Source organism: Oryza brachyantha, chromosome 5 (assembly GCF_000231095.2).
Source record: "Oryza brachyantha chromosome 5, ObraRS2, whole genome shotgun sequence".
NCBI lineage: Eukaryota > Viridiplantae > Streptophyta > Magnoliopsida > Poales > Poaceae > Oryza > Oryza brachyantha.
Window position 1 is genome coordinate 6,785,997 of NC_023167.2, and position 56,537 is coordinate 6,842,533.

The 56,537-nt window shown below is 47.1% G+C and overlaps 3 protein-coding genes across 3 annotated transcripts; 1 reads left to right on the top strand and 2 right to left on the bottom strand.

Annotated features, from left to right (window-relative positions):
• The first annotated feature begins 1,056 nt into the window (after positions 1-1,056).
• Positions 1,057-1,878, top strand: LOC107304176 (protein MIZU-KUSSEI 1-like). The gene has a single exon (XM_040523928.1). The coding sequence runs from the start codon at positions 1,057-1,059 to the stop codon at positions 1,876-1,878; it is 822 nt and encodes a 273-aa protein (XP_040379862.1).
• Positions 1,879-6,900: 5,022 nt separating this feature from the next.
• LOC102715480 (ras-related protein RGP2) lies at positions 6,901-9,008 on the bottom strand. Its single transcript, XM_006654138.3, has 2 exons — positions 8,618-9,008; positions 6,901-7,689 (listed from the first exon to the last, which is right to left on the bottom strand). Exons 1-2 carry the CDS (start codon positions 8,780-8,782, stop codon positions 7,201-7,203), a joined length of 654 nt encoding a protein of 217 aa, XP_006654201.1. The 5' UTR covers positions 8,783-9,008; the 3' UTR covers positions 6,901-7,200.
• A 16,295-nt stretch (positions 9,009-25,303) lies between these two features.
• LOC102699312 (probable glycerol-3-phosphate acyltransferase 3) lies at positions 25,304-29,089 on the bottom strand. Its single transcript, XM_040524544.1, has 2 exons — positions 28,353-29,089; positions 25,304-26,414 (listed from the first exon to the last, which is right to left on the bottom strand). Exons 1-2 carry the CDS (start codon positions 29,061-29,063, stop codon positions 25,512-25,514), a joined length of 1,614 nt encoding a protein of 537 aa, XP_040380478.1. The 5' UTR covers positions 29,064-29,089; the 3' UTR covers positions 25,304-25,511.
• Positions 29,090-56,537: the final 27,448 nt, after the last annotated feature.

The following is a 56,537-nucleotide window of genomic DNA, read 5'->3' on the forward strand; positions in this document are numbered from 1 at the left end:
CAAAATATAATTTACAATAGTAAAATTCCTCAATATGTCCCAGAACATGTAAGTCCTAACATACAAATTCTAATCCAAAATATAATTTATATCCCTACATTATCTTTCAACCAATCACAATCTTTCACCCCTACTAAAGTTTCTCACTTACATTTTCTTCTTAACCAATTATAATATACTTCATTTAATTACAACAACTTTCTTTATCCATATTTCAATATGTAACATCATTCATATTTGTCATATATTTGACCGTTTATCTTATTCACATAAAAATAAATAATAATTACTCCCTTCATTTCGTAATGCAAGTGTTTTTAGTATTGTCCAGATTTATAAGGATGTTAATGAGTCTAGGCACATATAAAAATTATATACATTTATTAATTAATAAATTTAGGCCAGGCTATAAAGACTACAATATGAAATGGATGTAGTACCTCTTTTTAAAAATAGTTTGAGTGATCAAATGCGTATAAAAACTATTGACATCGAATATATTTAGTGGCTGTTTGGATACAGAGACTTTTTTTAAGTCTCTTGTCATATCGAATGTTTGGACGTTAATTAGGAGTATTAAATATAGACTGATAACAAAGCTAATTGCATAAATAAAGGCTAATTTATTAGACAAATTTTTTAAACCTAATTAAGCCACGATTAGCAAATGTTTAATGTAGCATCACATTCACTAATCATAGACTAATTAGGCTAAATAGATTCGTCTCACGAAATAGTCCAGAGTATGAGGTGAGTTTTATTAATAGTCTATATTTAATACTTTTAATTAGTGTCTAAACTGACTGGGATAAGAAAGAAAGAAAAGTCACGAGAAAAAAAAAAACAGTCCCGTAGATTGCTCGCCTGTCCAAAAACAAAGCAGTATACATGGCTCAGCACGCCTATGCATGTCACTGGCCCCGAAACAAGGAGATGAGACAATCAGACGAACTAACTATACATGCCATCACTTAAATCTGATCTGCTCATCTGCAGCTCTGCACTGGAACAGAGCCAGCAGAGAGAAAACAGAGCAGGTGCAGCAGTTCAGGCAGCATGGAGAAGAAGAAGAAGGCGGCCGCATCCAACTACCTCTGCTTCGCGAGCTTCACCGCATGTATCCCCTCCGCTAAGCAGCCGTCCGGCGGTGAAGGCAAGAACCGCCTCAGCTTCTCCTTCCCGGACAGCCTCGCCGGCGGCGGCAAGGACCGGCGTCGTCAGCAGCAAACGGAGGAGCAGAACTCCGAGAGCATCATCGACCCGGCTGCCTCGGTCATCACGCGGAGGGACGGGACGCACTGCGCCGTCATCGTCGGCACCATCTTCGGCCGCCGCGGCGGCCGCGTCACCTTCTGCGTGCAGCGCGACGCCGCCGTGCCGCCGCCCTTCCTCTTCGAGCTCCCCGTCCTGATGCAGTCCCTTGCCGCCGAGATGGGCTCCGGCCTCCTCCGCATAGCGCTCGAGTGCCACCGCCCCAGCAGCGCAGGCGGCAAGGCCGTCGTCGGTGGCGGTGCAGCTGACGTCGACGCCGCGGCTGCGGCTGCGGGCGGCGGCTCGCGGAGCGTCTGGAAGGCGTCCTGCAACGGGCGGGACGTGGGGTACGCCGCGCGGCGGCGGCCCACCGACTACGACCGCCACGTGCTGGAGAGCATGAGGACGACGACGACCGGCGTCGGGGTGCTATCGCCATCGGGGTTCAGCGAGGGTGCGCAGGGGGACGCCGGCGGCGAGGATGTGCTGTACATGAGGGCGACGTACGAGAGAATCGTGGGCTCGAAGGACGCCGTGTCGTACCACCTCATCAGTCCTCCCGGCGCCGCCGGCGGCAGCCCGCCGCAGGAGCTCAGTGTCTTCTTGCTTCGGACCCGAGGTGATTGACATCAGACGTCGACAACACAATTTACACGTCACGTTTTAAATGTGGTGATCACGTTTTAAATGTAGTTAAATATATATAAAAAATAAACGACGTCAAATATTTAGAGACGGAGACGGAGATACTACTTCGTGTAAGTGTAAGTACTTAGTAGTACAACGTGGTTGTTACCCGTTGGGCCGTAGTACGTGTGAATGTTGGTTGTGCATATGTACAAGTATATCATGTGTTCAGGCCTATAAACTAGATCATGTACAAGTATATCACAGTATATGCACAGGAAGAAAAAATAGTGCTATTATTTTCTATAGAAAACTAAGATCATGTGTGCTTGACCCTGACTTGCAATTAAAGAACTGCAGAAACAACTTGTGTGGTATTCGACTTTTGGGTGGGGCGTGCGGTACCACTGTCAAGGAAAACTTCGAGGCTAGCGAGCTTCTGGAGCTTACCCTTGTTCGAGGCTTGATTTGGCCTCGGCTTAGAGCTCCAACGAGCCAAATTTGAGCTTGTGTCGAAGCTCGTGAGCTTTATCAAGCCAATCTCAAGCTACAAACAAAAGCTTTATTGCTTTATGATTTTTATTATTTATTTAATAAACTAGTTGATAAAATATGTTATTTTTATGTTTCCTACGTGATGAATTAGCGTGTATTGGCATCATATATTTACCATATTCCTTTTACCACTCTATTAATATAATTAACCATAAGTAAGTTAATTACTTTTGTCAAAAATTATCAGTAAAATATGTTATATCACTTACAAACTGACCTCAGTAATTGAGCTCAAGCTTGATGGAGCTTTAGTCAAGTTTGCTTAAAAACTTAAAGTTTATATAGGCTCAACCCAAACCTTAGAAGGCAGGCTCACTCGAGCTCAGCTCGTCAACAGCCATAACATATAGGCCATAGTGAGCTCAATGAAAGAAGATGCAATAATAATAGTGTTTAACAACATAATATTCATGTATTTCAGATATGGGCGCCAGATACACAAAGACATGGAGTGTGGTAAATTATTAAACATCGTATCTAAAAGTGGCAAATCCTTAAATATTCCACTGAATTTATCAACCAGTCGAAAAAACTTAGGGCATGCTTGATTGGTGAATATAATTTGCTTAAGCTTGTAATAATATTTTAGCTACCTCGTGTTAGATTTGACTACAAAATTGAAACTATATTATATTATAACTGGTAGTAGGACATAAGCTTCCCACATTTTCTTGTGTCCTTGATATGCGAGATCATTGTGATGATGAAAATAACATTGCCGAAGTGTGACATAAACCAAACTGCTAACTTACTTAAATTTGACTAAATTAAATTTTGACAAGTTGGATCAAGCTGTGACTGTCAACAAAACATCCACTTAATTACTAGCATAATATAAAAACATCCACTTAATTTCACTAATATCCATGCGCTTCCGTGCTGCACAAACACTTGATCACTTTCCATGTTGAAGGCAATACGGTTTTGCTTAATACTTAGCTGCATGAATCTTGTTCAACCGTGCATATTGCTGATATAGGTGCACAAACGGAAAGCATATGCCTTGTGTGATCTGCATACAGGGAAATCAAGAGACTTTCTGGTGAAGATTTAAAATTTCCTTATTTTCCTTAGAACAAACTTAGATGAGTTCTTAATCAAGACTTTGTGGAGACAAATAGTAATATGGACGATCAAGTTTAGATGATCATCTTAATAGTACTATGGATCTAAATAGTACTATGGATGATCAAATTTAGATAAGCTACTAGAAATATTCGTAACCAAGACTTCATGGAGACAAAATAGAAAAGAAGTCGTACTAGGCCTGAAGCAAGGCGTGGTGGAACATAAAAACTATTCCTGCCATAAGATAACTTACCTCCCTCGTTTTTCACGCGCACGCTTTCCAAACTGCTAAACGGTATATTTTTTACAAAAAGTTTCTATAGAAAAGTTATTTTAAAAAATCATATTAATCTATTTTATTTTTTTTTAATAATTAATAATTAATTAACCATGTATTAATATATTACTATATTTTTCATACTAGGAAAGTTAACTTACCCTCTGTAAAACCAACACGGCCTATGACTTATACACTGTCGAGGATATAGCTGGAGGTAATAAAAGGGAAGGTGTGCTAGATCCTAACAGTCATGGTGGACGTACAAGTTAAGCAGATGGGAAAATGACATTAGAGCGGAGACAATTACCAATATGCCCCTAAAATTTTAGGGGATCCCTTTAACGCTATTCAGATTTGGTTGATCCCATACATACCTGATACTAGGGATGAAAAACGGATCGGATACGGACAGAAACTAGCTCTACTATATTCGTTTTCACATTTTTTTCGAAATCGGAATCCAAACCGTAAACTCCGGATATAAAAACGGAATCGAATATTGTCGAATACAGATACGGAGCGGATACGAAATGAAACGAATACAGTAACGAATAATTACCAAAGTATAAAAACCCCTCACGACAAGAGAAGGGACGCGTGGCATGCCCCCTGCGGGCTGCTTCTCTCGGTCTCTCCCTCTCTGCCCCTCACGGATGGCACGGACTCGCCCTCTCCTCTCTGCCCCTCATGGGTCAAGGCGACATCCTCTGTTACTCTGTACAGCACAGCAGCACGCATGTTGGGCTATTGGGCTTCTAGGGTTAACCCATATTAGGTCTTAATAAATTTTGGCCTAGCATATGTGCTGCGGATATCCGAAAATATTCCCGGATAGTTTCCGACCGTTTCCACTATCCGCAGGATAAAAGAGCTACCGTATCCGATAAAAAAATATCCGAATCCGAATCCGAAAAAATCCATACCGATGCTATCCGAATTCGAAAACAGTTTCGAAACTCGGAAATATCCGTACCACTTTCATCCCTACCTGATACCTATGAGTTTTTACTTAAACTCCTTCCGTACTTATTTCATTAGTTGATTTGACCGTTGGTTCATATAAAAGTGATCATGTTCCTCTTGGCTATTCCTAAAAGTTACGAATGTTTTACGTATGAATTTTTTGGATTGGGAAAAACAATAAGAGATATATTATCGAATATTTTTTATGAATTTAAAATAGTGAGACATAATTTTATTGAAGTTTTAAAATGAAAATTCAGACTCTGCATAAAATTTGAAAAGTACTTTTTGAACGGATATGTAGTGAAGATTTATGTTAAAACATAAACGGACGAAATTGTTTTCATAATTTGAAAAATATATTTGAAATTTCAAGTAAATTTCAATCAATTTGATGAATTTCTTATAACATCTTCCCCAAAATTTAAATCCAAATAACAAACAATTAGTTCTGAATTTTCTATTGAAACTAATCTTTGGATTTCATCACAATGTCTAAAATTTTCAAAAATTTAAATCTGGCATTAAATGATTCATATTTTTATTTATAGGCTACTCTTTTGACATGGAGATTTATGGAGCATGTAGAATATAAGTAAAAAAGAGAAGAAATATAGTTTTTTTAAATAATGGTCAACTAACATAATTGGCACAGAGATGATCATGATGAAAACTCAGTGGGTATATAAAGGATAAGCTAAAATTTAAGGGTGCAGAAGGGATTGTGAAAATTCTCAGGGGTATGTAGAGTATTTCTTCTATTTATTTTATTGTGACTTAGTTTTATCACTAAAGGTATTTTAATCATGACTTACAATTTTTTATAGCTGTGTTAATTCCTTTAGTAAGATAAATGATGAAATGTTAAATTCAAAAATTCATGGTGACGCGTATTTAAAAACAGAAGGTGTGTCATATACATTCAGTGTAAAGTATTCCCTCCGTCCCTAAATATTTAATGTCATTGATTTTTTTATACACGTTTAACCATTAGTCTTATTCAAAAAATTTACATAATTATTAATTATTTTTATCATTTCATTAATTATTAAATATACTTATATATATATATATAGCTTTACATGCATATTATAAAAAAAATTAAATAAGATGAATGGTCAAACATGTATAAAAAAAGTCAACGGCATTAAACATTTAGGGACGGAGGTAGTAGAAAGTATTAAAAGGTATTTGATTTGCTTCAGCGTCCTAATTCAAATTCCACAGTTTGTTATGGTTCCCCATGATGCATATTAGAGCCTACCTTTGCTTTGCCACTCTGTGTATGCGCTGTGCTCTCGCTTTCTTCTTCTCTGGTAGATCCACTCGAAGGCAATGAGAGGAACAAGCGATAGAGGTGAGGCAATGGAGAAAGAAATTATGTGCGTTTCAAATAGGTATAACCAGTCATATCAAATACTAAAATTCAGGCAAATAATTATTGATAAACCGGTACAGTTATGAAGTTATAATGGTGCAATTCAGAATCATACATTAATATAGAAATATAGTGCATAACTACATATATACACACACACACACATATATCGGTAGGATGCACACGCAACGCTATGAAACGAAGATGATGCATGCGGCATTAGTTTCTTAAAAAAAAGTTTACATATACAAATTTCAATTCAAAATATCCTAGCCTCTGTATTTCGGTACCGGTATTTCCGCTAGCTGGTAATTTGAATCTTGATCCGAACGAGCGATGCATGTGATCAGTAAACACTATAGAACATATTGACTCAAGACAACAAAAATAAACAGCCAATGCTCTAAAATGTAATAGTAGTTGACCTTGTAGTTTGGAGCCAAACCTGTGCTTAGGATTAACTAATCTATTACGAAGGAATCAAGGTGGCTGTGTCCAGTCTGTCATCCCTGCCCACTAGAACAAGAGATTACATCATTGGTGCCCTCTGGCAACTGGTAAGCATAAACAATCACCTAGCTAGGTGACACATATACAACTCAGAATTAGGACACTGATTGATATCCTATCAAAAATGAAACACCAACCTACTAAATGATTCCAGGACCCTTTATTCTGGTGAAGCAAGCATGATTCAGTATGCAACAACTTTTATGACACCGAAGCAGTGTGGGCTGCACAGTTTATTAACAAAAACCAAAAATACTCAAAACTAGACGGCAATTCAGCTATAGTTTGAATTGTATAATCTGAGATATATTGCAGCTATAGTTTGCTCTGTATGATCAGAACGGAAAAGGAATGAATCCTAATACACACATCTAACTTTTGATTAGGAAACACTGAATAAACTGCAACTGCAGCCATGCACTCTGGGATGGGATGCTCACGCAACTGAAAAAGAAGAAAAGAAGTGTAGCAATTGCCTCCACACCATTTAAGATCACTATGCTCGGAGTCTACCATCGAGTATCACACCTGGCTCTCTACAATATGACGCTGAAAGCTCAATTACATATTAAGTAGAGCAGCATGCCCGCTTTGTATTTCCTGCAGTGTTGTCGATGCTGATAGTTTTACCCTGGGAAGGCAGTGGAGCAGACGCAGCGGCTGCTTCTTTGGCGGCCAGCGCTTTCCTGTTTACAATGCCATAGACCTCGGTGATGATAGTCTGAAATGCTTCCTCCACGTTCACGGCCTCCATGGCTGACGTCTCCAGGAAGAACAGCCCCTCCTTCTCAGCCAATGCCTTGCCTTCGTCCTCAGAGACGGCCCTCAGATGGGTCAGATCAGACTTGTTGCCGACCATCATGATGACGATGCTCGAGTCGGCATGGTCGCGGAGCTCACGAAGCCACCTGTGGACATTGTCGAAGCTCTGCCTCTTCGTGATGTCGTAAACAAGGAGAGCGCCAACAGCGCCCCGGTAGTAAGCACTCGTGATGGCACGATATCTCTCCTGCCCTGCTGTGTCCCAGATCTGGGCCTTTATTGTCTTGCCCTCCATCTGCTAGCAAAATGGTAATTACGATCAGTATCCAGAGAATAGCTGGACCAATCAATACATGCTCATACAGCCAGGTAAACTTCGGACGCAGTACTTGGCATAGGAACCAGAATTTCAGAATTCTGTCATGAATGCTAAATGCACAATGCACAGGGAGTTATCTGTCCTGTTCAACCACAAAAGAGGCTTTTTAATAGAACAATAAAATATTGATTGCAACGTCATCATGTAAAAGTTATTTGTGAGATCGAGGAACTAGTGTGAGAGAAGCGGAAAGGCAAAGAAGCTGGCATGGATGAGAACAATGGAAATCTTAAGATGACAGTCTTGTTCCACCTAACACCCCAGGACAGACAGGATGGCACGTACATACCAGAGGAAGTAGCTGGCCTATCAGCCTATCAATCAGCCCATCATCCAACCAATAATGTGAGTCCAGATTTCTTTTTTATACGAAAAATCAGGCAAATCTAGCATGCGCAAAAATTCCCGTGTGAATCTAGCATGAACAAAATTTTACTACTAACATACGGCACGGATGATGTTACAGTAAAAAATAACTGAACAGCAACCATTCTTCCGACAGTAACTTACGGAACGAGTAGTTGGCAAGACAACGAAATGAATTAAACAATAAAATGCATTTGCTACGAGTTAAATGTGAACAGATAATTCATCAAAATGAGACGCATGCGGACGATCCAAGTAAAAGAAAAGCCGTTACGCGAGCAGCTCTCAATCTCATTGGGGGACATTGCTGGATCACCCGCCTTGTAACCACCAAGATCAGAGCACCTCGATCTGGTCAGGGATCGGATCAACACGGCGAACAGGGGAGAGACCAGGCAAACAAAACAAACGAGCGCGCGCACAGGAACAGCTGCGGATTCAAAGGATAAGGGAAATGCAAGCGGGGGGCGTCGGTGACCTGCAGGGATTTGGTGGCGAACTCGACGCCGATGGTGGACTTGGAGTCGAGCGAGAAGTGGTTGCGGGTGAAGCGGGAGAGGATGTTGGACTTGCCGACGCCGCTGTCGCCGATCAGCACCATCTTGAAGAGGTAGGAGTACTCGTGATCCACCCGGCCGCCCATCTCGCCCCTTCTCTCCGGGGCAAAGATCTCCCCTCCCTTCTCCTCCTCCTCCTCCTCCTCCGCGCGGTAGAGTGGCCGAGAAGAAGCCTAGGAAAGGGAATGGGGGGAAGGAAGAGAGGAGAGGAAGGAGAGAAAAGTAGTAGTAGTAGTGGTGGGCAGGAGTGGCCGGCCTGGTGGGTGGGGGTGGCTGCGCTAGTGGGAGAGCACTCGCTCAACTAACCGGGGAAAGGGAAATCCAGTGCGACCAGCTTTTCATCTTCTGGTTGCTCCCTGCTCCCGTATTTATATTTTCTTGAGAGTTAATAGATGCATGTCATTATAAATATGACAGTTTAAAAAAATATCATTATAATTCACTTAATTATAAATATGTCATTATAATTTCTTGAAACATATCATTTTATACGCCTTAAAGAGCTATATTAGGCCCACATGCATACTAATGTAATTCTATATTGACCAAAATGTCCATACTGCTAAGTGCTGGATTAAAGTGGGTGGTAGCAGGTGGCCGGTGCGGATGTGCGGGCGGCGCGGGCGGCTCGGCGACGTCGGAGTTGACAGCGGCGGACGAGCGGCGCGCCGACGGCTGCAGCCAAGCGGAGGCGACAGCAGCGAGGGGCGGACCCCACCCGGAGGGTCGTCAGCCGGCGCAATCGATGGCGACGGACAGGCGGTGCACTGACCGCGGTGGCGGGTGGACGACGCAGTCGACAGCAGTGAGCAGGCGGCGCGCTGACGGTGAAGGCGACGGAGGCGGGTGGCCGGTGCGCTGACGTCGATGGCGGGGTTGGGGGCGGTCGAGAGGGGGTGCGGGGACGACGTAAGGAGGAAGAATGGGACGGCAAAGGAGGGAAGCAGAGGACGGCGAGGACGATGTCACCAGTGCAGGAGGTGGAGAAGACGGCGCGGGCGAGGTCGGAGGTCGGGGGGCGCGGCGGAGAGGAGCCGGAGCAGTTCGCCAGTGGCGGAGCGGTGGGGTTGAGTGAGTGGAAGAAGAGATTAAGCAGGGGCATTTTAGGAAATACAGAAATACATCAGTATGCATGTGGGCCCAATAGCTCTCATGGCATATAAAATGGCATGTTTGTGAATGAAGAATAATCAATGGCATATTTATGATTATGTGAATTGTAATGACATATTTATGATTAGGTGAATTGTAATGATATTTTTCTAAACTGTCATATTTGAAATGACATGAACTAATTAACCCTTTTATATTTGGAATGTTTATGAAAAACAGCTCGACTGAAAATCGATCACTCACCTTAGATCCATGGTCCACTTCTCCTAAGGCTATAATCCATCTGGTTGTAACTCTTTTGTTTAAACTTGTAAATTTTTCATAAAATTTCAAATATTTATTGTACAGACCATAAAAACAGCAATTTAAACTACTTTTCAACTCACAAGAACCTGTGGCGTATTATTTGAGCGCCCGGTTGTCCACTCATCCCAATCCCCTTATCTCAAGTTCTCAACCAGTCTTCCCCTGTTGTACCAAATTTGCCTTCACATTTTCTCAAAGTTAGTAGCCATTTGGATGATGTAATAAGGTCACATTTGGCACTAGTATAGTTAACGTAATTATTCATTATAAAAAAAAGATTAATTTGATTTTTAAAGCAAGTTTTTAATAGAAAAATTTTGTAAAAAACACACCGATTAATAGTTCGGAAAGAGTGCGCGCGAAAAAAAGAGAAAATCTAGCTTATTTACCATGGTAAACGAACGTGGTCTAAGTCATATACTATGAGTGTTCTGAATATGAGATACCGTATAAACATATATCTTGCCGCAAGTATAACATGCCTAATTTATAGAAAAAGATATTAGTATTGAGATAAGAAAATATATGTAGTCTGATTCTAGCATGATTGTATCTGGCTATTTCGCTGAAAAATGTAACAATGAAAAACCAAATTACACCAACACAAAATAAACGGTCGAGATTGGTTGCCTGTCTTTCCCATACCAATGCGTCCACCTCCACCGGCCGCTCTCGCCCCGCCCGCCCATCCAAGCCTCCTCCGACTCCGACGCCCAAACCAAAGCCCGGCACGACGATCACCGCCGCCACCACCCGTGGACTCTGTCTCCGAGCGGATCGCACACAATAATCAGCCAACAGGCATAGGCGGCAGGGCAGGGGCGTATTTGAGGGAGCGCCGCTGGCTGGATCGGCGGCGGCGAGAGGGGCGCGGGCTTCGCGTCGCCTCGGCCGCGAGGAGGCGAGCGAGGCAGGGCACGTCCAGTGGCGGCGCTTGCGCTGCACGGCAGCGGCCGTGTGGGATTGGGCGCTTGCCTTTTCAAGCCTGCCTGCTCGGCTGCTTTGCTTGCCTCTGTGAAATTTTGCACTTGCCTTTCAGTTTCGTCTTTTTTTTTTTTGCCTTTCTTTTCTCTCTAGCATATTTCTGTATGTTCTTAGAAAGATACACATATTTTCGTAGTTGGTTTGTTTTATATTATAAAATATTTTTAGCTTTAACCATCTTTATTAGCATACATATGAAGATCTTATAATGTGAGACAAAGTTAATATCTACGTTATAATGTTTTTTAAGTGAATTAGGGTCATGTTTGAGATAGCTTATGGCAAATGCAGTTTTTTTTTTAACAAAATCTTCCTCTGGTATAAAAGTTCTATGAAACTGAGCACGCTGCTATACGACCTCATTAATTGTTTTTTTAAAAAATTAAACATAAGAGAAATGACTTATCAATTATTTCTGTTTAAAAAATTTACATGCTTGTTCTAACTATCTAAAATCAAAGGCTAAAAAGACAAATTACAATGGAAACCTCAAAATCACTTCAAATTTAAGTTCTAAAATCCAACTTTTAACTTGTAAATGAACTAAAATCCAAATATAAAAAGCACCCCTTTTTCATATTATCACTGACTGACTTTTCATTAGCCTCTTTTTTCTTAAGATATCTTTGTAACACGTATTTGGTTTGACTAAGATATTGACCGAATGAAAGTTTGTGATACGTGTTTCACTCACGCACATCTATTCTACGGTGCACCAAAAGAAAAAAATTTATGACGCACATCTTCAAAAGGATTTCTATTGAGCCCACCTTTAGTATATCCATGTTTAATAGCATGGTGGACGGTACATATATGATTATAAAGTTTTTTTTGTTGAATATGACTACGATAGATAAAATTGTACAATAAACATAAACTTATTTCAATTAATTGATTTTCATTGTCAAATGTTAGCATTTATTAACACATGTATATTTAATATATGACTTTGAATCAAAGAAAAGTGCAACTAGACCTATTTTAGAAAAAATAATTTAACTAACATGAAATTAAATGATGTATGTAAATATTATGATATCATAGTATTAGCACGAGTATATTGCTAGTTTAGTAAAAAGCTAATTGTGAAGTTGTCTCTTTGAAATCTATATTAGCGTGGATCTCAAAAGCCCCCTCCCCAAAAGGCCCATTCAAAAACTTGACATCATTCCCATGACTTAACTCTAATTCAAATTCAAATTCTCAGTTCAAACTTCTCAACCTCCAAATCAAATTCTTGAAATTTTAAACTCATCCAATGTTTTGGTCCGAATTTCCCCTTTCGCGGCTTAACCCATCACAGCTGCCCCCGACCCTGTCCTCTGTTTATTTCTTTTATTTCTTTCTCTATCTCCCACGCGGCCTGCTCGCGTCTCCGGCCCATTAGCCTGCTCGCCGACGCACCAGCTCATGCTATTGCCGCCGGCAACACAGAACCCACGCGGTAGGGCAACCGTACGTCGCCTGTAGGCTGGGCTAGCCTGTCAGCCATCGTGGCAGTGACACCTCACCGCTCCTCTCCCCTGCATCCACAACACCACACATTCCACGTCTCTCCCCCACCTCGCCGTTGTGGTCAAATGCGCATGTGCGCTCTCCATCTCAACCTCGGCCTTGCCCGGACGGCTCACCCCTACGTTAAAACAGAAAAAAGGAAAGGAATTAAAGAAAAAGGGAGTACTTTGTTAAGTCAAGATAACAATTAAGTTTGAGTACAAATATTAAATAAAAGGATTAAATTGCTAAGAATATTATTCTCACATTCGTAGTTCGCAGTGTGAGAATATATTAAGAGGTTTTTTTAGTGAAATTTTCAGAGCATTATAAATAATTAAACATAGTTACGGAGTAGAAATGAAATGAGAATGCGTCTTTCTTTCCTTTTTCGAGGCCATGGGCCCTCCCTCAAGCTGCCACCCTTTCTCAGCCGGCAGCCTACTCTTCTCTATCTACGTTTTTTTTTCCATAGTTGGGTCTGTCCGTACCGGAGTCATACTCTTTTTTTTTTAACCATGGTATAAAAGGAGACCTGGAGTCTTATTTTCCCAACCCTAGCCCGCAGTTGCCCCCTCCCTATGCCTATTTATCGTGTTGCATGTGCCAATGCCGACCATCAAACCTATGCTACCGTCTGTCCTAGCCAATCACCGCCTGTCATGCCAACTGTCTCTATAGCTGAGCCACAACCGTGGTTTTGCTATGCGCCACCATCGTCAATTGTTTCGTCGCCGTCGACATGAACTATTTTTCTGACAAGGTCATGATCTGCTATCAATGTTGCACCTCGTTATGTTTCCATCTAGTTGTTTCTATGTTGCTGCAACCGCACTCGTGGTCATAGTTGTGATGCCAAGCCCTGTTTGCCGCAACAGCTTTGCAGATGCCATGTCATGTCGCTTGTTTGGCCATGGGTTTAGCCGGACTCTTTCATGCCCCAAAGCTCCCTTCCTCATACGACCTAAATCGCTGGATAAATCACGTCGAATAAAATTACTTAATTTTATTTCAGCTAACCCTAAATAAACTTTCCTATTATTGAAACATTTTCCCTAGGAATTAAAGGGGAAATTAAAGAACATCGAGAGTAACTTTAATTAATTAAAGATATGTATATTGAACTAAAGAAATCTTCTTTCCCTTCTTTTTCTTTTTCTCTTTTTCCTTCCATGGACACCGACCGAATTAATTTGCCCCCTTCTGTGTGCCGGCATGCCTATTCCTCTAGCTCTCCACTAGGCTGGGCTCTGTTGGCCTTCTTCCCCCTCCGTACCCCGATAGGTGTGCCCGACCTATCAAGGCCTTCTCCTACCTTCGACAGCTGAAATTGGAGAGGAATAACTTTTCTTGCCGCCTCGCCAAGTGCCTAATTCCCCACGTTCATTGCCCACGAGCCCACCTATGACCGTTCTTATTCGATGTTTCATGGTAGCACGTCGGCGCAGGTAACGACGTGTTCTGGAGCTGTCTTGTGGGTACAGTGGTACACCTTTAATCAGAGTAAAACTATTAGAATAGTCATGCTCACAGTTATTAGCATCATTTTCAATAATATTGACCTTTTGAAACTGGTTTAGTTTACATGTTGAGTTAGGTCTGGCATAACACGGTGTAACGTTGGACCGTCTTAGAAATTACTATTTACTTACCTTCTACAATTTTGTTAGTCTTTATCTATTACTTTATGTTGTTTTATGCAAAATAACCTCAGCCTCACTTGGAACAACCTGCACTCATATCCCCTTTTGGGTGTGACTTGCTAAGTATTGTCGGTACTACTAAATTTTCCCCTAGAGATAGAGTATTTTTTGGATGGAGGCAACTCACAGGAATATGTTTTTGGGGCACGTCCACGAGGCACCACGTCTCAAACACTATATTTAGTCGACATCCCCCACATTAGGCTTTTTAGGTTTTCCTTAGATTAATTATACCATCGTAGTGTCGTCGATAAATTGGTTTATAAAACCCAAACTCCGAGTTTCTGGTTAATTATTGATCTTCTATTGAGTTGCTTGTGATATTCGATTCGCATGTAGGAATTAGCCTTACGACGATGTCAATCAGGTTTCAGCTTGGTTGATAACCAAAGAAACATGGTGCAGCTATTGCCGGTTTTGGATCGTGTTGATCGAAAGCCAAATTGCATATGTCAAGTTTCCACCAAATCAGTAATTACCATCACCATCACCTGATTCAGGCACCCCGTTGCCATCGAGAAGACTCACTTAACTGTAGAATTTTATAAATCTAACTCAGCTTCTAGACATCACGTGTACTCCACCCAAGTATCAGTATTTGAAGTAATATTGTATTTCTAGTTTTACTGTTCACAGATGAAACTCTCAAATCTCAGCCTGTGGGCTGTCAGGTAAGTTTGGTTGGAATGTGCCCGGATGGCATCGTGCTGTGGAGGTGAAAACTGAGTGGGCTGGACCGGAGTGCACCATAAGATCCCGTGCTGATTGGTGAGTCCAATAAAAACATAGGGGGAATAAGTTCGCTTGACATCCCTTAAGTTGATACCAAGTCCGATTTTTGTCCTTCGACCGAAAAACTAGATATAACAGGGCCCCTAACTTACAGAACTAGTGCAAACAAGGTCCCTTAGCAGTATTGTCCCTAGTTCCAGTTGACGTGGCACCGATGTGGCTCCTTTGACTAGGTTTTCATCTCACGTAGCATTGACGTGGCACTTACATGGCAGTTTGATCCATGAAAAAAAAATTAAACCCATGGGGCCATATGTAATTTACATCGGAAAATAATAAAAAACTTATTTCACAGTTTACAAGTTAAGATAATCCGCATGGAGTAAAATGAAAATATATTTAACACCTTTTACATCCATGGATACCTATATGATTTTAAAAAGCGCACTGCAAATAGATAACAATGTTGAAGTAGGGCAATTGGTTAGCGGTGGTTTCATTAGACAACAAATCTGTGGTTCGAGCCTGTCTGCCACTTTTTCTTTTTTACACTTCTCCGTTGATCAACCTTAGTGGCTCAACCTCCCAAGCTACGTGAAACGACATCCCGCCTCCTTCCTGGACGACAATCCAAGGGAACATAAAGTCTCCTTCCTGGATGACGATCCAAGTAGAGTTCCTCGACGGGGACGGCGAGAAGTCGGCTCTTGACGCCGTCCTCACTTCTTCCTTGATCAACCTTAGCGGCTCAACCTGCCAAGCCTAACATTAGCAATGCCGACATCGTGTTCCTTATTGGCGCGAGATCTCAGCTGCACAGTGTTGCGGTGCAGGGCTTCTGACTACTTCTGCTGGAGTTCCTCGAGGGCGGCCGGTGGTGAGCGATCCATCGACACCCGGGATGACGACCAATGCAGGTTGCAGCGACACATGAGCCCTGAAACGACGTCCCGCCTCCTTCCTAGACGACAATCCAAGGGAACATAAAGTCTCCTCCCTGGACGCGATCCAAGCAGAGTTCCTCGATGGGGCCGGTGAGAAGTCGGCTCTCGGCGCCATCCTCGACGTCTTCCATGGTCGGCGCCGCTGCCGGTGCCACCGCCTACACCCAGCCCGTCGGCCGTCATTGCCTGCACTACGGGGCAGCCTGTGCCCCAACCCGCACCACGCCGCCTCTTGTGCCATAGCCCGTCGGCCTGCGCCGCCCGAAACAGAGGAACACCATTGACATCGGTGTTCCCGTCCAGCCACCGTACACACTCTTGCGGCTGATCCGGTGATGGGCTATCGAACCAGATCACTGGATCGATGGCGTGGATCGCCGGATCGGGGCGGGCAGCGGCGATAGCGACAAGAACTGCCCTCGAGCTCGATGGAGTTCATGATGATGCCCTTGGTCTCCAAGCAGCGGCGCCCATGGTACTCAAACCAGTCGTAGTTCTTCACTGTGTTGTCCACGAGGCACACCAGCATGTGAGATGGCGGCACCGACGACAGCCCGGGAACATCCACCAATCCCTCCATGCCCTCTCCCAGACCGGCGACCTCAACTACCCTACCAAGGGCTGAGGTCTGTGTCGACGCCGGCTTTTTGGAAGAAAATAAGACAAGAAGAGGGAGGCTGACACGTGCACTCCACATACCATTTTAAAAACTATTTTTGCTGACTATGATATCACATCAGTGAAACCAGGAATACATACTACCATAGGATTAAAATTACATGGTTTTGTATAGTTTACGGATGAAGATTTCTGGTATTTGGGTTTTGGGATGTCTTGTAGACTCGGTGTAAAGTTGAGGGATGGTAGGTAAACTTATTCCAACATAGGACCTTCCATGTTGTGTTGAGCTACTGTGAGAATTAAGGCCCAACACCAAACATGGCAAAGGCCTTGTGTGTGTGTGTTTTGGAACAAAGCCAACAAATTGCTTGTGATATGTTAAGACGAGGGAAAATGATGAGGACACAACTAGCTCGGATATAACCATGACTACGTTATGTATTAATCAACCAAAGGTGCATATGTTCTATATTAGATTTACTTGTTATATATTTGAAGAAACGTTGCTACACATTGAGTTTTGTGTGTTTTCGTTCACAAAGTACTTGCTTGGGCGAAAGAAAAGAGACCAAGTGTAAGGAATGCATGGATGATTGAAGAAGTTGATTGGGGCTAAACCAAGACCTTCTCCAAGTCCACTTCCATCTCACCACGTCACTTTTGGTCCATAGAAGATAAGAGATAAAGTTCTATACGTTTTGGATTCGGATTCGGGCCTGCTGACAGCAACAACTTCAAACGGACCTAGCCACTGATCTAGAAGGCATTTTCAAGCCCATGAGTACTTGTTGGAAAGCTTATGGAGTCTACTTTTAGATGGTTTTGGTCCCACGTCACAATTCCTACCGAGTTGTCGGGAATCTGCAAAACAATCCATGTATCTCATCCAGTCCGAAACAAATTTGGGTTTTAGGCCTTGTAATTGTGTCGTGGGCTTAGCCCAAGGGGGTGTGCGCCCTAGGGAAACCCTAGGACGTCCCTAATCCTATTTATTCAGTAGCCGTATTTGTTCAGAGTCAGGTTTCGCTTAGATTATTTCTGTCAAGTACAGTTTCGCCGCTAGATCGGTTTGTAAGACCCCAACTCCTGAGTTTAATCATTCCTCTACGGTTTTGGTTGCTTTCTTTCCTGTTCTTGTTTGTGTTCTTCGATTCGCAAACAGGTATTAGCCTTCTCGGCTAGGCCATCTGTGTTCCGGCATGGTGGTAACCAGAGGAGACGTGGTGCTGCGATTGCGGGGCTCACGAAGCCAGATTGACGTGTGTCATGACTCCGCCCAAATCGATTGTTTATCAGAACCTTTCGAAAGATCGGGAACCCTAGTACACATCAGAAAATATATGTACGTGAGTTTCAAGCTAAGTCGAAATAGGGGGGAGACAAAAAAAAACATCTAGGACATTGCGCTTACATAAGCATTATACATGCGTAATTCTCCCTAAACATTTTATTCCACACCATTGCCAGATTTGTTCCATGACCTCAACAGAATCTGCTCAAAGCTCTTATGTTGGTTTTGGAATACTCTCTTGTTCCTTTCGCGTTAGACTTCACAGGATACCAAAATTAGTAGCATCGACTTCACTTCTTTTTATCTTTGCTTGTCAGTCTGCTTTGAGCTCTTGTTCCACCATACTAGCAGCGAGTCTATCAAGCCCTGATAAATTCACAGTAGATAAAAATCATCTTTTAATTGGAATAATAAAATATATTAAAACAATAGACTCAAACCCTAAAATATGTCCACAAAAAAATCAACTGTGGCTTGGAGTTTTTTTTTAAAAAAATTATCCATGCTCTAAAACAACTTCTCCTTTTATACTAGAATTTTCAAAGCATAGTAACTAATTTTAATGCAACAAAATTATTCACCTCTCTTGGGCTGAAAGTTGGCACAACCATCCTGTTCCTTCTCCCTAGCCGACCTAGCTCAGTCTACTTTCCTCCCCTTTCCCTCCCTCCCCCTCTCCTTGTTGGGCCTCCAGCCATTTACATTAATGGAGACGGTGAAGGTGTCCCCAACCATTTCCCCTCTCCAGCACCCTTCCATCTCGTGGATCCTATGAAATGGAACCATGTCATCCCCTTCTTTCATCTCATAGCTCTAGCTCGAGATCCTGACCTCTCCGGCTCTCCCATTACCTACCCACATTGCCTCCTTTTCCCATTACCATGTTGATGTCCCTATCTTCGGCTAGGCCTCCATCATCATCATCAAGCTAAAGGTCATTGACCATCCCAAGCACTTCATCTGTTGTTTTCTACAGTTCGCACGACCGCAACAACTCGTCATCTTCGTGAACCCACCAAGCCTAGCCTTCTTGTCTCCTTATCGTGCAAAGCCCATGTGAATTATCTTCCTCTTTGTTGACTCGTCAAGCTCTTTTAGTTGTCCTCCCTGCTGATTGCCTCTATCACGTCCTTGTCATCATGATTCTTTTAGTAAGCTTTTCACTTCCTGCTCATCCTTCCAGTGGCCTGCTTGTCAACAATTCCTTTTGGTTGATACGCAGGGTCCGCATTAGTAGACCAATGGACCATCTCGTCGAACCTAGTTCACTGAGGCCTTGTAGTTGTCATGCGCAGCCCGTATGTCTGTAGCTCAAAGCCCTCCTCTCCCTCTCTAGAGGCAAACATTAGAATTATGATTTTATAGCTGAAAATTAATTTAGAAATTTTCAATTAAACTACCATTAAACTTTTGATGGTCGTATCTCGGCCGTTTGAACTCCCAACTGACACATTAAAGTCTCTAATTTATGTTAAAATATAAATAATCTAGTTGTATGCTTTTTATGTAATGTTGTTTTTTTTTTGTGTTTAGCCTTGCTTTGTTCATCTTGTATAGTCTTCACCAAATCGGAGAAGATCTAGTTCATCATGGACGATTCAAGAACCCTTTTCCTTTGAGCAGGGCAAGACATACCCTATTCCTTGAGCATATTGAATTATGTTGTTTTACTCCTATATGCATTGCCTTATAAAATTATATAATGTTCATTGTTTAATTTAGTTATTAATCATATGATCCTTGCTTTGTGGACACTGATATTTTTTATCCATACATTGTAAACCCTAGTAAAGTTGTAAAATAACTAGTTTAAACCTCTGCGTGATGGACTTATTGGTTGCTGTTGTTCTTATTCATGCTTAGATCCAACATAGAATAACTCTTTTTTAATTAGACTATGGCAATAACAAAAATGTAGTTTAGATAGTCGAGTCATGCTTAGTATAGCCGGGACATAATAGATCCTTATTCAAAATCCTTAAAACCTGTTTTTAGTACGATACAAGGTGCATGGTTTTGTTAGAAACACCTTGGCAAATATATGGACCTGTCTTCAAACCTCTGCGGTGAAGCATATCGGTACAACCAAGAGGGCCATGTCTTCTCCTGGGGATCCAAGAATAGTTAAATTGTCCTGGACCAACTACTTGCAAAACCTTGGCGGGTCCTTTTGTTTTGATGTGATATGTCTGGTAATTGTTGTCACCATCTTGACTTTTCAGATACTTCGGTATCACGATGCATGGCTGACATGAAGTTAAGTATTGTGTCTCTAGGCAAAGTGTACATCTGATATTAGAGTTAAAAACTACTTGAATAGTCGCTCCCTCGGTAATGGGCAAACCTAGCAATGTACCTAACTTACTATCTCTCTCTAGTGACATGGATGGATGAAATTCTTACTGCCCTAATTAGGCGATTAAGATGGGGCATGTGGTTAACCTGAGGTTAAGTTTAAGGGCAGTAATAAGTGGTTTAGCACAACCATGATAATATTGCTTAGAAATATTACTGAATTTATAATTATGCTTTGAAATATTAAGATGTTGCAACTCTGGATTTATGTAATAATAAGCCCTATTATACTAACTCCTTGCTTCCCCTTGTATTAGAATTTATTTTTGGTGTGTTTGCTGAGTACTGATAGTAGTAGTCAGTCTTACTTAATTTACCCCTACTCGGAAGGAAGTTTTTGGAAGAAGTCCTAGTTGGAGCCTCGGCTTATACCTGAGTTGACTGTCTTTGATGTTGGAGCTATGGGTCCGCTAGTCCGCTGCTATTTATTTTCTTTTGTCATAACTTATATGCCTTTGTAATAATTATAAATATTATCGATGTAATAAAAATGTGCATGATTATCATTTTTTATGGTGTACCTCGACCTTTCTTAGGTCTAGGATTAATACACTAGCGTTCGGGATAATGATATTTTTCCAAGTGTGACGGAGTCCTGCACCTCATAATCCTCTACTGCCTAGCCATAATGCATTGGTTGCACAATTGGTCTCCCGATAAGATCAGAACACCATAGGTTTGTTGAAAATTGGGTTAATTAGATTTATACCATTATAAATATTCATGTTTTGAAAAATAGTTACTATTTATCTAATGTCGACGATAACATACAAATTTTCAAAAATTAGAGCAATACCACTACTTACCCCATTGACCTATATCTAAAAATTTTTAGTCCTAAATACCCTTGTCTTCTTCCTTGCAATTTCCTTCTTCCACTTCTTCTTTCCCTCTCACCTCCGCCATCCCGGATGGTTCCACCTTTTCTCATGGGGATAGTGGTCACCTCTTTGTTGGTCGTGGCAGTGCAAACAAAAAGCCCTAAGCTTGTCGCCGCTGTTGGCCTGGGCTTCCACAACCTCATTGACTTGTGGTCGACAATGACAAGGCCGAGCTCATGACGATGTGCTATTGCTCCTCCTTCGATGCCACTGCCACTATTCTCTTAGGATCTGACACGCATGATGGCCACAAACCAAGATTTATCTCAACAGCGAGAAAGCAACCAACCAAATTAGCTTGCTTGAGCAAACACTTGAAGGAAGCATCATCTTGATGCCATGAGCACCCATCAACAATACCACAACTTCTCCAACAACAAACTGCATCTCACATTCGATTCATGGCAAACTCATCAAAGAAATCAAAATCCATCCAATAATTTCCCAATGCAAACATCATAATGGACTATAAAAATGAAAAAAAGAAACTTGGAGTCGGAAGATTGTGCAAAACACGTACTCTTGGAATCGAATATATTGTTGGAGAGGAAGACCTGAAGTCGCACGACTCCTTACAAGCCTAGCTCCTTGCTCGGCTGTGCCCTCCCCTCCTCCTTGGGTTCTCACAGCCTCCATTGAAGACATTGTGGCATTGTGTTCCACAGTTTGACATGCATGCGACAAGGAAATAGAAAGAGAAAGCCAATGGCGGTTTGTATCGATGGCCATATGGGTCACCCTGGCCCGGCACAAGCACGATTGGGCCCATGTCGGAATATGTCAAGCCGACACGGTTCGACCTACATGGCAGGCTAGGCAAGGCCTGCCCATGGGCTGCACCAACGGCCCAGGAACAACCTAGTAGGACTTAGGTCATGTAGGGACAACCCGAAGGCACGATGGTCCATCGTGTTTCTCTACTAATTAGGTCTATTTCCCCCTTAACTCTTTGGGCCGTGTCTTGTATGGCTAGAAAAGTTTATTTTTTTCTCCCTCTTTCTTTGGGTTGTTTCTTATATGGCTTGAATAAGTCTATTTTTCATACCTCTTCTCTTTAGACTAAGCCTTATATGGCTAATTAAGTGTATTTTGGGTCTCTAAACTTTTTTCCCAAGTCATTGGATTGGGCCATGCTAGGCCAGTCCATCGTGCCAAGGCATTGACCCAGGCACGGTCTAACTGTTGGGCTAAACCGACATGAACATGACAGCAGGCATGCCTTGCCGTGCCTAGGGCGGTCCAAATAGTTGTGCAATAGGCCAGACCATCTGGCCATCTATAGTGGTTTGGCATTCACTTTGCCGCCAACCGCTACTCTTCAGTCATGCTGCAGTCGTTGCCTGCTCTAACACCGAAGTTGCGTCATCTACTCACCTGCAGCTCCACCATCAGACTGCCTCATCTAGTCGGCAGTAAGTCGTGGAAGAGAGAGAGAGGAATGTGAAGAGAGGGGAAGAAAAAAGGGGATGGACAATTTGGCAAATGTCATTATAGTGTATCAATTTGGCAATTTTTTTGCATGAGTACAATTAACACTAGAAAATTATGTTTTTTGGACAATTTGGTAAAAAAAAACTTTTTAGTGTATCAAATGGATAAGTAGTGTTACATCTCAAATATGTGCTAAATTATAATGACATAGTTACAAATAAGTGAATAGTAATAGTATAGTTCAAAATTGTAAAAATTATAATAGAATGAGTCCAATTAAGGGGGTGTTTGGGACAAGGGGCTAAACATTAGCCCCTTGTCCCATCGAAAGTTTGAACAGTTATTATAAATAGTAAACGTAGACTATTAATAAAACCCACCCATAATCTTAGACTAATTCGCGAGACGAATCTATTGAGCCTAATTAATCCAAGATTAGCCTGTGTGATGCTACAGTAAACATGCTCTAGTTATGGATTAATTAGGCTTAAAAAATTCGTCTCGTGGATTACCACTCGTTTATGAAATTAGTTTTTTTATTAATCTATGTTTAATACTTCAAATTAGTGTCCAAACATCCGATGTGACATGGGGCTAAAAAGTTTAGCCCCATCTAAGTAACTCCTAAACTTAAGTTGTTGTGAGTTTGAGGGTTCCTAAAACGCAATTTACAAAATTAAGGCATGTTAACGCCAGATTTTGGCAAGTAGTCGTTATGGGTTGAAACATGGTTGAAAACCGAATCGGATGAGGAGGCTCGAATCGGTTGGGGATAGGAAGCTGGACGTAGAAAATATTGCAGCCGATAGAATCTAAATCGGACAAGGATGGGAGTCTGATTGGATCTGGAGCTTGGAGATAGGTTCGGCATTTAACCGTGTGTCCGTGTAGTTTAATTGGGTTTTATTCCGGAGTTTGTTTAGGATTCTGATATTTAATTAGAGTGCGGACAATGTAAAGTTAGTTAGTAGCGGACTCTTATCCGGTTAGGTTAGTTATTTCCCAGGGCTATAAAGATAAGTCCCGGGGTCCTTGTAAATTATCTCCAGATCAATCTAACTTGGCGCATCGCCTCAACTCTTCGACTTGCTTGAGCATTCGGCGCGGAGCTTGTCAGGTTCGCAATATAAGTTCTAGTTCGTCAAAACCCGTCGATCAATTAAGATAGAACTGTCTCGGTCAAGTCCAATCTTCTGCTTGGTTGATCGGCAGGCTGAGCTCTGCTACTACTTTGATCTGCTTTAAGTTTGGAGTGGTATTAGTGCTCGTTCAAGTTTCTGCGAGTTCTTCTTCTTAATTTGGTAACGTTGTTCCAGTTGGTCTAGTTCTGTCCCGGTTCAGTCCGATCAATCTGGTTTACTGCATCAATGTTGTCGGATTGGGTCGAGAGTTCGTAGAGACTTATCGCTAGAGTTTTAGCCAGCATTATCTTGAGTAATTCACTGATTAGTAGGTTAAACTCATTGATCTTAATGTTTCTATGGTTATATCATGCGAAACTGTGTACTGTCTCGGTTAAGTCTGATCTAGGTATGTTTGGTATGATCTATCTATAGAAATCCGTCCGATCGGCTGAGTTTAATAGGTTAATTGATGAATTGCGTTGCTTTGCTACCTTGTTATTTGCATGTTATAATAGTCGGTTGATATCATGTATAGTTGTACTTAGATCTGTACTGTTTCGATTAGGTTCGATCTTCTAGGTCTGGCACAAATATACATGATATTGGTTGTTATTGTTTTATGATGGTAATTAGCGTAGCATTTCAGTTTAGGGTTTAGGGTAATTATATCTAGTCTCGTATCGGCTGACAACTCCATGTGTGATAAGTTCTGTAATGGTCCTATAATAGTTCGATCGGCCGAGTAATCTCAAGACTGTCTCGGTTTGGTCCGATCTCTTACGATTAATTGGTTGATTGAGCTGTTCAGTATTTATCTTGCTCGTGATTAAGCCGATTGGGCATGTTTATAGTTGTAACCATGAAATTCATGTAAATCCGATTGATTAGTCTATCGGCTAGGGTCCTGGAACGGTATTGGCTATCCGGCTGATAGCGATTTCAGGGTTAAATGTGTTTCCATGTTATATCCTGTCAGTTACAGGATCAAATTGACTGGCACGTCCAGTATTTCTAAGAATTAGGTCCTGCACTGGAGTGGTCTAAGATTGATTCCCAGGCCCACGTGTGTGACCGTCGATCGTTATTTTCAGCGTCAACAAGGCCATGCTCTAGCCTGTAATCCAAGGAGAAAACTTGCACGTTTAGTTTAGGGGCTCTAGGTTTGCCAGATGAGGTGTGCTTGGGCTGATTTTGGTGTGCTGAATGCTGAATGATGGTCGATCGATGTTAGGTGATCTAAAAGGATGGATTAGCAAAATTAATAATTCATGATCCTCCAAACGCAAGAAACGAGGACCTCAAACTTTACGGATGGTAGAGAAAGTACTACAATTGATGTTCTTTAGGGTATATTACCTCCGTTTCATAATATAAAATGTTTGATTTTTTTAATGATAACGTTTGACCGTTTGTCTTATTTAAAAATTTAGCACAAACATAAAAAATGACAAGTCGTGCTTAAAATTCTTTTATAATAGATTAAGCCACGAGCAAAATAAATGATATTTTCATAATTTTTTAAATAAGACAAATGATCAAATATTAAAAAAAATCAAACATCTTACGTTACGAAACGAAGGGGTATATTGCTGAAGATATTTGAAAAACAATACTCGTATTGTCTTTGCTTGGCATGCCTATTCTAGTAAAAGAAGGGAGTACAATGTTATTTTATTATGTTGTTTACAGGAAACATAAAAACAAGAATGTTTGTGATGAAAACAACACATCTGAAAGAAGTAAAAATAAATAAAAGCAATAAAGAATCCGATCACAGATTAGAACGTAAATTCAATATACTATCTCCAGAGCTCACAGCTAGCAGATGACACCGGCCTACTTCTTGGCTTCACCTTTCACGTTCCCTTCGTTCCCGGCCAGCATCCAGTACTTGTCCTTCCGTGTCTGCTCGGTCAGCTCGAACGCGAGCGCTTCGCCGAGCACGCGCTGCACCTTGTTCGCGGCGGCAATGCTGTGGCCGTGTCCGGCCACCTCGCCGTCGGCCGGCGCGGTGCTGACGCGCTCCAGGAACTCGACGCGGTACTCCGGCCTCGAGTTCATCATGAAGTAGAACGGGTCCAGCCACTTGGCCGCGGGCTTCGTCGACGTGCCGTAGAAGATGTCGACCCGCGTCTCCAGCGCGACGGGGGTCACCTCGCCGGTGAGCTCGGCGAACAGCGGGCTGAACCGGAGGAGGTACGGCTCGCGGCACGTGGTGCCCTCGGGGCACACCACGAGGTCGCCTCGCGCCAGCAGCGCCTCCATGCGCCGCCGGTCCTCGCCGCGGTCGCGGGTCAGCCGCGCCGTGCGGATGGGTGCGATGAGCTCCGAGACCGGGCTGACGCTGTACGTCACCGCGGTGACGGGCTTGTTCAGCCCGGCTGCGACCGTGATCGGGTCCAGCAGCGTGCGGTGGTTGCAGACGTAGAGGCGGCCGGCGGCGCTCGTCCCGTCGTCGCGCCGGGTGGCGTCGGCCGTCGGGCCGGCGATCAGCCGTGAGCGCATGCCGGTGAAGGCGGCGAGAGGGATGGACACGCGGTAGGGGAGGAGGCCGAAGGCCAGGCTGCGGAAGACGGCGAGGAGGATGCCCCAGGGTAGGTAGGCGTACATCGCCATGGCCGCGTAGGGCGTCGGCTTGAAGGCGAGGCGGCCGTCGTGGAAGATCAAGGGCCTGGGGTACTTGTCTCTGGGCACCGGTTGCCATTCCTTCTTGTCGGCGTCACATACATCATACGTTTCCTGCGCGTTAAGATCGATCACACTGTTAATTAATTGCGTTCTGCTAATCCACTGCGCAGCAAAAAGTCATGTTACAGATGAGGATTACTCCTGTCGCAAGACTTTTATGTTTCGTTTTATTTTTAAAAATATATAATTATTAATTATTTGGTTATAATTTAATTTTTTATTATCTGAATTTTAAGTATAACTTATAATTTACATATTTGGATAAAATTTTTAAATAAGGCAAATGATCAAGCTATTTAAAAGTAAACAACCATATATAGAAAACATGCAGAGTAGTAAATTGGTTTAAATATAAGTAGTCTCATCTGCACTTTGCGCGGCAACGTATGTACGTTGCACCGTTTAAGCTCCTAGGAACGTTTGCTCAAGTCAAACATGTTAAAGAGAAACTATACTAATACATTCATTGGCACTGTCATGTCCTAAACATAAAATATGTATTTTTGGAGATGTTTTTGATAGAGATTAAGTAGAAAGGTCAATTGGTAAACTAACTGATCAGTGGAGAGTTATAAAACAAAACAAGGGCACTATAAGAATATAGTTTCAGACAAAAACAATACAAAGATTTACTTTCTTTGTGTACACTTAGAAACGCTAGCAGCTACTGTTCGCATCAAAGACAAGCAGCTGCTACAAATTTTGCGTAGATGAAGTACAAATTCCATTTCTAGATTTTTAGGATGAGTTTGCACACATTTTACTTCTTAATTTCATCTCTCGAATTGTCCACAACATGCAATTAGAAACAGACAGGGCAACGGGAAATGTTTCTTTTTTTAAAAAAAAAACATACGGCTTCAACTGCTTCACCCAAACCATGCAAGTTGCTAACTCAAATCATTTTATCTCATTCAAAATTCCAGGTGTACCACATAATAATATATTATATATCCTTACTTGAGATCCCATATATTAAGGTTAACAATACACGATATGCTCACCAAAGCAAAAAAACTACACAGGATACATTTCATTGGCACATTGGTAGGTTTGCGTTGCCACCTAACTTCAACTAAGAAGAGATAAACTGCATGCATGGCATGTTAAGCATATTTGGAGCGCGTCAAATATATGTTTGTGTAATCCACCAGTGCGGCGCCAATTTCAAACCAAACGCAGCCTACTCGATCAAATTCCTTTCTGTAAAGTTCATCTCCAAAGTCCGAATATTGGCGACTCGTTTCACTAAGAATTTCTTCAAAAGTACTTCTACAATTTTAATTGTTCATAATATCAACTAAAAGTACATATGCTGATATGCTAACATTACGAATATGCAGATGCTGAATGGCTTATATTCCGGTGAACTAATGACTGTTATGAAAATTTCGTGCCAAACATGCTAGCTAGTCGATCAGTATTAAAGTGTGTTACACTAACACATATGGTTGGTTAATTAACGTGGCCATAATACGTTGCCATTAGGTTGAATAATACATATTTCATCAGCATGATCAGGCTCAAGGGCGGATATAGCATGGGGGCGGTGGGGGCTCGAGCCCCCGCTTCCCCCTCGTTAAAATTATTGGAGCCCCCATAAAAATTTATCTAAAATTTATGATAAAGATTAGTAGAAAATGAGACTGAAACTTTACCTAACTTTTCTAGACCGTTCTAATATCGTTAGCTAGATTTGATACTGATGAGGCTGTCCATGTCGTTAATTTATGTGAAGTTCACGAATAGATCATGAAAACGGTAAGAAAACTTTATGTGCCAAGAGGACCAAGTCCTACACCATACTAAGAAAAAAGGAACTTTTAATCTAACCAATCGACTACGTACTTAATGTGCTTGTTACTGTTTAATTAATTAATTAATATTTTTTTACATAATAATCATGTAAATAGCTCGTCAAGAAAACTCAACACTAGGAACTCATGCATTATATAGTCTATAGATAATATAATAAATAAAAATACTCACCTTGCAATAATAAGAAAACAGATGGTGTATCCTACTGCCCACTTCAGCAAGGCCAACAGCTTGGTCGCCCTTGCCACTCTTCATGTCCATCACCTCCTCAACCAAACCTCCCGTCGTCTCCATGTCGTCGACGATGAGCCCGGCGTAGCGCCCGGCCACCACCATGAGCTCTCTTCCGATGACGGCGTCCACGCCAACGTATTCCTTCAGGAACCCTTCGACCATCACCCTCGGAAACGTCGCAGTAACCACCACCACTTTCCTGGCGTTCCTCACCGCCTCGAGCCCCTCCATGGCCATCTCTTCCAGGAAGAACTTGGGTAGAACCGCCTTGCCGATCCTAGCCACCTCCTTCTCGCGCAGCCCAATGAAGGACACCATGGCCATGGCCCTGAGGCGGATGTCTCGGCCAGGGAGGAGGCACAGGAGAGGGTACGTCAGCAGCAGGAGGAGACCACGGAGGAAGCTGCCGGCCTCGACGGCGACGACCATGAAGTAAGGGAAGGCCGACATTGGCGACCTCAGGAGCCACGACTCGAGATCAACCATCACCGTTTGGTCGTGCAGCTTATCTGCCGGCGGCATGGCTGCGCCCGTTGACGACGAAGACGACGTCGGGCGGCGGTGGTGTCGGCCTCCGAAGAAGCATCGCCGGAGGAAACGACGGAAGGAGAGAACGGCCTTCGGAAAGTCCCAGGGCTTCTTCGCCATGGCCTCCGTTTGTGTTTCGTGTGTTGCTTTTGGATCGGTTTGGTGTTTTTTTTGCTCGGAAATCCTTGACCTTGAGATGGTACTTGTAGGCTGTGCAAGTGTGTGCTCTCAGCATACATTTCATGTTTTGACTAGTCTTGGTTGGTTGGGGTAAGTAGCACAGGTAGGAAAATTGCTTGGGTTCTAGCTACATGTTGGATTGGCTGTGAAGTCTAAAGATCGTATGGCAATTTGGCATCACACGTCAAAGTGTAAAGCCACGTGGGATTTCAAAACTATATCATTATCAGGCAGTTTCGTTTAAGTTGTGTGTATCATAATGAAATCTTTTACGATACAACATATATACTAATTTGCACTGTGATGCATAAATATAAAATATGTATTTTTTTTGAGATGTTTTCATAGAGAGTAAGTAGAATGGTCAAATTGGTAAATAACTTAGTGGAGGGTTATAAAACAAAACAAGGGTACTATAAGTATATAGTTTCAGACAAAAACAAAACAAATATTTACTTCCTTGTTGCACACTTAGAAACGCTAGGTAGCCACTGTTCGCATCAGAGACAAGCAGCTGCTATAAATTTTGCGTAGATGAAGTACAAATTCCATTTCTGGAATTTTAGGATGAGTATGCATATTTTACTTCTTTCATCAGTTGAACTGACAAGAAGCAATTAGAAAAAGACAGTCAATGGAAAATGTTTTTTGAAAAATATCCGGCTTCAACTGCTTCTCCTAAGCCATGCAAGTTGCTAACTCAAATCATTTTATCTCATTCAAAATTCCAGGTGTACCACATAATAATATATTATCTTTACTTTAGATCCGATATATTAAGGTTAACCATACACGATATGCTCACCAAAGAGAAAAAAAACTACACACGATACATTTCATAGGCACACAGGTAGGTATCCGTTGCCACCTAACTTCAACTAAGAAGAGATAAAATGCATGCATGGCATGCTAAGCATATTTGGAGCGCGTCAAATATATATATATCTATGTGTAACCCTCCAGTGCCGCGCCAATTTCAAACCAAACGCAGCCTACTCGATCATATTATTCCTTTCTGTAAAAGTCATCTGCAAAGTCCAAATATTGGCGACTCGTTTCACTAAGAATTTCTTGAAAAGTACTTCTACGATTTTAATTGCTCATGATGTCAACTAAAAGTACATGCGCTAACATTCCCTTAAAACGAACATGCAGATGCTGATCTAATTAATTCCGGTGAACTAATCACTGTTATGAATTTTCGTGCCAAACTAGCTAGCTAGCTAGTCGATTAGTATTAAAGTGTTTTACAGTAATACATATCGTTAGTTAATTAACGCTCGTGACCATAATACGTTCCCATTGGGCTTAATTATTATACATAATTCATAACCATGATCAGGCTGTCGACGTCGTAATTAAGTATTTCAGTATTTGGAGTTCGGGAATAGTTCACGAAAACGGTGAGAAAAATTTATGTGCCAAAGGGCCAAGCCTTACACCATACTAAGAATAAAAGAACTTTTAGTCTAACCAATCGCCTACAAAGTGTGCCAGTGGTTGTTTCTTTAATTGATTAATATTTTTCTTACATAATAATTAATCATGTAAATCTCTTGCAAAGAAAACTCAACACTAGGAACTCATGCATTATATAGATACCGTAAGTAATAAAAATTTTCTTTGCTTAGATATCGAAAAAAAATACTGACCTTGCAATAATGAGAAAATAGATGGTGTGTATTGTCACGCCCAGAAATTTACACCAAATTTCTGAACAATAGCATGTATTAAATCTCGGTCCAGGCATCAGCCCGAGTACACACTATGACAAATTAATACACGGTTCCACGTCTTAAAAACAAATAAAAACAAGTATCTATCGAAATGCAGCGGAAAGAGGAAGACAAAACTAGACCATCTAATCTTCAGCTTCAGCTGGCGAAGACGGCTCCACACCACAGGCACTCTCGACGGCGGACTGAACCTTACCTCAACCTTCGGAACAACCTTATTCTGACACAGGCTCTGGCACTTGCTCTGGTGGGGGAAAAAGTAAGCAAGGCTGAGTACAAACCACCGTACTCAACAAGTAACACCCAAGAGAGGGAGAATAATGAATGCAATAGGGTAACAAGGATAGGCTAAGGTTAAATTGCACAAAAGCTGCAGTAATTTAGCAAAACAGTAAATAAAATAGACTGAAATAAAAGTGAAGTAAACATTTAAAATAATCATCCACTGTCCAACGTTACACCACGTTGCAACAGGCCTAGACCGCTGTCGAACGTTACACCACGTAGCGACAGGGTCAACCCTCTGTCCAACGTTAAACCACGTTGCGACAGACCCAAACCACTGCCAACGTTACACCACATTGCGCAGGGTCAAACCAGTTCCAAGATTAATAAAATTATTAAAGGGGTTCAACTAATCCCAGTGAGTCTGTCGGTTCGCCCAATAACCGCGGGCACGGCTATTCGAATAGTTTTACTCTGCAGAGGTGTACAACTTTACCCACAAGACATGGCTCCCAAGCATGTTACCATGCCCCAACGTATCACCACGATACCTCAGTACGGAAACCATGATAAGACCTTTCACCCAGCCCTCCCTAGACAATCGCACCACACTTCAGGTTTCACCCCCTCCTTTACACCAAGTCGGGCAGTCCCCTCTTGTGCCTTGGTAGATCCGGAAGCAGGAGAAGCTTTCGTTACACCACGATTGCCCGTCCATACTCCATCACGCCTACCCTTGCCTGGGTACGTCGAATAGGGACAAGCTAGATTACGAGTCTCACCGTTGCCCATTCTGGCTTGTGGTTAGTACGTGTAAGACCTTCAGGGTTTCCCGAGAACCGGTCCTTAATTGCCATGGGCACGACTCTCAAAACCATGCACCCACAGCCCACCATAAGCAATATTTTAGTTGTATTAAACCACATCGGGAAATGAATAATGATAACAACCATTGAAGGTGTACCAAAGTGCAACAATAATTAAATAATAATTGGTGAGCTAGTTGAACTAAGCATGGCTAAGCATTGACTAACCCTAATTCTAGTCAAATTAACCCTGGGATGACAATAATAAATGGGAATCAACGGATATAAAGGTAAATGCCCAATAGATAAATACAATAAATAGATTTGCATAAAACAATGCATGTTTGAATGTAAAAGCGGGGGATTTTATAATCATGGGTTCAATATGATCAAAGAAGGGTGCCACTTGCCTTGCTTAGACCCACGAGGAACTTCGGCGACGACTTCGGGAACGAACGGCGCTGCGACGGGGTCAAAACCTACGACAAACAAGGCAAAACAAACAAAACAGGCTAAAAAACTACTGAAACAGAGAAAGAAACTATTTTTAATGGATTCTTGGCATTTTTCTGGATTTAATGAAACTTGAATGGACCTAAACGGAGACTAGATGGATTACTTATGAATTTTAGAAGTTTTCTGGGTTTTTTAGCTAAACAGAAAAGTCCTAAATCAATTATTGCGCAATTAATGGGGCTGCTGACGTCAGCGAGGAGAGAGGAACTGACGGCTGACAGGTGGGGACCACCTGTCAGTGGGAGAGAGGGGAGGCGGCTGACACGCGGGCCCGGGGAGGAGAGAGAGGAAGGGGCTGGCGGGGAACTGACGGGTGGGTCCCACTCGTCAGCGAGAGAGGACAGAGAGGAGCGAGCAGAGCGCGCGGCTCGCGGCGCGACGGCGCGGCGGGCGGCGACCGGCGGACGACGGCGCGGACCGGCGGGTATGCGGCGGACGGCGGCGATTGGCGGCGGCGGCCGGGAAGCGAGGACGTCGGCGGCGCGAGCAGCGGCGCCCGAGCGCGGCGCACGACGACGACGGCACGGCGGCACGGCGACGGCTGAGGAGGAAAGGGGAGGTGGCGATGGCGATGACCGGCGGCACGAGGGCGTCGACGTCGGCGACACCGACCGGCGACCGAAGGGCGACGACGGCGTCGGCGAGGAGGAGGCAGAGACCGCGGCGGGGTGGCACGGCTCGGAGCGGCGGCGGAGCAGAGCGGAGGGAGAGGGTGGCTGAGCGGCGGCGGAGCGGAGCGGCCAAGTGGCAGCGAGAGAGGAGAGGAGAGACGGCCTCGACGGCGGCGCGGGGACAGTGACGGCCAGCGACGGCTCGACAGCAGAGCGGCGGTTGGTGGTCGGCGGAGGCGAAGGTGGTGACGAGAACGGCGACGACGTGTCGGCGCGGACGAAGACGGCAGGTGGAGGGGCGACGACGAGCGCCGGCAGCGCACGACACCCAGTGACGGCGCGAGGGATCGGGTGGCAGCGGAGCAGAGCGGAGGAGGGAGCTCAGCGACGGCGTCGCGAGGGAGAGGGGGATGAGATGCGGCGTTCAGCCGGGGAGGCGGCGACGGCGCAGCAACGACGGCGTCGGCGACGACGTCGGGCGGCGACAAGCGGGCGGCGACGGCGACGACGGCGCGACGACGACGACCGGCGTCCGACGACAGCGCGTGGCGCGCGACCGAGCGCGGCGCACGGGGACGACGGCAGAGCGGCACGGCGACGGCGGGCGGGCGCGGGAAGCGGCCATGCGGGAAGGCGTGGGTGGCGCGAGGACAGCGTGACGACGGCGGAGCTGGGCGACGGTCTGGCAGGGGCCGCTGGCGACCGGCGGAGTCCAACGACGACGGCGCGGGGGTGAGCTCAGGGGTGATGATGAGGGAAACGGGAGAGGGAGAGGAGAAACGCTCACCGGCGGCGACAAAGAAGGCGGCGCGTCGGCGAGGGCGAGGCGGCGGTGATGACGCAGACGCGCGGCGGCTGACGACGCGCGGTGACGAGATCGGCCGACGGCGTCGAGACGACGAGCACGGCGGCGGGAGGGACGAAGGGGCGGCGACGACGCTCGGGTGCACACCGGCAGCGACGGAGGCCGGCGGGAGATCAGCGAAGACGAGGCGGCGGTGGTGACGCGGGTGGGCGGCGACGTCCGACGGCCGACAAGAAGATCGGCGGCTGACGGCGACGGAGGGGAGCTTCGGGCGGAGAGGGGAAAGTGGCGGCGGGGCGGCGGCGTGAGGATTTTATAGGTGGTGGCGCCGGCTAGGGCGGAGCGGCCGGTGGAGACCGAGTCGACGACGCGGCGAACTCGGCGGCGGCGGTTGCGGCGGTGGTTGCAGCGGCGGCGCGGCGGAGGACTCGGGGCGGCGGCGGACTCGGCTGGCGCGACGCGGAGGCGGGGGCGCTGGCGAAACCTGGTCGCTGACAGGTGGGCCCCACCTGTCAGTGGCGCGAGGGGAGGAGGGAGGCGAGACGGACTTCGCCGCGGCGCGGGCGGACGAGCGGGCGAGCTGGGCCGAGGCGGCCCAGGCGGGAGGAGCGCGCGCGCGCGGGGACGGAGCGGAAGGCCGGCTCGGCTGGGCCGGCCGGGCGGGGAGAGGTGGGCCGGCTCGGCTGGGCCGGCCCGGGAAGGAGGAGAGGAAAAAGAAAAAGGAAAAAGAAAAGGAAGGGAGGAAAATTGGACTTCGGCCCAATTTGAGAAGGAAGGGAAAAAGAAAGGAAAAAGGAGGGAAAAAGGAAAACCTCACTTTTGCCGAGTTTTAAATTAATTTGTTTGGCCAAATTTTATACTTCTGCAATTTAAATTCAAATCCTGTTAGTCGATTTGCGAGCCTCGATTTAATTGAATTAATTCCTTTTAGAGGGATTTTTCCTGAGTTAATTAAGCCAATTGTTATTTACGGATTTCTTTTTACGATTTAGGCTTGGGATAAAACTCCGGGCGTGACAAATCCACCCCCCTTAACAGAATCTCGTCCCCGAGATTCGGAGGAGCTGTTAAAGAGGTGCAGACAAGCAGCCTAGAGTTGGCAGAACTTACCTGGAACAAACTCGGGTGCGGCTTGAGCTTCCTTGGCTGAGACTTGATTGACTTGGGCTTGCACGAATCCTCGTTTGTTGCGTCTTGGCTGTGGACACTCCTTGGCGAAGTGACCCGGTCTGTTGCAGTTGAAACAAACCCCTGGCTTCTGAGCTGGTGTTGCCTGGCTTGGCGGTGGCAGTGCTGATAAGGGCTGCAGTGGTCCTCCATTGCTGTCGTTGTCATGGGGGTTGTAGTTGCTTGGGTTGAAAGGTCGGTGTTGACGAACAATCGGTGTCGAAGACCCCTGCTGTTGTCCAAAGTGCAAACGTGGCTTCTGGTTCTTTCCTGTGTTGACTTGTTCCGCTTTTCTCTTGCGATCCATCTGGTTGCACTGGTCCTCCTGGCAGATTGCTTTGTCCACTAACTTCTCAAAGTCCGCCAAATCCTTTGAGATCAGCTGTTTGGTCAGGTCATCATTCAATCCTTCAAGAAACTTCTCTTGTCTTTCAGTATCGGTGCGCACATCTTCCGGGGCATAACGTGCTAGGCGGTTGAACTCATGGAGATACTCTGTAACTGTCATATCCCCTTGTTGTAGATCACAAAACTCTCGCTTCTTCTGTGCCACTATTCCATCCGGCACATGAGCTTTCCGAAAACTGTTGCAGAACTCGTCCCAAGTGATATCTGTAGTGGCAGTCCGAGTAGCCAGAAGGTTATCCCACCAAACGGAGGCGGGTCCCATCAGTTGGTGAGTCGCGAAAGCGACCTTCTCTTGATCACTGCACTCCAAAAGATTCAGCTTCTTTTCGATTGCATGTAGCCAGTCATTTGCTTCCATCGGGTTGGTTGTGCTCGCAAACGTCGGTGGTCGAACTCGAAGAAACTCTGATAACCTTGACTGTGCTGGTGGTGGTCCTTGGTGTTGATTCTGCTGCTGATTCATCCAAAGCTGCATCACCTGTTGGTGTTGTTGTTGCATCTGTTGCATCATCATGGTCATCATCTGAGCCTGGTTGGCTAGAACTTGGGCAATCGTCGGGTCCTCTTGTTGCGGCGGTGGCGGTCCATTGCGCGAACCTTCATGGTTTTCTTGACTTCCAGTTGCTCCATTGTTGTTGCGGTTACTGTTCCTTGTGTTCACCATCTTCAGAGCAGAAGGAGAGAACAAAGGCAGAGGAGAAAATCAAAGGGGCTTTTCTTGAATTACTCGAGTGAAATTTTCTGATCTGGATTAAAACACTTAAAAGAGCACTCAACTCCTGGTGGTACAACCATAACGCCACTACTTGCTATGGTGAACCGCTAACCCCAAAACAAACCTACACACACAAAAACTACCAAGCAACGACTAAAAGACGATGCTAGGGTAACGTCTACGGCTCGAAACGGCTGCGACGACTGAAGAAGCAAAGCTTGACTCTTGAACGACTTGTCTTCAACTTGAGAGCGACGCTTGGAGTAGCGCAGACCTGACTCTTCACTTCGGGAAGAACTTGAATCTTCGGTCTTGACACTTGATCGGCTGAAGTTGCTGATGACTGCTGCGACGAAGGCACGGGCTCGTCGGTGGGATGACACACATCTATAGAGATCAAGGTTTGAGAAGCAAGAATGCTCGCTAAATTTTCAAAACCAAAAGACTCGACTCTTTTTTTTTTTTGCAAACAACTCAAATTTTGCAAATCCTAATGCATATGATAGAAGGCTCCTAGGGTTTCCATTTGGCTCATCCTACGGTCAAGATTGGCTCTGATACCAACTTGTCACGCCCAGAAATTTACACCAAATTTCTGAACAATAGCATGTATTAAATCTCGGTCCAGGCATCAGCCCGAGTACACACTATGACAAATTAATACACGGTTCCACGTCTTAAAAACAAATAAAAACAAGTATCTATCGAAATGCAGCGGAAAGAGGAAGACAAAACTAGACCATCTAATCTTCAGCTTCAGCTGGCGAAGACGGCTCCACACCACAGGCACTCTCGACGGCGGACTGAACCTTACCTCAACCTTCGGAACAACCTTCTTCTGACACAGGCTCTGGCACTTGCTCTGGTGGGGGAAAAAGTAAGCAAGGCTGAGTACAAACCACCGTACTCAACAAGTAACACCCAAGAGAGGGAGAATAATGAATGCAATAGGGTAACAAGGATAGGCTAAGGTTAAATTGCACAAAAGCTGCAGTAATTTAGCGAAACAGTAAATAAAATAGACTGAAATAAAAGTGAAGTAAACATTTAAAATAATCATCCACTCTCCAACGTTACACCACGTTGCAACAGGCCCAGACCGCTGTCGAACGTTACACCACGTAGCGACAGGGTCAACCCTCTGTCCAACGTTAAACCACGTTGCGACAGACCCAAACCACTGCCAACGTTACACCACATTGCGCAGGGTCAAACCAGTTCCAAGATTAATAAAATTATTAAAGGGGTTCAACTAATCCCAGTGAGTCTGTCGGTTCGCCCAATAACCGCGGGCACGGCTATTCGAATAGTTTTACTCTGCAGAGGTGTACAACTTTACCCACAAGACATGGCTCCCAAGCATGTTACCATGCCCCAACGTATCACCACGATACCTCAGTACGGAAACCATGATAAGACCTTTCACCCAGCCCTCCCTAGACAATCGCACCACACTTCAGGTTTCACCCCCTCCTTTACACCAAGTCGGGCAGTCCCCTCTTGTGCCTTGGTAGATCCGGAAGCAGGAGAAGCTTTCGTTACACCACGATTGCCCGTCCATACTCCATCACGCCTACCCTTGCCTGGGTACGTCGAATAGGGACAAGCTAGATTACGAGTCTCACCGTTGCCCATTCTGGCTTGTGGTTAGTACGTGTAAGACCTTCAGGGTTTCCCGAGAACCGGTCCTTAATTGCCATGGGCACGACTCTCAAAACCATGCACCCACAGCCCACCATAAGCAATATTTTAGTTGTATTAAACCACATCGGGAAATGAATAATGAGAACAACCATTGAAGGTGTACCAAAGTGCAACAATAATTAAATAATAATTGGTGAGCTAGTTGAACTAAGCATGGCTAAGCATTGACTAACCCTAATTCTAGTCAAATTAACCCTGGGATGACAATAATAAATGGGAATCAACGGATATAAAGGTAAATGCCCAATAGATAAATACAATAAATAGATTTGCATAAAACAATGCATGTTTGAATGTAAAAGCGGGGGATTTTATAATCATGGGTTCAATATGATCAAAGAAGGGTGCCACTTGCCTTGCTTAGACCCACGAGGAACTTCGGCGACGACTTCGGGAACGAACGGCGCTGCGACGGGGTCAAAACCTACGACAAACAAGGCAAAACAAACAAAACAGGCTAAAAAACTACTGAAACAGAGAAAGAAACTATTTTTAATGGATTCTTGGCATTTTTCTGGATTTAATGAAACTTGAATGGACCTAAACGGAGACTAGATGGATTACTTATGAATTTTAGAAGTTTTCTGGGTTTTTTAGCTAAACAGAAAAGTCCTAAATCAATTATTGCGCAATTAATGGGGCTGCTGACGTCAGCGAGGAGAGAGGAACTAACGGCTGACAGGTGGGGACCACCTGTCAGTGGGAGAGAGGGGAAATGGGCGGCTGACACGCGGGCCCGGGGAGGAGAGAGAGGAAGGGGCTGGCGGGGAACGACTGACGGGTGGGTCCCACTCGTCAGCGAGAGAGGACAGAGAGGAGCGAGCAGAGCGCGCGGCTCGCGGCTCGCAGCGCGACGGCGCGGCGGGCGGCGACCGGCGGACGACGGCGCGGACCGGCGGGTATGCGGCGGACGGCGGCGATTGGCGGCGGCGGCCGGGAAGCGAGGACGTCGGCGGCGCGAGCAGCGGCGCCCGAGCGCGGCGCACGACGACGACGGCACGGCGGCACGGCGACGGCTGAGGAGGAAAGGGGAGGTGGCGATGGCGATGACCGGCGGCACGAGGGCGTCGACGTCGGCGACACCGACCGGCGACCGAAGGGCGACGACGGCGTCGGCGAGGAGGAGGCAGAGACCGCGGCGGGGTGGCGCGGCTCGGAGCGGCGGCGGAGCAGAGCGGAGGGAGAGGGTGGCTGAGCGGCGGCGGAGCGGAGCGGCCAAGTGGCAGCGAGAGAGGAGAGGAGAGACGGCCTCGACGGCGGCGCGGGGACAGTGACGGCCGGCGATGGCTCGACAGCAGAGCGGCGGTTGGTGGTCGGCGGAGGCGAAGGTGGTGACGAGAACGGCGACGACGAGTCGGCGCGGACGAAGACGGCAGGTGGAGGGGCGACGACGAGCGCCGGCAGCGCACGACACCCAGTGACGGCGCGAGGGATCGGGTGGCAGCGGAGCAGAGCGGAGGAGGGAGCTCAGCGACGGCGTCGCGAGGGAGAGGGGGATGAGATGCGGCGTTCAGCCGGGGAGGCGGCGACGGCGCAGCAACGACGGCGTCGGCGACGACGTCGGGCGGCGACAAGCGGGCGGCGACGGCGACGACGGCGCGACGACGACGACGGCGCGACGACGACGACCGGCGTCCGACAACAGCGCGTGGCGCGCGACCGAGCGCGGCGCACGGGGACGACGGCAGAGCGGCACGGCGACGGCGGGCGGGCGCGGGAAGCGGCCATGCGGGAAGGCGTGGGTGGCGCGAGGACAGCGTGACGATGGCGGAGCTGGGCGACGGTCTGGCAGGGGCCGCTGGCGACCGGCGGAGTCCAACGACGACGGCGCGGGGGTGAGCTCAGGGGTGATGATGAGGGAAACGGGAGAGGGAGAGGAGAAACGCTCACCGGCGGCGACAAAGAAGGCGGCGCGTCGGCGAGGGCGAGGCGGCGGTGATGACGCAGACGCGCGGCGGCTGACGACGCGCGGTGACGAGATCGGCCGACGGCGTCGAGACGACGAGCACGGCGGCGGGAGGGACGAAGGGGCGGCGACGACGCTCGGGTGCACACCGGCAGCGACGGAGGCCGGCGGGAGATCAGCGAAGACGAGGCGGCGGTGGTGACGCGGGTGGGCGGCGACGTCCGACGGCCGACAAGAAGATCGGCGGCTGACGGCGACGGAGGGGAGCTTCGGGCGGAGAGGGGAAAGTGGCGGCGGGGCGGCGGCGTGAGGATTTTATAGGTGGTGGCGCCGGCTAGGGCGGAGCGGCCGGTGGAGACCGAGTCGACGACGCGGCGAACTCGGCGGCGGCGGTTGCGGCGGTGGTTGCAGCGGCGGCGCGGCGGAGGACTCGGGGCGGCGGCGGACTCGGCTGGCGCGACGCGGAGGCGGGGGCGCTGGCGAAACCTGGTCGCTGACAGGTGGGCCCCACCTGTCAGTGGCGCGAGGGGAGGAGGGAGGCGAGACGGACTTCGCCGCGGCGCGGGCGGACGAGCGGGCGAGCTGGGCCGAGGCGGCCCAGGCGGGAGGAGCGCGCGCGCGCGGGGACGGAGCGGAAGGCCGGCTCGGCTGGGCCGGCCGGGCGGGGAGAGGTGGGCCGGCTCGGCTGGGCCGGCCCGGGAAGGAGGAGAGGAAAAAGAAAAAGGAAAAAGAAAAGGAAGGGAGGAAAATTGGACTTCGGCCCAATTTGAGAAGGAAGGGAAAAAGAAAGGAAAAAGGAGGGAAAAAGGAAAACCCCACTTTTGCCGAGTTTTAAATTAATTTGTTTGGCCAAATTTTATACTTCTGCAATTTAAATTCAAATCCTGTTAGTCGATTTGCGAGCCTCGATTTAATTGAATTAATTCCTTTTAGAGGGATTTTTCCTGAGTTAATTAAGCCAATTGTTATTTACGGATTTCTTTTTACGATTTAGGCTTGAGATAAAACTCCGGGCGTGACATGTATCCTACTGCCCACTCCAGCAAGGCCAACAGCTTCGTCGCCCTTGCCACTCTTCATCTCCATCGCATCCTCGGCCAAACCTCCGGTCGTCTCCATCTCGTCGACGATAAGCCCGGCGAATCGGCCGGCAACCACCATGACCTGATCTCTTCCGATGACGTCAAATTAAAGCCACGTGCGATTTCAAAAGTATTTGAGGCAGTTTCGTTTTAAGTTGTGCGTATCATAGCGAGATCTTTTACTATATAACATACTAATAGCATATATTATCTATACCATACTAGGAAACAGTTTCTAGCGTGTGCTTGTATGCTATCTAAATAGTCATTACAAAATATAAAAAAAATAAATAAGATAGATTAATATGAGTTATATCACTCCACAAACATGCAAGTTTAAATCTAACTTCTACAAGTTGTAGCAAAAAAAGAAACAAACAAAACTGAAATTAAGTATATGCATATTCATAATTGTTTTTGTTATTTTTTGTAAAACTTGTAGAAGTTGAATTTAAACTTACATGTTGGTGGAATGATATAACTCATATTAAACTATCTTGTCAAATTTTTTCATAATTTTAATGACTATTTAGATGATATACAAGCAACGGGTGTATTCATACACCCGTTGCTAAAAAAACTGCTTCCATACCATACTAAAAAGACTCTAGTGGTCGTGGCAGATTGTCTGTCACCACCACTACAGTTAATGACGTGTGGACCTTGCGTGGATCAAAAAGGCTGCAAAGAGAGGAGGGAGTAGCCATTGAAGAGGGGGCTAGCGGAGGGATTTGCGACGCTAGCCGAGGAAGGATGGGGCCAACAGAGGGAGGACAGCGCCAACGGAGGGAGGCGCACCGCCCCGAGCCTCGCCGGCCACCGCGTCGATTCGCCGCCCCAACCCATCGGGGAAGATGAGTGGACGCCAGCGGCGATGGGCGTACAGCATGTCGCCCGAGAAACGTCGATGGCGCGAGCAGCTAGTGGTGGCAGAGGTGGCAGAGAGGAGGAGACGAGGCGCCATGGCAGGGGAGGAGAGGAGCAGAGGCAGTGCCAGCAGCGAAGGCACGGAGTGGAGTGAAGAGGGGACGGTGGCTGGGAGTGGGTGGGGAGAGGAGAGAGAAAGAGAGGGGGAATAGGGTTAGTTATATAGTATGTTATTAGTTATTGGGCCTATCGGGCCAAATTCACCTGTAAATTTATATTTCAGGGCCTCATGGCCCCCTGTTTTAATTGATAACAATAATAATAATACATTGATAATAACATATTAATAATATTTCTAAAATATAAAGTCCCGTTGCAACGCAGGGGCAATTTGCTAGTCAGTATAAACAATTTAAAGATATAGGTTAATTTGAGATCCTACTTAATTATATTGCATTGTAATTTTTAAAAAGATAATTTATTTTTCAATGTTAGCTTGTGAGAGCATCTTCGTAAACTTACATCCACACACTAAAAGAACGAATTTTTTTGAGAAATATTATTCTTTTTATGGAAAATCGCAAAAATGGCGGCCATCACAGGAAAATCGCAAAAATAGACCCTGTCGAACTTCCATAGGTCGATAGGGTTTATATCGAATGGCCGGAATTTGACTGGGTTCCCGATCGAACGGCTGCGACATCGACACGACCTGTCGAACTTTAAGTTCGATAGGGCTCTTGTCGTCCTCCCAACCTTCGACAAGTGCATGCACCAACATTTCTCATGTTAGTCCGTGCTCTCTTTTTTTTGCGTTTCTTATATATGCAGGCGAGTGAGGACGTTGTGCAGTGGAGTACGTAACTAAGTTGTGAAACATCTTGATCATTACGTCTTAAATTTGGCACTGTTGATGCTGGCCGGTTGCCATCGAACAGCACAAGTTCGACTACACAAGATATGTCGAACAGCCATAAGTCGATACAACGGCATGTCGAATGTACCCAATTCGACGGGGTGCATGGTGGCAGGTGGTGGGCCCAGTCGCCCTTCCGCCATTCGATAGGATACCCTGTCAAATAGCACAACATCGACAGGCACCTATCAAGCTTCCTCCGTTCGACAGGGTTCTATTTTTGCGATTTTCGTGCGACGGCCTCTGATTTTGCGATTTTTCATAAAAAGAATAATATTTCTTAGAAAAATTCAAGAAAGAACCCCATCTATAAGAAATTTCGAGGGATGCTCGGTAAAAGACCTAGATGAGAAAATAGATTTTTTAGGCAGCCGCTTAACCAGCCTGGTACCAAAAATAGAAAATGATGGGCCTCTTAAGAAGTCGACTAGCAAAAATAAGTCTAACATGGTATGGATCCCCTGCTCTCGGGCTAAATACACATGGGGTGGATCCCCTGCTCTCGGGCTAAATACACATGGGGTGGATCCCCTACTCTCGGGCTAAATACACATGATTCTTTGTTAGTTAAATGAATGCATGTGTATTATGGCTGATAGAATCTCTGATTTTGTGTGGGAATATGAAGAATCTCTGATCATGTTTTTTCAAAACCATGTTCTAACTATCAAAATTATAGTTAACTACTAATTTCCTATTTTTTTACAATTTTATAGTTTTTTAGATTTCTTTTATAGTTTTTACCTCGGTTTATTTTGTCCATGGTTTTCCCTCGAAACCATGCAATTTTGACTACTTATCGTATAGTTTTGACCGCTTACCGCAGGGTTTATACTGTCCAAATTATTCGCATTTTATATGTCTCAAATTGTACAAGCCGCCGTTACCGCGAGAAACCGCTTGATTTTGACTAGAAACCGTGTGATTTTGACCAAAAACCGTGTGATTTTGACTAGAAACCGCACGGTTACCGCGGTTACCGCATGGATTTAAATTTAAATTTTTTGGACTCAAATTTATCGTTGTTTCGGCGGTCGCACGAATGGCTTGCATGGTAAAGGAAACCTTGGATGGGACTATACCGTACCACTGTATGTACTGCGCTCCATCTTTTCGTTTATACGTATGTTTATAAGCAAAAACTTAAAGTTTCACCTAAAAATTGGAATTGATTTAAGGGTTTTCACCGAAGTTTATTTTTAGCATTAGCTTTTAGATTGCTAAGAACAGATATATAAATATTTTTTAAATTATTTTTCGTTTGCAAATATCTCATTTGACTTTTTTTCAAGAAAAACCAAAATAATCAACCGTTATTTAGGTACTATTACCTTTATTTTAGGTTATAAAATATTTTTTAATCTTGATCAATTAATAATGATACTTATGAATATATATATATGTGTAACATATAAATTGGTTCGTATATAAATATAAAGAAAACCAAAATGTCTTATAACCTAATAAAACGGTTAGAGTATGACTTAATAATTTCGTCGGTTCTTTTCTCCCCTGAAATGTAAAAGGCGAGAGAAAACGGAGTCTCTGGTGTGGGGCATCGAAGAATCAAAACTCCATTTTTGGAGCTATCAAGGTGGGCCTTCCACTAGGCATTCCTCTGGATTAATTGTAAATGTTGGGTGGTTTACCGTTAACTACCTAACGGTATTTCCCTTCCATTATTCCATGTCCTATATATATATATCTAAGTGCGATAGCATTGAACAGACGTACGACGTCAGTGCGTCACAACATGCTTCTCATCCGGTCCCGTCTAATTAACACGAAAGATTACGTCCGTGTTTTGTTGCAGATCGAGAATTCTACGTGTCATTTTCTTCGACGAAATAGAATAAAGTGGGGGTGTGTCACGCCCGGGGTTTTATCCCAAGCCTAAATCGTAAAAAGAAATCCGTAAGCAACAATTGGCTTAATTAACTCAGGAAAAATCCCTCTAAAAAGAACCTAATTCAATTAAATCGAGGCTCGCAAATCGATTAACTGGATTTAAATTCAAATTGCAGAAGTATAAAATTTGGCCAAACAAAATAATTTAAAATTCGGCAAAAGTGGGGTTTTCCTTTTTCCCTCCTTTTTCCTTTCTTTTTCCCTTCCTTCTCAAATTGGGCCGAAGTCCAATTTTCCTCCCTTCCTTTTCTTTTTCCTTTTTCTTTTTCCTCTCCTCCTTCCCGGGCCGGCCCAGCCGAGCCGGCCCACCTCTCCCCGCCCGGCCGGCCCAGCCGAGCCGGCCTCCCGCTCCAGCCTCCTCCGCCCGCGCGCGCCTCCGCCTGGGCCGCCGCCCGGCCCAGCTCGCTCGCGCGTCCGCACCCGCGCTCGCCGCGAGTCCGTCTCGCCTCCCTCCTCCCCTCGCGCCACTGACAGGTGGGGCCCACCTGTCAGCGACCAGGTTTCGCCAGCGCCCCCGCCTCCGCGTCGCGCCAGCCGAGTCCGCCGCCGCCCCGAGTCCTCCGCCGCTGCAACCACCGCCGCAACCGCCGCCGCCGAGTTCGCCGCGTCGTCGACTCGGTCTCCACCGGCCGCTCCGCCCTAGCCGGCGCCACCACCTATAAAATCCTCGCGCCGCCGCCCCGCCGCCACTTTCCCCCTTTCCGCCGAAGCTTCCCTCCGTCGCCGTCAGCCGCCGTTTTCCCCGTCGGCCGTTGGACGTCGCCGCCCACCCGCGTCACCACCTCCGCCTCGTCCTCGCCGACCTTCCGCCGGCCCTCGTCGCCACCGGTGGTCGCCGAGCTTCGTCGCCGCCCCTTCGTCCCTTCCGCCGCCGTGCCCCGTCGTCTCGACGCCGTCGGCCGATCTCGCCCCCGAACGTCGCAGGCCGTCGCTCGTCTGCGTCATCACCTCTGCCTCATCCTCGCCGACCTGCTGCCGCTCCTCGTCGCCACTGGTGAGCGCTCCGCTCCTCTCTCCCTCTTTCTCCCCTCTTCGTCGCCGCTGCCGACCTCCCCGTGCAAACGGTAAGTGCCGGTCGCCGTCCGCCGCGTCACCCGCTTGTCGCCTTCTCGTCGTCGCCGTCACGCCGTTGTTGCCGTGCCGTTCGCCATCGTCACCGTGCGCCACTGCTCCGGTTGCGCCGCCGCTCCGGTCGCGTCCGCCGCTCAGCCGCCAAGCTGCGTCGCTGCCTGGCCGACTCCACCCCACTCCTCCCTCGTGCTCCCGCCTAGCTCCTCTGGCCGCATCCGGTTGCGCCGCCGCTCCGCAGCGCCGTCGCGCCACCGTCGCCCGGCACCGACCGATCTCATCGCATCGGCCGTCGTCGCCGCGCCACCCCGGTGAGCCCGCTCTCCTCCCTTCCTCTGTTTCTTCGTGCGACCGCAAGTGCGCCCCGCCACTCGCCGTCGGCCGACGTCCTCCGCCGCCACCCGATCCCGCGAGCCGTCGTTTGGTGTCGGGCGCTGCCGGTGCTCGCTGTTGCATCTCCGCCCTTCGCCACCATCGTCGCGCGGCCACCAAGCCTTCGCTGCCTGCGCCCGCCGTCGCCTCCACCTTCCGGCGCCATCGCCATCGCCCCTCCACCTGCCGTCTTCGTCCGCGCCGACTCGTCGTCGCTGTTCTCGTCACCACCTTCGCCTCCGCCGACCACCAACCGCCGCTCTGCTGTCGAGCCGTCGCCGGCCGTCGCTGTCCCCGCGCCGCCGTCGAGGCCGTCTCTCCTCTCCTCTCTCGCTGCCACTTGGCCGCTCCGCTCCGCCGCCGCTCAGCCACCCTCTCCCTCCGCTCTGCTCCGCCGCCGCTCCGAGCCGCGCCACCCCGCCGCGGTCTCTGCCTCCTCCTCGCCGACGCCGTCGTCGCCCTTCGGTCGCCGGTCGGTGTCGCCGACGTCGACGCCCTCGTGCCGCCGGCCATCGCCATCGCCACCTCCCCTTTCCTCCTCAGCCGTCGCCGTGCCGCCGTGCCGTCGTCGTCGTGCGCCGCTGCTCGCGCCGCCGACGTCCTCGCTTCCCGGCCGCCGTCGCCAATCGCCGCCGTCCGCCGCATACCTGCCGGTCCGCGCCGCCGTCCGCCGGTCGCCGCCCGCCGCGCCGTCGCGCCGCGAGCCGCGAGCCGCGCGCTCTGCTCGCTCCTCTCTGTCCTCTCTCGCTGACGAGTGGGACCCACCCGTCAGTCGTTCCCCGCCAGCCCCTTCCTCTCTCTCCTCCCCGGGCCCGCGTGTCAGCCGCCCATTTCCCCTCTCTCCCACTGACAGGTGGTCCCCACCTGTCAGCCGTCAGTTCCTCTCTCCTCGCTGACGTCAGCAGCCCCATTAATTGCGCAATAATTGATTTAGGACTTTTCTGTTTAGCTAAAAAACCCAGAAAACTTCTAAAATTCATAAGTAATCCATCTAGTCTCCGTTTAGGTCCATTCAAGTTTCATTAAATCCAGAAAAATGCCAAGAATCCATTAAAAATAGTTTCTTTCTCTGTTTCAGTAGTTTTTTAGCCTGTTTTGTTTGTTTTGCCTTGTTTGTCGTAGGTTTTGACCCCGTCGCAGCGCCGTTCGTTCCCGAAGTCGTCGCCGAAGTTCCTCGTGGGTCTAAGCAAGGCAAGTGGCACCCTTCTTTGATCATATTGAACCTATGATTATAAAATCCCCCGCTTTTACATTCAAACATGCATTGTTTTATGCAAATCTATTTATTGTATTTATCTATTGGGCATTTACCTTTATATCCGTTGATTCCCATTTATTATTGTCATCCCAGGGTTAATTTGACTAGAATTAGGGTTAGTCAATGCTTAGCCATGCTTAGTTCAACTAGCTCACCAATTATTATTTAATTATTGTTGCACTTTGGTACACCTTCAATGGTTGTTATCATTATTCATTTCCCGATGTGGGTTAATACAACTAAAATATTGCTTATGGTGGGCTGTGGGTGCATGGTTTTGAGAGTCGTGCCCATGGCAATTAAGGACCGGTTCTCGGGAAACCCTGAAGGTCTTACACGTACTAACCACAAGCCAGAATGGGCAACGGTGAGACTCGTAATCTAGCTTGTCCCTATTCGACGTACCCAGGCAAGGGTAGGCGTGATGGAGTATGGACGGGCAATCGTGGTGTAACGAAAGCTTCTCCTGCTTCCGGATCTACCAAGGCACAAGAGGGGACTGCCCGACTTGGTGTAAAGGAGGGGGTGAAACCTGAAGTGTGGTGCGATTGTCTAGGGAGGGCTGGGTGAAAGGTCTTATCATGGTTTCCGTACTGAGGTATCGTGGTGATACGTTGGGGCATGGTAACATGCTTGGCAGCCATGTCTTGTGGGTAAAGTTGTACGCCTCTGCAGAGTAAAACTATTCGAATAGCCGTGCCCGCGGTTATTGGGCGAACCGACAGACTCACTGGGATTAGTTGAACCCCTTTAATAATTTTATTAATCTTGGAACTGGTTTGACCCTGCGCAATGTGGTGTAACGTTGGCAGTGGTTTGGGTCTGTCGCAACGTGGTTTAACGTTGGACAGAGGGTTGACCCTATCGCTACGTGGTGTAACGTTCGACAGCGGTCTGGGCCTGTTGCAACGTGGTGTAACGTTGGACAGTGGATGATTATTTTAAATGTTTACTTCACTTTTATTTCAGTCTATTTTATCTACTGTTTTGCTAAATTACTGCAGCTTTTGTGCAAGTTAACCTTAGCCTATCCTTGATACCCTGTTGCATTCATTATTCTCCCTCTCTTGGGTGTTACTTGTTGAGTACGGTGGTTTGTACTCAGCCTTGCTTAATTTTCCCCCACCAGAGCAAGCGCCAGAGCCGGTGTCAGAAGAAGGTTGTTCCGAAGGTTGAAGTAAGGTTCAGTCCGCCGTCGAGAGTGCCTGTGGTGTGGAGCCGTCTTCGCAAGCTGAAGCTGAAGATTAGATGGTCTAGTCTTGTTTTCCTCTTTCCGCTGCATTTCGATAGATAATTGTTTTTATTTGTTTTTAAGCCGTGGAACTGTGTATTAATTTGTCATAGTGTGTACTCGGGCTGATGCCTGGACCGAGATTTAATACATGCTATTGTTCAGAAATTTGGTGTAAATTTCTGGGCGTGACAAGTTGGTATCAGAGCCAATCTTGACCGTAGGATGAGCCAAATGGAAACCCTAGGAGCCTTCTTTCATATGCATTAGATTTTGCAAAATTTGAGTCGTTTGAAAAAAAAAAGAGTCGAGTCTTTTGGTTTTGAAAATTTAGCTGAGCATACTTGCTTCTCAAACCTTGATCTCTCTAGATGTGTGTCATCCCACCGACGAGCCCGTCCCTTCGTCGCAGCAGTCGACAACGACTTCAGCTGATCAAGTGTCAAGACCGAAGAGTCAAGTTCTTCCAGAGGTGAAGAGTCAGGTCTGCGCTACTCCAAGCGTCGCTCTCAAGTTGAAGACAAGTCGTTCAAGAGTCAAGCGTTGCTTCTTCAGTCGTCGCAGCCGTTTCGAGCCGTAGACGTTACCCTAGCATCGCCTTTTAGTCGTTGCTTGGTAGTTTTTGTGTGTGTAGGTTTGTTTTGGGGTTAGCGGTTCACCATAACAAGTGGAGGCGTTATGGTCGTACCACCAGGAGTTGAGTGCTCTTTTAAGTGTTTTAATCCAGATCAGAAAATTTCACTCGAGTAATTCAAGAAAAGCCCCTTTGATTTTCTCCTCTGCCTTTGTTCTCTCCTTCTGCTCTGAAGATGGTGAACACAAGGAACAGTAACCGCAACAACAATGGAGCAACTGGAAGTCAAGAAAACCATGAAGGTTCGCGCAATGGACCGCCACCGCCGCAACAAGAGGACACGACGATTGCCCAAGTTCTAGCCAACCAGGCTCAGATGATGACCATGATGATGCAACAGATGCAACAACAACACCAACAGGTGATGCAGCTTTGGATGAATCAGCAGCAAAATCAACACCAAGGACCACTGCCAGCATAGTCAAGGTTATCAGAGTTTCTTCGAGTTCGACCACCGACGTTTGCGAGCACAACCAACCCGATGGAAGCAAATGACTGGCTACATGCAATCGAAAAGAAGCTGAATCTTTTGGAGTGCAGTGATCAAGAGAAGGTCGCTTTCGCGACTCACCAACTGATGGGACCCGCCTCCGTTTGGTGGGATAACCTTCTGGCTACTCGGACTGCCACTACAGATATCACTTGGGACGAGTTCTGCAATAGTTTTCGGAAAGCTCATGTGCCGGATGGAATAGTGGCACAGAAGAAGCGAGAGTTTCGTGATCTACAACAAGGGGATATGACAGTTACAGAGTATCTCCATGAGTTCAACCGCCTAGCACGTTATGCCCCGGAAGATGTGCGCACCGATGCTGAAAGACAAGAGAAGTTTCTTGAAGGATTGAATGATGACCTGACCAAACAGCTGATCTCAAAGGATTTCGCGGACTTTGAGAAGTTAGTGGACAAAGCAATCTGCCAGGAGGACCAGTGCAACCAGATGGATCGCAAGAGAAAAGCGGAACAAGTCAACACAGGAAAGAACCAGAAGCCACGTTTGCACTTTGGACAACAGCAGGGTTCTTCGACACCGATTGTTCGTCAACACCGACCTTTCAACCCAAGCAACTACAACCCCCATGACAACGACAGCAATGGAGGACCACTGCAGCCCTTATCAGCACTGCCACCTCCAAGCCAGGCAACACCAGCTCAGAAGCCAGGGGTTTGTTTCAACTGCAACAGACCGGGTCACTTCGCCAAGGAGTGTCCACAGCCAAGACGCAACAAACCAGGATTCGTGCAAGCCCAAGTCAATCAAGTCTCAGCCAAGGAAGCTCAAGCCGCACCCGAGTTTGTTCCAGGTAAGTTCTGCCAACTCTAGGCTGCTTGTCTGCACCTCTTTAACAGCTCCTCCGAATCTCGGGGACGAGATTCTGTTAAGGGGGGTGGATTTGTCACGCCCGGGGTTTTATCCCAAGCCTAAATCGTAAAAAGAAATCCGTAAGCAACAATTGGCTTAATTAACTCAGGAAAAATCCCTCTAAAAAGAACCTAATTCAATTAAATCGAGGCTCGCAAATCGATTAACTGGATTTAAATTCAAATTGCAGAAGTATAAAATTTGGCCAAACAAAATAATTTAAAATTCGGCAAAAGTGGGGTTTTCCTTTTTCCCTCCTTTTTCCTTTCTTTTTCCCTTCCTTCTCAAATTGGGCCGAAGTCCAATTTTCCTCCCTTCCTTTTCTTTTTCCTTTTTCTTTTTCCTCTCCTCCTTCCCGGGCCGGCCCAGCCGAGCCGGCCCACCTCTCCCCGCCCGGCCGGCCCAGCCGAGCCGGCCTCCCGCTCCAGCCTCCTCCGCCCGCGCGCGCCTCCGCCTGGGCCGCCGCCCGGCCCAGCTCGCTCGCGCGTCCGCACCCGCGCTCGCCGCGAGTCCGTCTCGCCTCCCTCCTCCCCTCGCGCCACTGACAGGTGGGGCCCACCTGTCAGCGACCAGGTTTCGCCAGCGCCCCCGCCTCCGCGTCGCGCCAGCCGAGTCCGCCGCCGCCCCGAGTCCTCCGCCGCTGCAACCACCGCCGCAACCGCCGCCGCCGAGTTCGCCGCGTCGTCGACTCGGTCTCCACCGGCCGCTCCGCCCTAGCCGGCGCCACCACCTATAAAATCCTCGCGCCGCCGCCCCGCCGCCACTTTCCCCCTTTCCGCCGAAGCTTCCCTCCGTCGCCGTCAGCCGCCGTTTTCCCCGTCGGCCGTTGGACGTCGCCGCCCACCCGCGTCACCACCTCCGCCTCGTCCTCGCCGACCTTCCGCCGGCCCTCGTCGCCACCGGTGGTCGCCGAGCTTCGTCGCCGCCCCTTCGTCCCTTCCGCCGCCGTGCCCCGTCGTCTCGACGCCGTCAGCCGATCTCGCCCCCGAACGTCGCAGGCCGTCGCTCGTCTGCGTCATCACCTCTGCCTCATCCTCGCCGACCTGCTGCCGCTCCTCGTCGCCACTGGTGAGCGCTCCGCTCCTCTCTCCCTCTTTCTCCCCTCTTCGTCGCCGCTGCCGACCTCCCCGTGCAAACGGTAAGTGCCGGTCGCCGTCCGCCGCGTCACCCGCTTGTCGCCTTCTCGTCGTCGCCGTCACGCCGTTGTTGCCGTGCCGTTCGCCATCGTCACCGTGCGCCACTGCTCCGGTTGCGCCGCCGCTCCGGTCGCGTCCGCCGCTCAGCCGCCAAGCTGCGTCGCTGCCTGGCCGACTCCACCCCACTCCTCCCTCGTGCTCCCGCCTAGCTCCTCTGGCCGCATCCGGTTGCGCCGCCGCTCCGCAGCGCCGTCGCGCCACCGTCGCCCGGCACCGACCGATCTCATCGCATCGGCCGTCGTCGCCGCGCCACCCCGGTGAGCCCGCTCTCCTCCCTTCCTCTGTTTCTTCGTGCGACCGCAAGTGCGCCCCGCCACTCGCCGTCGGCCGACGTCCTCCGCCGCCACCCGATCCCGCGAGCCGTCGTTTGGTGTCGGGCGCTGCCGGTGCTCGCTGTTGCATCTCCGCCCTTCGCCACCATCGTCGCGCGGCCACCAAGCCTTCGCTGCCTGCGCCCGCCGTCGCCTCCACCTTCCGGCGCCATCGCCATCGCCCCTCCACCTGCCGTCTTCGTCCGCGCCGACTCGTCGTCGCTGTTCTCGTCACCACCTTCGCCTCCGCCGACCACCAACCGCCGCTCTGCTGTCGAGCCGTCGCCGGCCGTCGCTGTCCCCGCGCCGCCGTCGAGGCCGTCTCTCCTCTCCTCTCTCGCTGCCACTTGGCCGCTCCGCTCCGCCGCCGCTCAGCCACCCTCTCCCTCCGCTCTGCTCCGCCGCCGCTCCGAGCCGCGCCACCCCGCCGCGGTCTCTGCCTCCTCCTCGCCGACGCCGTCGTCGCCCTTCGGTCGCCGGTCGGTGTCGCCGACGTCGACGCCCTCGTGCCGCCGGCCATCGCCATCGCCACCTCCCCTTTCCTCCTCAGCCGTCGCCGTGCCGCCGTGCCGTCGTCGTCGTGCGCCGCTGCTCGCGCCGCCGACGTCCTCGCTTCCCGGCCGCCGTCGCCAATCGCCGCCGTCCGCCGCATACCTGCCGGTCCGCGCCGCCGTCCGCCGGTCGCCGCCCGCCGCGCCGTCGCGCCGCGAGCCGCGAGCCGCGCGCTCTGCTCGCTCCTCTCTGTCCTCTCTCGCTGACGAGTGGGACCCACCCGTCAGTCGTTCCCCGCCAGCCCCTTCCTCTCTCTCCTCCCCGGGCCCGCGTGTCAGCCGCCCATTTCCCCTCTCTCCCACTGACAGGTGGTCCCCACCTGTCAGCCGTCAGTTCCTCTCTCCTCGCTGACGTCAGCAGCCCCATTAATTGCGCAATAATTGATTTAGGACTTTTCTGTTTAGCTAAAAAACCCAGAAAACTTCTAAAATTCATAAGTAATCCATCTAGTCTCCGTTTAGGTCCATTCAAGTTTCATTAAATCCAGAAAAATGCCAAGAATCCATTAAAAATAGTTTCTTTCTCTGTTTCAGTAGTTTTTTAGCCTGTTTTGTTTGTTTTGCCTTGTTTGTCGTAGGTTTTGACCCCGTCGCAGCGCCGTTCGTTCCCGAAGTCGTCGCCGAAGTTCCTCGTGGGTCTAAGCAAGGCAAGTGGCACCCTTCTTTGATCATATTGAACCTATGATTATAAAATCCCCCGCTTTTACATTCAAACATGCATTGTTTTATGCAAATCTATTTATTGTATTTATCTATTGGGCATTTACCTTTATATCCGTTGATTCCCATTTATTATTGTCATCCCAGGGTTAATTTGACTAGAATTAGGGTTAGTCAATGCTTAGCCATGCTTAGTTCAACTAGCTCACCAATTATTATTTAATTATTGTTGCACTTTGGTACACCTTCAATGGTTGTTATCATTATTCATTTCCCGATGTGGGTTAATACAACTAAAATATTGCTTATGGTGGGCTGTGGGTGCATGGTTTTGAGAGTCGTGCCCATGGCAATTAAGGACCGGTTCTCGGGAAACCCTGAAGGTCTTACACGTACTAACCACAAGCCAGAATGGGCAACGGTGAGACTCGTAATCTAGCTTGTCCCTATTCGACGTACCCAGGCAAGGGTAGGCGTGATGGAGTATGGACGGGCAATCGTGGTGTAACGAAAGCTTCTCCTGCTTCCGGATCTACCAAGGCACAAGAGGGGACTGCCCGACTTGGTGTAAAGGAGGGGGTGAAACCTGAAGTGTGGTGCGATTGTCTAGGGAGGGCTGGGTGAAAGGTCTTATCATGGTTTCCGTACTGAGGTATCGTGGTGATACGTTGGGGCATGGTAACATGCTTGGCAGCCATGTCTTGTGGGTAAAGTTGTACGCCTCTGCAGAGTAAAACTATTCGAATAGCCGTGCCCGCGGTTATTGGGCGAACCGACAGACTCACTGGGATTAGTTGAACCCCTTTAATAATTTTATTAATCTTGGAACTGGTTTGACCCTGCGCAATGTGGTGTAACGTTGGCAGTGGTTTGGGTCTGTCGCAACGTGGTTTAACGTTGGACAGAGGGTTGACCCTATCGCTACGTGGTGTAACGTTCGACAGCGGTCTGGGCCTGTTGCAACGTGGTGTAACGTTGGACAGTGGATGATTATTTTAAATGTTTACTTCACTTTTATTTCAGTCTATTTTATCTACTGTTTTGCTAAATTACTGCAGCTTTTGTGCAAGTTAACCTTAGCCTATCCTTGATACCCTGTTGCATTCATTATTCTCCCTCTCTTGGGTGTTACTTGTTGAGTACGGTGGTTTGTACTCAGCCTTGCTTAATTTTCCCCCACCAGAGCAAGCGCCAGAGCCGGTGTCAGAAGAAGGTTGTTCCGAAGGTTGAAGTAAGGTTCAGTCCGCCGTCGAGAGTGCCTGTGGTGTGGAGCCGTCTTCGCAAGCTGAAGCTGAAGATTAGATGGTCTAGTCTTGTTTTCCTCTTTCCGCTGCATTTCGATAGATAATTGTTTTTATTTGTTTTTAAGCCGTGGAACTGTGTATTAATTTGTCATAGTGTGTACTCGGGCTGATGCCTGGACCGAGATTTAATACATGCTATTGTTCAGAAATTTGGTGTAAATTTCTGGGCGTGACAGGGTGGCTTCGCATGCGCGGCTGCTTGCACATTTGGTCGGCCGTATGCTCCTACCGTGCAGATGGGTATAGCTGAGCAAGTGTTTGGTCTCCAAACCCCAGCTAACTCACTAGCGTGTCCGCATCGTGTCATCCCTAGCCAGGTTTCGCACGGCACGCTGGGCTTTGCATTCTTGTTTGCGTCCGGCCGGGGATACGTACTCTGCTGCCAAAGTAGCACGGATAGGAATAGATATGGATCTATCCACGTGTAATTTAGTATTGGTTATAGTTCAACTCAAATGAAACAAGCTGATATTAAAAATTAGAGAAATTTAACTATATGCCACTCCATTCGACTGTCTTTAACAAAATATCACCATCCATTATGGTTTTATAAAAGAGCTATTGCATAATTGACCATACTTTAAAAACTAACTGCGTATTTTTATTTTTTTTCATTTTACATATTTGACCCCGGTTTTCCAAATTAAAGGTGTCGGCTGACTCTAGTCTGTTAAGTAAGCTTAACGGTTTTAAATGAGACATGAATGGGTGTTTTTACCTTTGCATATTTGACCCTGCTTGTAAATGGTTATTGCACATTTGGTCTAATTTTGTACATCTATACTTTGTAACAATTAATTTACTTCTAATATTTGATTTATTTATATTTACTATTTGAGACCAATTTGATTGATATTTCACTGAAGTTTGATTAAATTGACAAATGTAGTAAAATTTGAACTAAATTCAGCTCAAATCTGAAGTAATTAGCTCAAATCTAAATTAATTTAAACAAATTTTTGACATGGTTTTGCCTACTTTTTAACAAAATTTTGACAGCATATTGCACAAAATTGCCAAACTACACATAGTGAGGTGAATATAAAAAAAATGTTCATGTAAAAATAGCACATAATCATCTATAATCATCTCCGAACTACACATCCACAGATCAACACATAATTATATGGGATAACACAAATAATAATACACAAACATACAAATATATACAACATTCAACAAAATTCAACTTTGTCAGACAACAACAATGAACTTGTTCAAAATGAGCATGAATATCTACTGCACATCTTTTCAAACAACATCATTGAATAAAGGTTGCAAGGAGGAAACCTCTCCATGCCTGCTATCGGCTCGATCCCGATGGTGGTCGCAGGACGTCCATGGGGGTCGGCCTTCCACAGCCACCCACTTGCCTCCCCACTGGCCGTCACGCCGCCGGCCTCCTACTACCTCCCCACGACCACCGTGAGCCGCCGCCTCCCCGCTGCTGCCGCGAACCTCCATGGGCCGCCACCTCCCCGCGAGCTGCTGCTGCGCTGCCGTGCCACGCCTCCCCACGAGTGGCCGCCGCGTCGAATCGCCGCCGCGAGACGCCTCTCCATTGGTTGCCGTTGCCGCCCCACCGCGCGCGCGCTGCCCCTGCCGGTCGCCGTCGCCTCCGCTCGACGGCGACTCCGCACACGCCGTGGCGCCCTCCCGCCGCCTTGCGCCTGTGAACCGAGGGAGAGAGATAGCAGATAAGGTTTGAGAGCGATGACATATTGGTTTTTTCGCGTGTTCTTTTCTTTTTTTTAAAATTTTTTTCGCTTCTAACCAATCAAACAGGGCCTTTATTTTTAAAAAACAGGGTCAAAGATACAATGTAAAAAAATTATGAAATGCGTAGTTAGGTTTTAAAACATGATCAATTATGCAATAGCCCTTTATAAAAATGCAACCCACCTTCAAACTTGCTTAACAAAATACCACTGTATTTAAAGTTGTATTCTTATTTTTTTCATCCAAAAACACGCGAAATGTAAAAAATACCCCCTTCTATTGTGAATTGTGAATAGACTGGAAATGGTCTTGCCTTTACAGATCTAGTTGCTCCTCCTACAGCCACAGCCCACGCCCCGCCGGTTCACCGCCGAT

Coding starts and splice junctions, on each gene's coding strand:
- LOC102699312 (XM_040524544.1), bottom strand. CDS start 29,063: ATGGCGAAGAAGCCCTGGGACTTTCCGAAGGCCGTTCTCTCCTTCCGT. Junction 26,415..28,352: donor TGTTTTCTTATTATTGCAAG/GTGAGTATTTTT, acceptor CTTAACGCGCAG/GAAACGTATGATGTATGTGA.
- LOC107304176 (XM_040523928.1), top strand. CDS start 1,057: ATGGAGAAGAAGAAGAAGGCGGCCGCATCCAACTACCTCTGCTTCGCG.
- LOC102715480 (XM_006654138.3), bottom strand. CDS start 8,782: ATGGGCGGCCGGGTGGATCACGAGTACTCCTACCTCTTCAAGATGGTG. Junction 7,690..8,617: donor TCGCCACCAAATCCCTGCAG/GTCACCGACGCC, acceptor TTTTGCTAGCAG/ATGGAGGGCAAGACAATAAA.